This window comes from Hemiscyllium ocellatum, chromosome 3 (assembly GCF_020745735.1).
Source record: "Hemiscyllium ocellatum isolate sHemOce1 chromosome 3, sHemOce1.pat.X.cur, whole genome shotgun sequence".
Classification (NCBI taxonomy): domain Eukaryota; kingdom Metazoa; phylum Chordata; class Chondrichthyes; order Orectolobiformes; family Hemiscylliidae; genus Hemiscyllium; species Hemiscyllium ocellatum.
The window spans coordinates 44,427,280-44,499,368 of record NC_083403.1 but is presented as its reverse complement, the minus strand read 5'-3'; the positions used below and the strand labels follow the sequence as shown (position 1 = coordinate 44,499,368).

General features: G+C 43.2%; 1 protein-coding gene across 1 annotated transcript; it reads right to left on the bottom strand.

Moving 5' to 3' along the window:
• Window positions 1-39,203: 39,203 nt before the first annotated feature.
• LOC132835270 (uncharacterized protein C6orf163 homolog) lies at window positions 39,204-68,494 on the bottom strand. The gene is made up of 5 exons (XM_060854682.1): window positions 68,356-68,494; window positions 67,140-67,234; window positions 57,523-57,630; window positions 44,471-44,673; window positions 39,204-39,645 (listed from the first exon to the last, which is right to left on the bottom strand). The coding sequence occupies exons 1-5, from the start codon at window positions 68,492-68,494 to the stop codon at window positions 39,204-39,206; spliced, it is 987 nt and encodes a 328-aa protein (XP_060710665.1).
• Between the last annotated feature and the right edge of the window lie 3,595 nt (window positions 68,495-72,089).

Here is a 72,089-nt window from a genome sequence, read left to right as displayed (position 1 = left end):
GAGGGTATTTAAAATGTAATATGCCATCATTACATGGTACAATGGGCACAGTATTGCTCTATACTGCTTAGTTATTGTTATGCACAAAGTTGCAAAAAAAAAACACAAAATTCACTTGGTGAATTGTGTACTTGTTTTCAATACTGAATTCTGAAGACTGGACTTGAGGCATCAACAAATCGACAACTACTTAGGAAACACTCCATAGGAAAATATATGATGAATACTTAGCATTGCACAGTTTAAATTTGTGAAGGGTGGAAGGAAGATGGATGGTCACGAGGAAAACATTGTAATAGCAAATCTATAAGGTATAGATGAGAGATTCAGAAGGTAGATGAATTGAGACAGTGAAGCAATAAGAAATGTTATAGTGGTAGATGTAGGCGATCTTCTTGACGTATGGTGAGAAGCTCAAATATGGCTCAAGATTGTGAATTGTTTGCCGACAGACATATATTGGGAAGAAAGACAGGGTGGTGGTGTTTCCAGTGGTGGTCAAAGGCTATGTCTTCAGTTCTAAAACATTGAAAATCTCAATATTTAGTTGGAGGAGATTTTGCCAGATGTTGGACAATCAGAGACAACATAAGAAGTTGAACAAGAGAGCAGTGAGAGTGTGCTGGTGTCACCAGTACATATTTGGAACCTCTTGGTAAATATGATTGGAAAAAAGTGTTGGTGTTGAATAAACATTTCACAGTTCACACAAACTATGGCACACTCTCTGATTAACATATCAGCATGATCACTATTTCAGTCTGCTGAGACATTTTCATTCTAAAGCAATAAATGTGGACATTCCTGAAACATATTGCACGGCATTTAACTGAGACACACTGCATAATGTTCACAGCATGGAAATAGGCCATTCAACCCAACAATTCTGGTAAACCTTCAACATCAAACTCATTGATACACCTTTCAGAGAAATATTGCAAGGAAGAAACTCAGATGAACAAATTGAAAAATATATCAGAGGTGGGGTAAGATCTGTGAAATAGGTTACAGCTCTGAAATCTTACCTTCCTGAACTGGACCCATGCTTCATGTTGATAAATCAAATATCCTCCAAGGTCAGAGGTCAACTGACTTCTATCAATGTAGTTGTACAACTCAAAGACTTCATTAAGAAGCACACACTAACATTGGAGGAAACAAAGCATTATTTTTAGCAGATATTCTGTAAAACTGCAACTGTTCCGAAAATAAACTCACTGCACTTTCAATTTTACATTCAAAAGCAATAATTCACTTGATGTTCTGAACACAATGATTAAAAATAAAACCTCTCCAGATATGCTCAAAAATATCAAATTTGTTGCTCTTAATGTGAGAGGACTGCCATGCCGAGTGAAGACATCTTACATTAATAACTTTAAAAGCATGAACTTCTCAGCGTGGTATCTTCTGGAACTGACATTTCAAAATGGAAAATTGTGGGTTACAAAATGGCAGCCAAGGGCCACCTGATTACTTACAGTCCCAATCCCTCCCACGTTACAGTGACATAGCTGGAGTGTAGAAGGAGAGAACGTGCAATAATAGAGACTAAATGAGCTGAATTAATTTGTAGGGTGAGGTGGGAAACAAAAGGCATTGCAGTTGATGCAGGGACCAGGGTAGAGGAAACCTGATAAGGACTGGAACACCAGCAGCTTACCACAGGAGGTGGTCAGAGTTGCTTAATCCAGCTAACTTACTAGCACGAGGATTCAGGGTGTAATGAAGATTTAAAAGCTGTGCAGTTTCACTTGGTGCTGTTTCCTTGTAGATTAGGATCAGCAGAATTGCTCCCTCAGGACATGGCAAAAGTTTGGGAATCTTCTTCTGCAGCTTCCTTTCCCCCTCCCCAAGCCAGTAGAGCTCCATCCCTCCACAACCATTCACCCGTTTATGAAATCCCGACACCAACTCCCCCTGCTAGCCAGCACTCGGTTAGTATCACTCAGAATTCAGGTAAAAAACTGATATGATCTGAGGTGTTAGGGTTCAGAGATTGAAACCTCCCAGGCTTCAAGATGTTGCCTCCATGATACCTGCCAGGAATGCAAAGATCCTGCTGCCTTGGTGATTCTTTTTATTCATTACTGAGATGTGGGTTTCACTGGCTGGGCTAGCATTTATTGTTAGTCCCTAGTTGCCCTTGAGAAGGTGATGGTGAGCCTTCTTGGACTGCTGTAGTCTGTTTGATGTAGGTGCAGCCACAAAGGCACTAAGTAGTAAGTTCCAGGATTTTGAGACAGCAACACTGAAGTAATGGCAATATAGTTCCTGGATGATAGTGGTCATGGGTTTGAAAGATGCTATGAAAAATGCCTTAGCAATTCGTTGCAGTGCATGTTGTTGATGGTACACACTGCTGCACCAGAGGGTCGGTGGTGAAGGTGTTAGATGGGTGTCAACCAAGTGGCTACATTGTCCTGGATGATGTTGAGCTTCCTGAGTGTTGTTGGAGTAGCACACATCCAGACAAGTGAGAAGTGTTCCTCAGACTGCCGACGTGTACTTTTTTAAGACAGTAGACAGGCTTTGGGGAGTCAGGAGGTAAGTTGCTCGCTACAGAATTCCAAGCCTCAGACTTGCTCTTGAAGCCACAGCATTCATATGACCGGTCCAGTTCAGTTCTTGATCAATTATACCTCCTAGGATGTTGACAGTGGGGTTTCAGCAATAGGAACACCATTAAATGTCCAAGGATGATGGTTGGAAGATGGTCACTGCCACTTGTAGGATATCAATGTTACTTCCCACTTATTGGGCCAATTCCGAACATTGTCCAGGTCACACAAAATAAAAGAATCTGTGCAGGTAACAGAGGAGGCTGAGGGAATCAGAGCATGAGGTTTGAAGAAACTGGTGGAAATTACAAGGTATTGACAATGATGAGCTAAAGGAAATTGCTGCTTTTCCAACATCCAGGAATTGAAGAACTCTGAGATAATCTGACAGTACCCTTTGGGATATTGTGACCATTGCTGTGGGATCCATGATGGCCAAGCCCAACTAATTGCTGGAAAGCCCTGCATTAAGCTGCAGTTGGGAAAGCTATTGTTAATAAAGTTGGAGGGTAGAAAGAATGGGAGAAAATGCCTGGCCCCCAATGGTGGGATGCCAATTAAGCTCATTAATGACATTAGTGATCGGTGCCTTTGAACAGTAATTGTAGTTTTGTGGTGAGATCAAAGATCTGAGGATCAAGTGCTTCGAGAGGTGCGAGTCCTACCCTTTCTTCTACTTACACAAATAGAATCAGCTGCAGAGATGGCGATACACAACAATTGAGGGTTAACCTTTTTTAATCGGGGTAAATTATGTCATAAGTTTGGAATTGTGCAGGGTATCTTCAGGAATGGAAGAGCACAGACGTAGACCAGGGAAAGTTAGTGTGATTCCAGTAGTTAATAAAGATACTGTCAATATTACACATCCAACAGGATAGACGTTCATCACATTTGACACCTGAGATGAAGATGGAGTTGGAAGAGGACGTTTAGCTGAGAAAAGATGTTTGCTTTTTGTATCAGTCAGTAATGTATAGTGTCACAATTATATACAGATAAATCTCAGAACCTAATTTACACATTGAAAAATTGATTCTCCAGATACTCTTCAAAGAGAAAAATTGATAACTCAAAACTTTAAAGAATATATTTTATTAAAATGCAATCAAAATAGCAGTAAAATAAGATTTTTACTTCGATACCTTGAATGGTGACTCTGAAAGCACCTTGCTATGGCTTAGACCCAAAGACTTCAAAATGCATTTTCTAATTCCTTTTGTCTGTGGCTGGAGAACATATAAAGTGTTGAATATTCTTCCAATCTGGTGCTATGTAAAATAAAAGGGAAAATCTGATGCAAGTGAAGAATTCATTTCTTGTCACCTCAAGTTTGGTTTAGCCCTCACCCGTATTCTCAGTGGGGAGCTTGTAGTTCGATGGCTACCAGCATTCCTGCCTCAGAGCCAGAAGATCTAGGTACAAGTTCCATTTGTTGGTCAAGGAAGGGGTGCGCAAGATGCCAAATTGGTTGAACATGAACCTATGCCAATATCGTAAATATCCCCATGGTACCAGAGGGAACTGGTGGTTAGTTTAGCCCAAGGGTCACCATGTTTCAGGCAGAGGACAAGGCTAAGGACTTTCACTGTGACCTCAACCAGGACAAGAACTGAATCCACATTGTCAGCATCACTTTGTATTACAAACCAGCTGTCCAGCCAACTGAGCCAACCAGTAAACTGGGGAACAAATGCCTGGTCAGCCATGTGATGGTAAGAAAGTTGGAACCTTTCCCAATCACTATCAACAGCTCGGGTCTACAAATGTGCATGTTCTCACAACAATGCAGGATTCTTGAGTGAACCATAACATGCCACCATGCAGGGCTTTCATTCCTCAGAGAATCTATCAGGTGGTAAACAATGTAAATGGGTGCAACGCAAATATTTTAAGCAGTTAATTTGCACACTGATGTAATTAAGGCTGATCGGCAATCAACTCCCACTAATTAAGACCTAAAATTATAAGATATTACATGCTCCAGCAGTCACGTCATTTAATGGCATTGACTTTAGTCCGGTTCACAATCAAGGGCTTGTGGCACAGTTGTACTCGCCCTATCTCTGAGCCAGATGGCCCAAGTTCAAGTCCCACTTGCCCCAGACACCTCTGAAAGTGCTGATTGAAAAAGCTCTATAACATATTACGTTATTTACCTGAATTTCCAGCAAACTATTTATAATGATGGAGGCAACATCCAACTTGGCACATCGAAGATCAGTTATAATTGATACTAGACAATTTGTGGTTTGTGATTCACTATTAAGACAAGAAAATCAATCGTAAATATAAGACTGATCATATTTGTTCCATGATTTGCCCCATAAAAAAATGATTCCACAGTAACTTGGTTAAATAATGAAACAGAATTCTAAACTTTCATATGGAAACATTCAATGAATCACCTTCCCTCTTGTACTGTCATGCAACCAAGAAAGGAATGAGGAAGTTTCACTCCTAATTATTACAGATTAGTGATCGTTAAGTGCTGAGTAACAATGGTGCAGATGCGTTCTCCACTGGGTTACAAACTTTTGTTCAAAAAATATTTATTGCAGAACCAATAGCTGCAGTAATTATTCCCAATTCTCTCCTAGTGAGAAACAACAGTGATGAAAGAGAGAGAATAGGTAGGGCAAGGCGGTCTGGGAATCAAGTCCCACTTTCTCCAGAATGTCTCATAGCACGTCTAACAGTCTGATTTTAACAAAACCTCAGAGGAGAAAGTGTCTTTTGTTGACAATATAAGAACCAACAAGAGAAAGGGAGGGAGATATATCGGAATATTTTAATGATTTATGATGTGCTTTGTATAGAATCATAGAATCCCTATGATTCTATACAAAGGTCCAATAGGTCCACACTGACCCTTCGAAGAGTATCCCACCTAGACTCATTCCCCTGCTCTATTGCTGTATATTTACCCCTGACTAATGCACCTAACTTACACATCCCTGAACACTACGGACAATTTAGCATGGGCAATAATATAATTCCAAAATGTTGTGGTGCTGTAGTGAGCTGGTGAGAGGGTGTCCCTTTTGACTGCACACAGTGTGTCCAAAAGAGCTCCCTGCACACAGTGCAGTAAACCTCAGCCCACCTGTCTCCCCAAGCCTGCCCTCCCCACCATATTACAACAGGGCCCTCACTATGGCTGCCCTCTAACCCTCTTATTCAGACATGCCAGACCAGTCCCACTGTAACCCTGACTCACCGTGTTATCTAGCTCATGCAGGCTCCTTGCTGGGCAGTGGTCACCACTGCTACCTCTGAAGTGCTGCTGTGACTGGGCCCTCTGATTGATCTACAGCTCTCTGAGACAGGACTTACTCTCAGATGAGATTGCAAGCCTTACTCTGTGCCAATGAATGGCCTGACAGTGATGAAATCAGCATGGGGCTTACCAGCTCCCCTGGCAATAGGTTCTCCCTGACTATTCAGCCCAGCAAGGAGCCTGCTTGAGCTGGATAAATGGTCTGGGACTGGTCTGGCAAGTCTGAATGGGGCCTAGTATCTTCAGGAGCATTGTTTACACAGCTTATTTGATCATCTCATTCAAAACACATCCTTAAAAACACAAAAGTATTTATTCGTGGTATTAATAATTATTTTATATGAATGTTTCAACCTTTCACCGTTCTACAGGACATTTAATTCCTTGTCAGATCTCAGACTGACTGCATTGTCCTAATATAGGAAACGTATACCAGACGTCAGAACCCAGGAAACGTTGATAAAGTTAAGTTTACATGTGACTGTAGCAATTGATTCAACGCTGGTTAAACAGGAATTGCATTCCGAAGAAGTGTCTTCCCATTCTTGATGGAACTGCTATCTCCCATTTGTGCATTTTCCACTTTCACTTCAAGATCTACCTCAATCTACCAGTCCAATATCACACATATTCCTGCTCAACGTGGATAATTGCTAAATCATCACAAGAAATAAAAACGTACAACAAAGCAAAAGATTTCATGTGAACTGACCGAAGATAATGGAGAAAATATTTGAGAAGTTCAACAATGTCACTGTGCGTTAAATCCGACATTAGCTTGCTATGCTGTGCTCTGGGGAATATAATAAGTGGGCATCCCTGATGATCAAAACTCCCTGCCAAGAAGACAACAAAAAAAGTCAGGGTTAACATGACAATAATCAAGCCAAGAAATCCTCAGAGTCAAAAATATTAAATATGTTAGAAGGAATGTCTAACGGAAGATATTTTGGCATTGGAAACAGTCCAGAGAACATTCACTAGTCTGATGTAAGGTACGAAGGTATTGTCTTATGAGGAGAGGTTGAGTTAGTGGAACTCATTGGAACTTAGAAGAATGAAAGGAAACCTTATTGAAGCAGAAGAGATTCAGAAGGAACTTAAGAGGTTTGAAGCAGAAAGGTTGTTTCCTTTCCTGTGGAAGAGTTTCGGATCAGAAGGCATAACATCAGAGTAAAGGATCACCCACTTAAGACAGCGATGAAGTGGAATTTCTTGTCTCAGAGTGTAGTGGATCTGTTGAATTCTTTACCACAAAGGACCATCAAAGCTGGATCATTAAGTATATTCTAGGCTGAGACAGACAGAATTTTGCACAGTGAGGGAATCAAGAGTTATGGGAAAAGGCAGGAAAGTAGAGTGGAGGGTCATCAGATCAGCCATGATCTCACTGAATGACAGAGAAGACTCAATTAACTGATTGGTGTCCTTCCACTCCAAAGATTTATGATTTTTATGGATATTATGCTTTCTAATATCTATTGAAGTGACTACTGGAATGTCTGAGCGAAGCTAAATGTGATAATAGGGGTAGCACTGATTATTAATGCATCACTTCCTGCCACAGAACAGTTTCAGATAGGGGTTCCTGATCTAAGCTGGGGGAATGGAAGGTCTCAGGTTGAGACTCCAGTTTCTTTGCAATGCAGGAAATAAGGTCAGAACTGTCTTGGTAGCACAACTGAACGGTCAGACATAGGGGGCATCCAAAACAGGCAAAGAGTATGTTTTCTCTGACACTAATATTCACCAGCTGTCTATAAACCCTCTGCATTAACCATGAGCACTATATCAAGGCAGTTTTTAATGTTTTCTCTAGACATAGTACACATATCTTAATATGCAGCACAGAATTCAAGCAATAATAATAAAGTTTAATCATTCTAAGTACATTACGTTTTCTAAAATGCCCTAGACTCCATCTCACCAGCAAAACCGCTCGAATATAACTTCAAATACTGAGTTGCGAAAGAAAACATAGTGTGTCCCACCTGGGATAATGGCGACGCCAGAATACAAGATTCGATCCTCAGGCAAGCCCAGAAGAGATTTCTGAAAACCTAAGACAAAAATATGGAGTCACAACAGACAAGAAGCTGGTCATTCAGCACATCAAGCCCATGCTAGCTTTCTGTCCAGTAATTCAATTAACCCCATTCCTTCTTTTTAAAATCCTCTTAGCTCTGGAGGTTTATTTGGTTTATGTACCCAGTGAATTTCCTTTTGTAATCGTTCATCATCTCTGCTCCCATCACCCAGGGAGGTTGAGAGTTCCAAGCCATTATCGCTCAATGTTAAAAAAAACATTCATCTGCACACACTCCCTTGCATTTCTTGCCTAAAACTTTAAATATGTATCCCTTAGTCCAGGTAACATCAACTAATGGAAAAAATTCCCATCAATCTCTCCAATTCTGAGATTAACTCCAACCTAACCAGGAAGCTAAAATTCCTCATCCCATGGACTCATTTTGGTTAATCTCTTTGGCACCCACTCAAAGGGCCTTCACATTCATGTGTAGTGACTATAACTGGACTCAATATGCTAGTGATGGTCTAACAGTTATGGTCTCATCAAAGCTTTATACACAGTCACCATACTTTCTTGCTTCTGTATTCAATATTTTTATTTATGAAGTTTAGGATCTCAGAACCTCTGCAAACAACTCTCAAAATGCCCTGCCACATCTAATAATCTATATACATTACCTTGAGGGCCCCCATCACTTAGGATTTTTAAGAAGTGCATCATTTAGTCTGTAACACCACTCCCTATTCCTTCTTTCAAAATATCACGTAACAGTTCTCTGCTTTAATTTCATCACTTGTCCGTCTATTCTTCCAGCCCATCTATGTCCTATTGGACTTCATTGGTATCAATCTCACTGATTTCACGCCTGCAAAACAAACACAAACTGACCCAGAGAGAGCACCACTATAATCCATCTTCCAATCTGAGAAACAATTCAACAACCCATTGAGCCTCCTCCACCATATTAGATTCCCTACAGTGAAGAAACAGGCCCTTTGGCCCAACCAGTCCACACTGACCCCCTCCGAACAGTAACCCACCCAGACCCATTTCCCTCTGACTAATACACCTAGCATTATGGGCAATTTAGCATGGCCAATTCACCTGACCTGCACATCTTTGGACTGTGGGAGGAAACCGGAGGAAACCCACACAAACACAGGGAGAACGTGCAAACTCCACACAGACAGTCGCCCAAGGCTGGAATTGAACCTGGGACCCTGTGCTATGAGGCACAGTGCTAACCACTGAGCCACCATGCAGCCCAATATGATCAGACCTCATCCTCTGTCTCAATACCATATTCTCCCTTTATTCCCATACCTTTTTGACACATTCATGCTCTAGAAATATATCTTAAATACATTCACCCATCTCAGCAGAGAACTCCACAGGCTCGCATTTCACTGAGTGAATAAATTTTCGTTCCTGGCTCCAAATGGCCTGTGTATTATGTGTGGCGACCCATTGTACCACAACTCCCAGACTGGGGGATAAGACTGTATACAGTCTATCCTACTCTGTCAGAATTTTATATGTTTCAATGAGATCCCTTTTCATTCTTCTGAGCTCCAGTGAACATTGGCTCAGTCACCCCAATCTCTCCACATTTGGCAGGTTTGCCACCCTAGGAATTGGTCTGGTGATCCTTCACTGCATTTTCCTCTATCAAGAATATCTTTTCTTCAGTAAGGAGACAAAAACAGCACTCATTATTCCAGGTGTGGTCTCACTTAGGTTCTCTACAGCTCTAGGAAGATATCCCTGCTCCTGAATCCAAACTCTCCTACATAAAAGGCCAATACAACCATTTGCTCCCTAACTGCTAGCTGCATCTGCATGCTTGCATTCAGTGACTGATATACAAAGACACCTAGGTTCCTCTCTACATCAACATTTCCTAATCTATCAGTATTTAAATAATACTCTGCCATTTTGTTTTTCCTACCAACATTGAGTTACATGCTTATCCACATTATACTGTATCTTCCATGCATTTACCCACTTACTCAGCTTGTCTAAACTACCCAGAAACCTCTCTGCTTCCTCCTCACCACTCCCACTCCTCTGTAGTTTTGCAAAGTAAGGAGATTTGGAAATATTACATTTGATTCCCTCATTCAAATTGATAAATTTCGCGAATAGCTGGTGTCCCAAGCTCTGACCCTTGTGGTACCCCGCTAATCAGCATCTTCCATTCTAAAGGTGACTGATTTATTCCTACTCTGTGTTTCTTGTTGTTAACCAATTCGCAATCCATGCCAGAATGTTATCTCCATTCCCATGTGCTTGGATTTTGCCAACATTACCTCTTATGTGGGATTTTTGAAAACCTAAGTACACCACATCCTCTGGTTCTCTCTCATCTATTTTTCATTATATTCTCAAAAAAACTCCAACAGATTTCTCAAACATAGTTTCCCTTTTAGAATTCCTTGTTGATTTTGTGTAATCCCGTCATATTTTTTTTAAGTGTTATGTTATCGTGTACTTTTATAATAGATTTTCTCTCCTTGGAATATTAGATGTACTTCCCAGTTTTTTTTCCTCACTCCAGTTTAAATTGTGGGACCACATTATCCCCCTCCAATCTCGTAGGACTGTTCTAGAATCTAGGGAATTGGATGCATCCACTCTATCCATGGGCACTTCCCTTAGTATGCTGGGGTGCAGAAAATCACGCCTGGGGACTTATTGGTTTTAATTTCATGAACTAATCAATGGCAAGACTGCTCAACCAAGTGAAAACATATCCTATGGCATGTGAGGGATCATGGATAAGTCTCTTGACCCAGACAAGCCCATGTGTAGGGAGTGTAACCAGCTGTAGAAGCTCAAGCAGCTGCTAGAGACACTGAAATGCATCCACGAGGTGGAGAACTATGTGGATAGCACATTCAGAGAGGCAGTTGCACTGCAGGTTAGGAGTAAGCAAGCAAATAGAGAATGGGTGACTGCCAGGGTGTCCAAGAGGCTCTTATTCACAGTCTTCCTCACTCTTCCTTTTTTAAAACTACACTAAACCTTATGCAATGGTCACTCTTACCCAAGTTCTTCTCCCATAATTCTGAGAAAGCGTCGAGAGTTCTGAGGAAGGGTCACTCAAACCAAAACAAAACCTCTAATTTCTCTTCACAGATGCTGCCAGACCTGTTGAGCTTTCCCAGCAATCTCTTCTCCCATAGTTGTGTTGCTCACTTCACTCCACCCATTCCCTAGCACGAGACACAGCATCACTTCCTTCCCAGGTGGGCAATAGAGTACAGCAAGCTCTCCTGAACACTTTTCAGAAATACCTCATCACAACATATCTAGTGACTATTACCCATCCCCACTTACCCTTTAACATAATCCTAACCAATACTTGGTAACCAAATCACCATTCTACACTGCAGTTTTCTATCTCCAGTATTCCAGTTCTGAACAAGGGTCACTGGACCCCTCTGATTTCTCTCCACAGATGCTGCTACATGTCTTGAGCTTTTCCAACAATTTCTGTTTTTGTACCATTCAATACTTCTTGTACACCCAAGGTTTCCCGGAAGATTTGCTGCCCTAAAACTCTGTTACCATTGAGAGACTGATAAATAGAACGTGTAGCAGCAAGACCAGACCCAAACTCTAAATCCACATTCATTTTTTGATTATTTTTGTAGTCTTTTGTTGGAACTGTTGGGTACAACAATAGCTACAATTTACAAACTAAAAATCATACACTTAGACCACATTTAGAGCACTGCTACAATTCTGGTCATCTTGCTACGGAAAGATATTATTAAGCCGGAAAGGGTGCAAAGAAGATTTACAAGACGTTGTCAAGACTGAAAGGTTTGAGTTTAAAGCAAAGGCTAGATAAATTGGGACTTTTTCCTCTGGAATATCGGAGGATGAGGCGTGACCTTATAGACATTTATAAGGTCATGAGGGGGCATGTGTAAGATGAATAGCAAAGAAAGCATTTTCCCCGTTCAGGGTAGAGAAATCCAAAACTGGACAGCACAAGTGTAAGGTGAAAGGGGAAAAGATTTAACAAGACCTGAGGGACAACTTTTTCCACACAGAGAGCAGTGTGAATATGTAATGCGTTACTGGGGAAAGTGGTAGAGGTGAGTACAATAACAATATTTAAAAGACATTTGGACAGGTAAATGGATAAGAAAGGTTTAGAGGGATATGGGCTAAACAGATGGGACTGGCTCAGTTTAGGATACCTGATTGGCATGAGCAGGTTGGGCCATAAGACCATAAGACACAAGAGCAGAAATTAGGCCATTCAGTCCATCGAGTCTGCTCCCCCATTCAATCATGGTAGATATAACCTCTCGTTCTCAACTCCCCCACCCCAGGAAAAATACCTTGTCTGTTTCTCCTTATCCATGCCCCTCTTGATTTTATAAACCTTTATAAGGTCACCCCTCAGCCTCCGACACTCCAGGGAAAACAGCTCTAGCCTATTTAAACTCTCCCCATAGCTCAAATCTTCCAACCCTGGCAACATCCTTGTAAATCTTTTCTGAACCTTTTCAAGTTTCACAACATCCTTCTGATAGGATGGAAACCAGAATTGCACGCAATATTCCAACAGCGGCCTAACCAATGTCCTGTACAGCCACAACATGACCTCCTAACTCCTGTACTCAATACCTTGACCAATAAAGGAAAGCATACCAAATGCCTTCTTCACTATCCTATCTACCTGCGACTCCACTTTCAAGGAGCTATGAACCTGCACTCCAAGGCCTCTTTGTTCAGCAACATTTCCCAGGACCTTACCATTAAGTGTAAATGTCCTGCTAAGAGTTGCTTTCCAAAAATGCAGCACCTCACCTTTCTCTAAATTAAACTCCATCTGCCACTCAGATCCATTCTCAACTCCATTTTCCTGCTTTCTCCCTGTAATCCATGATCCCCTCATGCTCAAGAATGTACCTCAGTCTTAAATACACTCAACAGCCTCGGCTTCACAGCCTTCTGTGGCAATGAATTCCATGGATTCACTACTCTCTGGTTGAAGAAGTTTCTCCTTATCTCTGTTCTAAAAGGCCTTCCCTTTGCTCTCAGGATATACTCTCCTACCAATGGAAGCATCTTCCCAACATGTATTCTGTTCAGGCCATTCAGTATTGTTTGTTTCAATTAGATCCCCACTCATCCTTCTAAAAGCCATCAACTATAAACCCAGAGTCCTCAAATATTCCTCATATGTTAAGCTTTCATTCCTGGGACCATTCTCATGAACCTCCTCTGAACAGACTCCAGGGCCAGTATATCCTTCCTGAGATATGGGGCCCAAAACTGAGTACGATACTTCAAATGTGGTATGACAGAGCTTTATAGACCCTCAGAAGTATAGTAAGTTTGCTGATGACACCAAAATTGGCAGTGCAGTGGATAGCGAAGAAGGTTACCTCAGATTACAATGGGATCTTGGTCAGATGAACCAATGTGCTGAGGAGTGGCAGATGGAGTTTAATTTAGAGAAATGTTAGGTGCTGCATTTTGGGAAAGCAAATCTTAGTAGGACTTATAAGACTTAGCAAGAATGGTAAGGTCCTGGGGGTGGGGTGGGGGTGTGTGTGTGTGTGGTTGGAGTGCAGCTTCATAGCTCCTTGAGTCGCAGGTAGATAGGATAGTGAGTAAGGCGTTTGGTATGCTTTCCTTTATTGGTCAGAGTATTGAGCACAGGGGTTGGGAGTAAAAAATGAGGTCTGCAGATGCTGGAGATCACAGCTGAAAATGTGTTGCTGGTCAAAGCACAGCAGGCCAGGCAGCATCTCAGGAATAGGGAATTCCCTATTCCTGAGATGCTGCCTGGCCTGCTGTGCTTTGACCAGCAACACATTTTCAGCACAGGGGTTGGGAGGTCATGTTGCGGCTGTACAGGACATTGGTTAGGCCGCTGTTGGAATATTGCAGCAATTCTGGTCTCCTTCCGGTTGGAAGGATGTTGTGAAACTTGAAAAGGTTCAGAAAAGATTTACAAGGATGTTGCCAGGGTTGGAGGATTTGAGCTACAGGGAAGAGGTTAAATAGGGTAGGACTCTTTTCCTTGGAATGCCAGAGGCTGAGGTTTATAAAATCATGAGGGGCGTGGATAGGATAAATAGACAAGGTATTTTCCCTGGGGTGGGGGAGTCGAGAATGAGAGGGCATAGGTTTAGGGTGAGAGGGGAGAGATATAAAAGAGACTTAAGGGGCAACTTTTTCATGCAGAGAGTGGTACGTGTATGGAATGAGCTGCCAGAGAAAGTGGTGGAGGCTGGTACAATTGCAACATTTAAAAGGCGTCTGAATGGGCATATAAACAGGAAGGGTTTGGAGGGATAGGGGTCGGGTGCTGGCAGGTGGGACTAGATTGGGTTAGGATATCTGGTCGGCATGGACGGGTTAGACCAAAGGGTCTGTCTCCATGCTGTACATCTCTATGACTCTATGGTAAGTTAATCCCTGCCTTTATATTCAACTCCTCTCAAATTAAATGCCATCATTGCATTCCTAACTACTGACTCAACCTGGAACTTTACCTTAAGAGAATCCTGGACTAGAACTCCCAAGTCTCTTTGCACTTCAGACTTCTGAACTTTTTCCCCCATTTAGAAAATAGCCCATGCCTCTATTCTTCCTACCAAAGTGTATGACCTCCCACTTTCCCATGTTGTACTCCATCTACCAATTCTTTGTCTATTCTCCTAACCTGTCCAAATCATTCTGCAGCCTCCCCGCCTCCTCAATGCTACCTCTCCATCTACCTATCTTTGTATCGTCTGCAAACTCAGCCAGAATGCCCTCACTTCCTTCATCTAGTTCGTTACGGGTCTGTTTCCACATTCTATGACAGCATTATATTAGCAACAAGCATAACTGACACTTTCTTTTGATGATCAATATTTGTACTGATATGAGAAATGCCAAAACACACTGAAGGTCATTTGAACTTGGCATCACTATCTATTAATGATTCCAGTTTTGTTAAGCTGCCAACAACAGACAGAACTTAATGACCTGGTTAATTCTTCATCTCAAAGACAAATTATATTTGAAACTATGCAGGAAACCCAGCTACCAAATGATGGAACACTTAGAATCGAACAATAGAGGAGAGGCCCTTTGGCCTTGTGGGCTGTACTAGTCCCACTTTCTAATACTTGGCCCGTAGCCTTGAATGTTATGGATTTGAATAGGCTGTGCCAAAACCTCTGCTGGCAAAGGCTGATGATAATCACAGGCTTTCAGTTTTACTGTATATTGCCTGAATAACTGCCTCTGCCTCAGCCTCTGGTGCTGCTGTTACCCTTATGCATTTCTACTGTCTTTGAACTGAACAACTGCAATACTTTAATAAACACAAAATACTGCAGATGGTGGAAATCTGAAACAAGCACAGAACACTGGAAAAACTTAGCAGGTCTGGCAACACATCTGTGGAAAGAGAAACAGAGTTCTCCAGACTTCTTCCCAACATGCATCCTTCCGATTTCAGTTGACTTAAATTTCTGCTGTGTCCCATCCTACCCATTTGCTCAATTTCCTAATGCTCACTCACCCACATTCATTTATGGTTCAACAAATCAATTTTAAAATTTATATTGCTATGCCCAAGTCCCTCTATGGAGTCAAGCCTACACACTTTCTAATCTTCCCCAGCCACACAACTCTTTGATATTCTTCAGTGCTGACTTCTCATGATATCCCAATTTTAATTGCTCCAACATCGAGACTCATGTCTTGAACCGTCTAAGTCAATACTGAGAATTCTCTCCCTAATTGTTCTGCCTGCCATTCTTCAAGGGGCTCCCAAGAGCAAGCTCTTGAGCAAGCTTATGATAATCTGACCCAATATCTCCCAAAACATTGCTCACCACCAAATTCTGTTTACGCATATTCCTGTGAAACATGGTGGAGGGGGGGGGGGGGTGTTCTATTATGTTAAGCGAGCTACATAAATGCAAATAAATGTTATTGAATATGTTACAGAACAGGGTGGCACGGTGGCTCTGTGGTCAGCACTGCTGCCTCACAGCACCAGGGACCTGGTGACTGTCAGTGTGGAGTTTGCACATTCTTCCTTTGTTTGGTTTTCTCCCACAATCCAAAGATGTACAGGTTAGGGGAAACTGGCCATGCTCAACAGTGTTCAGGGTATGTAGGTTAGGTGCATGAGTCAGGGCGTAAATGTCAAGTAATAGGGTAAGGGAATGGGTCTGGGTGGGGCACTCTTCATAGGGTCGGTGTGAGCTTGTTGGGCCGAAGGACCTGTTTCCACACTGTACGGATTCAATGAGAACAAGACCTGTCTTTTGTACTGGGTGGAATGTGATCAAACTGCTCTGTTAATCTCAAGGAGGTGCACTACATTTGTACATTTCAGCTGGAGTCAATGCAGGGTAACCCCTACCATACCATGGAGGCCAGGGGAAAGGGGCCTTGCTTCCTCAAGCACCTCCTAGTGGCTATACAAAAATTGCACTGGAAACCTCTCTCCCAACCTCGGTCAGAGGGATTTTGCCTTTTCTGGGACACACACACACAAAAAAATGAGAACAACGAATTCAAGCAGATTATCCTTCAGTTCTAACGCCGAACTCTGAATTTGGATAAATCGGCCCAGTAATTTAAAATTAATTTGGAAATTAATTTGAAGGGGGGGGGGGAAGGAACCTGCAAATGCAATAACCTGAAAGTCCAGAAAGGGCATGAACCTAACAAAAAATCAAACCCATCTTCATTGCTCTTCTTCAGTGCATATTCTCAGAACTGAATTTTATTTTAAAAATCATATTTACTTAAACTATTTATCTGATTGTAAAGTAAAGGGTGCTTTAATTGGTATGAGAATGAATTTACTGCACGACATTATCCCAGTAGGTATGGACCTATTTGCATTAGTTACACTCGACAATGTTTTCAGCACATTTAAGTTGCTGTTATCAAAATCCCATCTCGCTCGTGGGATATCCTCATGTTTAAAAAAAAATGGGAGAAACATTTGTCATTTTATTCAGAAAAAAAACACAGACAAAAATCTAACGGCAAGACCTCATCCAGGGTTGCAGTCTGGTGAAAACTGTCTCCCCAGCTTTCAGAGAAAAGTTAGGGAGACCAGTTTCTTCAAAGTTACCGCTGAAAAATGAACAAATCTTCCAAGAATTTGACGAAGAATGCGATTTAACAGCTTCCTTGCCAAGCCCTGGCGTACAGGAACATTGGGTTTGAGAGAAAGAGGATTAACAATATAAAAACTAGGGTTTGCAATAAATAGTTAACGGAGGAAAGGGGAGAGCGAAGTGCAGCATTAACACAGTGAGGCTGGTTCAGTGTGGTATTATTGTACCACAGCAATTCTTTCCCATCCCCCTGTTATACCCAATCCTTAACTTTATTTTTAAAAAGAGCCCCAGGATCGCTGTAAAAACCGCAATGAACAGCTGCTCCTCAATATGTTATTTCTGCAGGTTTCGCTGCTGACACACAGCTTCTTTACCTGTTGCGCTGTCCCGGCTCATATTTCCTCTTCCTTCCAACTTTCAGCTTCAGCTTCAGCCCGGCGACCACCAGCAACGGAGAGTTTAGCCCCCGGGGGTCTGATGAGTGAGTGGGGAATTCTCCAGGTGCTTCACATGAGCAGAGAGGTTGGACAGCTCACCTCCTTACTCCCTCACTCCGCCATGTTCCCAATCCTGAGAGAGATCTCTCTCTCTCTCTCTGCCACATTCATTCAGGCGATAGGCTGCAGACCTGCACTTGCTTCGATTGGGTGAAGGCCAGGATTTTCACAAAGCAGTCTCTTTCCTCCACCCCGCCTCCAAAACCCTCTCCCTGCCCGAGTCCCCTTGTCTACCCCTGGGCAAGAATCCAATGTCCTAGCGTCACCCCCAGGACACCTCACTGTCACTGAAAAGTTGCAAGAAGGCCAGGTCAGTGAAAAATGCCTGCAAATGCTAAACGGCCACTGTTAACATCCTAACGTGCCTTGTTTGTGTGCTGCATAGAGCCACCAGAGGAAGAGACAGAGCGCAGTGGGGAGAAAGGAGGGCAGCACCACCCAGGAAGGGAAAGACGATCCCTCTGTCGGGATGGGTAAAGGCCTCCCCCGACCCGCTGAGAACCAAGAGTTACCCACCGGCCCACAGCTCCAGATAACTGGGAGCAGCGGTCCTGTGACAGCCCCGCTGTCAGATGGAGAACTGGACGGTGCGGACCCTGGGCTCGACACAAAGACACCAGAGCGGGGAAGTGGCTCCAGCGTGGAGCCGGACAGCTACCTCAGCCCTGGGATGGTCCAGCAGTTTGCCGTCACCACGGGGATGCACACAGCTACCCCAGAGGAGAAGACCAGCAGCAAATGGACACTGTTAACCTTGTAAATTGTTAAAATGGGGTTTAAAATTGCTAGCATCAATGTGCGTAGCATCAAATCGGCTACGCGATGTGTTTCAACGATGGCCTTCCTGGCCAGCGTTAAAGCCGACCTCCTGTTTCTGCAGGAGTGTGGGATACCGCACCTCAGCAGCTACAGGAGATGGTCGAGCTTGTGGGCCCATGGGCAGTCAGTTTGGTCGGGGGGCAACGATAGCCGCGCCTCCGGCCTGGGTATCCTGTTGCGGGGAAGCAACTTCACCATCTCCGAGGTTAAGGAGGTGGTGGGCGGGCGCCTCCTCGTCGCCGACGTCATGTACAAGAATGCTTCCCTGAGACTGATCAATGTGTACGCCCCAGTGGGTAAGAATGAACGGTTGGCCGTTCTGCAGCAGCTTCCACTGTTGCTGGCTACGTCCAGGCCGGTCATTCTGGCCGGCAACTTCACCTGTATCATTGATGTGGATGGACGATCCGGCAGGGGGGGACAGTAAACTGGACGCCACGTCCAGAGCCCTGATGGACACGGTAAAAGATGCCAAGCTGCACAACGTCTTCAGCACCCCTGCAGACGGAGCGCAGCGTAGATACACATGGTCACGGGCAGATGGGTCTATCCGCTCAAGGATAGATTACCTGTTTGTGTCCCGAACGCTCTCGGTCAGATCCACCGACGTCAAGCCGGTGTTCTTCTCTGACCACTGCCTCCTGCTGGCCGACTGTCACCTACAGGACGAGCAGCGGGCGGGTAAGGGAACGTGGAAGCTGAACACAAAGCTGTTGACCCCGGGAAACATTGAGGAGCTCAAGAGGGACTACACAGGTTGGAGAACCGTGAAGCCCCTCTTTGAGTGTCCAGCAGACTGGTGGGAAACAGTTAAAGGGAACATCAAGAGGTTCTTCATCCTTAAAGATGTTCAGGAGGCGAGAGAGAGGCGGGGAAAACTGTCCCAGCTCCAGGAAAGTATGCAGAACCTGCTCCTGCTGCAGACGATGGGGGTCGATGTCACGGAGGACCTCAAGGAGGTGAAGGGCCAGCAAGCCTCGCTCTTTTCCTCGGAGGCTTTCAAGATAATCTTCCGGTCCAGGGTCCACTCGGTGGAGCAGGACGAGACGTGCTCACGTTTCTTCTTCCAGAAGGTGCACAAAGAGAGCTCTGTGCTCAGCAGCCTGAAGGAAGAAGACGACTCGGTAACGTCATCTCAGGCTGACGTCATGAGGATCAGTAAATCCTTCTACGCCAGTCTGTATGACCCGAAGCCGACCGACAGCGCGGCCTCCCAGTCGTTCCTGTCGTCTATCACGGAGGTCTTAGACGACAGAACACGCGAGAGGCTGGACCAGCCGCTATCTCTGGACGAGCTGACCAAGGCCCTCGAGTCCTTCGAAAAGAATAAAATTCCTGGAAGCGACGGCTTACCGGTCGAGCTCTATTCCGCTCTGTGGGACTTGATTGGCCAGGACCTGCTGGAGGTGTATGTCAGTATGCTTCAGGCGGGTACCATGAGCGAATCCATGAGGAAAGGCATCATCACCCTTATCTACAAGCAGAAGGGGGAGAGGGAGGAACTCAAAAATTGGAGACCGATCACACTGTTGAATGCGGATTACAAAATCCTGTCAAAGGTAATCGCCAACCGGGTCAGGTCTGCTCTGGGGTCAGTGATTCACCCCGACCAAACCTGTGCTGTGCCGGGCAGGAAGATCGCTGAGAGTCTCGCACTCCTCAGGGATACGATCGTCTACGTGCAGGACAGAGGGTTGGATGCCTGCCTGATCAGCCTGGACCAGGAGAAAGCCTTTGACAGGATATCACACAGGTTTATGAGAGATGAACTCTCCAAAATGGGCTTTGGGGAGGGAATCTGCAATTGGATCAGACTGCTCTACACCAACATCGTCAGTGCAGTCTCAATCAATGGATGGGAATCAGATAGCTTCCCAGTCAGATCTGGAGTCAGGCAGGGCTGCCCTCTCTCTCCTGCCTTGTTTGTGTGCTGCATAGAGCCATTTGCCGAGTCCATCAGGAAGGATGCGAGCCTGAGAGGGGTGACTATTCCGGGCAGTGGGGGCCTGTACATGGATGACGTCGCCGTTTTCTGCTCGGATCCGCTGTCCGTGCGCAGACTCAGGTGCATTTGTGACCAGTTCAAACGGGCCTCGGGGGCCAAGGTAAACTGAGGCAAGAGCAAGGCCATGCTCTTCGGGAACTGGGCCGACCAATCCTCGATCCCCTTCACCGTCAGGACCGACCACCTGAAGGTGCTGGGTATTTGGTTCGGAGGGGCTGGGGCGTGCGACAAGTCTTGGGAGGAGCATATCAGTAAAGTGAGGCAGAAACTGGGCAGATGGAGGCTACGGTCGCTCTCCATCACGGGAAAAAACCTGGTCATCAGGTGTGAGGCACTGTCATTGCTGTTGTACGTGGCACAGGTCTGGCCTATTCCCAGAACCTGCGCCGCTGCAGTCACCCGGGCCATCTTCCAGTTCATATGGAGTTCAAAGATGGACCGGGTCCGAAGGGACTCACTATACAAAGATCTGGGCAATACACCCAATGCCACCCTCACCCTGATGGCCACCTTTGTGTGTGGCTGCATCAAGCTGTGCGTGGATCCCCGGTACGCAAACACCAAGTGTCACTACGTACTGAGGTTCTACCTGTCCCCGGTGTTGCGAAGGATGGGCCTGGCCTCGCTGCCGCGGAACGCTCCGAGTAGTTGGACCGTTCCATACCACCTGTCCTTCGTGGAGAAATTTTTTGAAGAAAAACACCTTTGACCACAAGTCCATCAGGAAGTGGTCAGCACGTAGCATCATTGAGACCCTTCGGGAAAAGGAGAGGGTGGATCCTGTCGAGTGGTTCCCTGAGCAGACTGTCAAAGCAATTTGGCAGAATGCCTCATCGCCAGAACTTTCCAACAAGCACCAAGACATGGCTTGGCTGGTGGTGAGAAGGGCTCTACCTGTGAGATCATTTATGCACGCCCGGACTCTCAGCTGCACCGCACGCTGCCCTCGAAGCGGCTGCGGGGGGGACGAGACTGTCACACACCTCCTTCTGGGATGTGCCTATGCAGAGGAAGTCTGGAGAGGAATGCAGTGGTATTTGTCGAGGTTCGTCCCGAGCAGCGCCATGACGCGGGACTCCGTGCTCTACAGCCTGTTCCCCGGGACGCACACCGAGACGAACATCATCTGCGCCTGGAGGATCATCAACTCGGTGAAGGACGCTCTCTGGGTGGTCCGAAACCTGTTGATCTTCCAGCTGAAGGAGTTGACCCCGACTGAGTGTTGCAGACTGGCACATTCCAAGGTCCAGGACTACGTGTTGAGGGACGCGCTGAAGCTTGGGGCAGCTGCCGCCAAGGCGCGGTGGGGAAAGACCACCGTGTAACATCTGCCTGTCTAAAGAAGATCAGGGGGCCCTGCAGTCATTTGGGCTCTGCTGACGCCTCAGCTCAATATGTGAGTGAGAAATGCACAGATCTGTATGTAATAATGAAAATTCTGAGCTGTGTATGTAAATGTTGACATATGTATGGCATTACCAAATGTACAGTGTATCAAATATTTTATGAATAAAGTATATTTTTGAAAAAAAAGTGTGCTGCATAGAGCCATTTGCCGAGTCCATCAGGAAGGATGTGAGCCCAAGAGGGGTGACTATTCCTGGCAGCAGGGGCCTGCAGGTTAAGGCCTCCCTGTACATGGATGACATTGCTGTTTTCTGCTCAGATCTGCTGTTCGTGCACAGACTCATGTGCATATGTGGCCTGTTCGAACAGGCCTGGGGGGCCGACGGTAAACCGAGGCAAGAGCGAAGCCATGCTGTTCGGGAACTAGGCGGACCAATCCTCAATCTCCTTCACCGTCAGGACCAACCAGCTGAAGGTGCTGGGTATTTGGTTCAGGGGGGCTGGGGCGTGCGCCAAGTCTTGGGAGGAGCGTATCAGCAAAGTGAGATTAGATTAGATTCTAGATTAGATTCCCTACAGTGTGGAAACAGGCCCTTCGGCCCAATAAGTCCACACCGACCCGCCGAAGCACAACCCACCCATACCCCTACCCCTACCCCTACCCCTACCCCTACCCCTACCCCTACATATACCCCTTACCTAACACTACGGGCAATTTAGCATGGCCAATTCACCTGGCCCACACATCTTTGGACTGTGGGAGGAAACCGGAGCACCCGGAGGAAACCCACACAGACACGGGGAGAACGTGCAAACTCCACACAGTCAGTCACCTGAGGCGGGAATTGAACCCAGGTCTCTGGCGCTGTGAGGCAGCAGTGCTAACCACTGTGCCACCGTGCCGCCCAAAGGCTGAGGCAGAAACTGGGCAGATGGAAGCTATGGTCGCTCTCCATCACAGGAAAAAACCTGGTCATCAGGTGTGAGGCACTGTCATTGCTGTTATACGTGGCATAGGTCTGGCCTATTCCCAGAACCTGTGCCATTGCAATCACCCGGGCCATCTAATTTATATGGAGATCGAAAATGGACCGGGTTCAAAGGGACTCGATGTATAAAGATTTGGGTAACAGGGGAAAAAATACACCCAATGCCACCCTCACCCTGATGGCCACCTTTGTGTGTGGCTGCACCAAGCTGTGCATGGATCCCTGGTACGCAAACACCAAGTGTCACTACGTACTGAGGTTCTACCTGTCCCCGGTGTTGCGAAAGATGGGCCTGGCCCCGCTGCCGCGGAACGCTCTGAGCAGTTGGACCGTTCCATATCACCTGTCCTTCGTGGAGAAGTTTATGAAGAAAAACACCTTTGACTACAAGTCCATCAGGAAGTGATCAGCACGTAGTCTCCTTGAGACCCTTCGGGAAAAGGAGAGGACGCATCCTATCGAGTGGTTCCTTGAGCAGACTGCCAAAGCTATTTGGCAGAATGCCTCATCACCAGAACTTTCCAACAAGCACCAAGACATGGCTTGGCTGGTGGTGAGAAGGGCTCTGCCTGTGAGATCCTTTATGCACGCCCGGACTTTCAGCCACACCGCACGCTGCCCTCAAAGCGGCTGCAGGGGGACGAGACTGTCACATACCTCCTTCTGGGATGTATCTATGTAGAGGAAGTCTGAAGAGAATGCAGTGGTGTTTGTCGAGGTTCGTCCTGAGCAGCTCCATGACGCGGGACTCCGTGCTCTACGTCTGTTCCCCGGGATGCACACAGACACAAACATCAACTGTGCCTGGAGGATCATCGACTCAGTGAAGGACGCTCTCTGGGCGGTCCGAAACCTGTTGATCTTCCAGCTGAAGGAGTTGACCCTGACTGAGTGTTGCAGACTGGCACATTCCAAGGTCCAAGACTACGTGTTGAGGGACGCGCTGAAGCTTGGGGAAACTGCTGCCAAGGCACGGTGGGGAAAGACCACCGTATAACATCTGCTTGTCTGAGAAGAACATGGGGCCCACGCAGTCATTTGGGCTCTGCTGACGCCTCAGCTAAATATATGGACATAGGATTGATAAACGTACAGACCTGTACATACAAATGATAAATTCTGATCTCTGTATGCAAATGTTTACGTATGTATGACATGACCAACTGTACAGACCATCAAATTATTTTATGAAGAAAGTATATTTTTGAAATAAAAAAAGTGTGGAGCCACTATTCCAAAGTAAAAATGACCTGTGGTGTGAATGACTCTGTAGCAGTGCAAGTCTTTGCATTTTCTTGCTCAATACTGGGGTCCGCTGGAATCTCACATTGCCCACTGATTACAGGAAAATGCCAAAAGGCACACGAGCTGCCACTGCGACTGAAGCTTCATTGGGCTGTGGGAGCAGGCTCCTTGTGTACACCTAAGGCTGAGTTAGATTTCTGATCAGTTCGGGGAATCAAGGGTTTTGGGGAAAAGGGAGGAAAGAGGACGTGAGGAGTGTCAGATCAGTCGTTATCCTATTGATTAGATTCCCTACTGTAAGAAAACAGGCCCTTCAGCCCAACCAGTCCACACCGATGAGTAACCCATCCAGATCCATTTCCTGCTGACTAATATATCTAACACTATGGGCAATTTAGCATGGCCAATTCACCTAACCTGCACATCTTTGGACTGGAGGAGGAAACCCATGTAGACACAAGGAGAATGTTCAAACTCCACACAGCCAGTCACCCAAGGCTGGAATTGAACCTGGGATCCTGGTGCTGTAAGGCAGCAGGGCTAACCACTGAACTACCGCGATGACAGAGCTGAATAGCCTACTCCTGGTCCTGTTTATTATGGTCTAATGGACTGACTGCCTTGAAACGTCAGGCTGGTCAAAAGACCCACCTGGAGGAAAACCACAACAAGAATTTTGCATTTGAGAAGGAAAATACTCCAAGGTTCTTCACCAGAATGTTGTCAAATAAAATTTGATGTGCGCTACATAAGGAGATATTAAGACAGCTGGCTAAAAGCCTTGGTCAAAGAGGGAAGCGCAGATGTGGACCCAGCAGAAATTGGGGGGTAAGGATGTGATCATTGAAGTGAATGGAAATAGAAACTGGGATTGTGTAAGTATGGGCTGCCAGTTAGCTGTCACTTGTTTTACAATACCTCGCAAAATCATATCTCTCACTTATTTAAGAATCTCTAAACCAGTATGACAATGCAATGAATAAACACTATTTATAGTCCTCTCAACTCTAATCTCCAGCATCTGCAGTCCTCACTTTCAATTAATTATAGTGGCTTTGTTTGTAAAAATGACCCCAAGTTTCCAGTTGCCTGCCACTTCAACACAGCCTTGTGTTCCCTGGCCAATATCTCTGTCATGGGCTTGCTGCAGTGCTACAGAAAAGCTGGAAGAATAGCACCTCATGTTCCATGAGGGACCCTGAAGCCTTCAGGACTCAATATCAAGTTCATTAATTATAAAACCTGAACACCTTACTCTCTGTATTTTACCCCCCCCCCCCCGAAAGCCCAGGCCCTGAGATGATGCGGACTGCTTTCAGCACAGCCAATACCTACTTATAGCCCTGACTGTCAGCTTTTCTTTCTCCCTGCCTACCATTATCTATCCCTTTGTCTGCCTGTCTTCCTCCTTCTGTCTGGGCTCCATCTATACCTATCTCCTTGTTTTTAATATATAGACTACCTTTTCCAAGCTACTATCAATTCTGAAGAAGGGTCTCTGGACTCAGAATGGTAAATCTGCTTCTCTTTCCACAGAAGCTGCCAGACCTGTTGACTTTCTCCAGCAATTTCGCTTTTTATTTCAGCATCGATCATTATTTGTTTTTAAACAAAGAAAATTACAGCAAAGGAAGAGGCCCTTCAGCCCTCCAAGCCTGCGCCGTTTCAGATCCTCTATCTAAACCTGCTGCCTATTTTTTAAGGTTTTGTATCCCTCTGCTCCCTGTCCGTTCATGTTTCTGTCTAGATACATCTTCAATGACGCTACTGTGCCTGTCTCTACTACCTCTGCTGGCAACGCATTCCTGGCACCCACCACCCTCTGCATAAAGAACTCGCCATGTATATCTCCCATAAACCTTTCCCCTCTCACCTTGAACTCATGACCCCTAGTAATTGAGTCCTCCAGTCTGGGAAAAAGCTTCTTGCTACCCATCCTGTCTATACCTCTCATGATTTTGTAGACCTCAGTCAGGTCCCCCCCAATCTCCATCTTTCTAATGAAAATAATCCTAATCTACTCAACCTCTCTTCACAGCTAGTGCCCTCCATACCAGGCAACATCTTGGTGAACCTCCTCTACATCCTCTCCAAGGCACTCACATCCTTTTGGTAATGTGGTGACTAGAACTGTGCACAGTATTCCAAATGTGGAATAAAATCAAAGTCCAATACAACTGGAACATGACGTGCCAATTCTTGTACTCAATACCCCGTCCAAAGAAGAAAGGCATGCCATCTGCCTTCTTGACCACTCTATCGACTTGTGTTGCCACCTTCAGGGTACAATGGACCTGAATACCCAGATCTCTCTCTACATCAATTTTCCCCAGGGCTTCCCCAGGAATTGGATCTTCCAAAATGCATCACCTCTCATTTACCCAGATTGAACTCCACCTGCAATTTCTCTGCCCAACTCTCCAATCTATCTATATTCTATTGCATTCTCTGACAGTACCCTTCACTGTCTGCTACTCCACCGATCTTAATGTAATCTGCAAACATGCTAATCAGGCCACTTATACCTTCCTCCAGATCATTTATGAGTATCACAAACAACAGTGGTCCCAGCATGGATCCCTGTGGAACACCACTGGTCACAGTTCTTGATTTTGAGAAACTCCCTTCCACCATTACTCTCTGTCTCCTGTTGCCCAGCCAGTTCTCTATCCATCTAACCAGTACACCCTGGACCCCATGTGACTTCACTTTCACCATCAGCCTACCATGAGGAACCTTATCAAATGCCTTACTAAAGTCCATATAAATGACATCTACAGCCTAGATCAGAGTGGAGCTGGAAGAGCACAGCGGGTCAGGCAGCATCTGAGGAGCAGGAAAATTGAAGTTTCGGGCAAAAGCCCTTCATCAGGAGTAAGGCAGGGATCCTCTGGGGTGGAGAGATAAATGGGAGGGAGGGTGGGGCTGGGGAGAAGGTAGCCAAGAGTACAATAGATGGATGGAGGTGGGGATGAAGATGATTGGTCAGAGAGGAGGGTGGAGCAGGTGGGTGGGATGGAAAATTGGCAGGTAGGACAGGTCATGAAGACAGTGTTGAGCTGGAAGGTTGGAACTGGGGTAAGGTGGGGGGGGGGAGGGGAAATGAGGAAACTGATGAAATCCTGTGGTTGAAGGGTCCCGAGGCAGAAGATAAGGCGTTCTACCTCCAGGCGTTGGGTGGTGAGGGAGTGGCAATGGAGGAGGCCCAGGACCTACATGTCCTTGGCAGAGTGGGAGGAGGAGTTGAAATGTTCAGCCACAGGATGGTGGGGTTGATTGGTGCGGGTGTCCCGGAGATGTTCCCTAAAGCGCTATGCAAGAAGGCGTCCAGTTTCCCCAATGTAAAGGAGACCACATCGGGAGCAACGGATACAATAAATGACATTGGTGGATGTGCAGGTAAAACTTTGATGAATGTGGAAGGTTCCTTTGGGGCCTTTGATGGAGGTGAAGGGGGAGGTGTGGGCGCAGATTTTGCAATTCCTGTGGTTGTAAAGGAAGGTGCCAGGAAGGGAGGGTGTGTTGTTGGAGGGTGTGGACCTGACCAGGTAATCATGGAGGGAATGGTCTTAGCAGAAAGGGGTGGAGAGGGAAATACATCCCTGGTGTTGGGATCCATTTCCACTGACATTTCTGCCACCTCCAAACGGTTCTCTAATCTTGCCATTTCTATCCCTCATTTTCACAGCGAGGTGTCTGTCCTAGACTACAATCAACCCCTCTTCAAAAGCCTCCCACATATTACATGGATTATCTTACTGCTTACAGTGGTACACTTGCTTAGTATCACATTTTTGTTTTCAGTGTTTGCTTGTATCATGCAGTTCTTCATCGTGTGCTATTTTCATCACATTTCTACTTTGTTTTATTTTTATCATTTGATAAATTTGCCACTGGCAATTCATTAAAGTTTTACCTGCACATCATTTATCACTGGCAATCTGTGAGCACGATTCTGCACTTGTTCACAAAGAATTATTTGTTGCTGACCCTTATTGGCCTGTTCACTATTTCTGTTTTTAAAGCATTTCTCATGAATACGAAGATTGTGGTCAGCAAATATTATACAAGGTAAGCACGTTACAAAATTCAGTACCAACTGAAAACACACTGTTTGATTAGGCACTTGCTTGTCAGTATTTGCTGAGTCACTATTAGTGCTTCAGAAAATTAAAAGTCTGAGGGGGTTCCAAGATGGCGGTGATCTGAGAAGGTCACACCGCATCACAGCACAAGTGGGACAAACCTTTAACCCGCCCAACCCGGACCATCCTGATATCTTGGGACTCCAGAAAGATCGTGGAGTCCCAAGAAACTTCTAAAGGTTAACTTACTGCTGTCCAGAAATGCCAAAGAAGGGAGGAGGAGCATCCGAGGCCAGGTCTGCAGTTCAGCCTGCAGGATCCTCAGAGCCAATTACTTTCTAGGCCCTAGTGAACAATCTCACGAAATCTCGCGAGATGCTGGGGTAACAGATTTTACAGAAGCTGAGTCCAATCTCTCTCATGCAGCAGAAACATGAGCAGCAGCTGGGGGACCTGGAGAAGAGGACGGATGAGGTGGAGCGCAGGGTCACAGTGGTGGAAGTTGATGCCAGTTCATCCAAGGATGGGTTCCAAGCTCCAGAGAGGCAGGTCTGTAATTTGCGCGACCAAGTCATTGATCTTGAGAACAGGGGCAGGAGAAAAAAACATTCGGATCATCGGTCTGCCTGAGGGTAAAGAAGGTGACTGACCTGCGGAATTTGTTGAGGATTGGCTTCCGAAATTCCTTGCCTTGGAGGCTGATAGGAGGGGATTGAAGGCAGACAGGGCTCACCAGGTTGCAGTGTGGATATCACGTCTGGATCAACGTCCTCGTCCTCTTCTGGTGCGGTTCCATCATTGCCAGGATGAGGAGAGAGTCATGGAGGCTTCCAAAGTCTAGGCGAAGGATCGAAGACCCTAATCTACGAGGGCTTTAAGATCATGTTCTTTCAGGACTTCTCAGTGGTGGTGATTCAGAAATGAAAATCTTATGACGGTGCGAAGAGAAGACTGAGAGAGCTCAGAATTCAGTATTCCCTGAGGTATCTGGCAGTGCTTTGGATCACCTTCGATGGATCCATACATCTCTTTGACAAGGCAAGAGACTTAAGAAACAAATTAACCTAGTTTGAAAAATTTTAATATATATAAATGGTGTTGTTGGGTATGTCTTTATTATTTTGTAAAAGAAATGGAGGAAGTCCAGTTAAAGCTTTAGTTTTTTTTTATCTACTGATAATAATTTGGTTTAAACTATGTTTGACAGCAGTTGAGATGTACATTTTCAATTTCTAAATTAGGATATACCAAAGGATTGGTGGGGTATTTATTCCTTTTTTTAAAAAAATATTTTTATTCAGATTGGTATTCTATGGTATGTTTCCTATCTTCTGCTCGTGTTTGCGGTGCAGCTGTAGCTGGGAGAAATGAAGGCGGTTGGGATGGTTAGATGCCTACTTATGGGCAGTTTGGGATGGGTAGTTGCCCCCTCTGGGCAGGGGATGAGTTCCCCTATTCAGTGCTATTGCCGCTTTATATGCTTTGTTTTTTGGTTTTTGTTGTTTTTAATTTTTAATAGTTTGTAGGTTTGTTAAACGTAGTGGTTTTAGTTTGTGTAGTTTTTATAGTTGGTGGATCATGTAACACTAAGGCTCTGCGATTTGTGGTTCGGGTTCCTCCTCTCTGGAGTTTAAATATTATTGCAGAAGGTTATGGCTAATGACTTGATTAAATGGTATACCTGGAATATCAAGGGAAGTTACTCACCAGTTAAGAGGAAGAAGGTACACTTGAGTCTTAGAAAGGCGAAGGTAGATATTGCTTTGTTGCAGGAGACACAGTTGGATGACAAGGAGCATCTGAAATTACAGCAGAATGACTTTTACCGAGTTTATTTTTCATCATTTAATACCAGAGGTAGGGGAGTGGCTATAGTGGTTAGTAAGAATCTCCCATTTAAGTTGTTAGAGTGTGTTAAAGACACAGCCAGGAGATTTGTGATTCTTAAAGCTTTGATAAATGGGGAAGACTATGGTGTTCTAAATGTTTATTGCCCTCCAGCTCATTCTCTTAAATTTTTGGTTGATGCTTTTTCTAAAATGACAAGTTTTGAGTTCCAGCACATCATTAGAGGGGGAGATTTTAACTGTCTCGTGGATCCCACAGTAGACAAGTTACCCAAAGGTCTCTCAATACCCTCTGTACAAACTAACCAGTTAGTGTTGGTGGACGTCAGGAGGCGTCTCCACCCTACATTTTTCTCCAATCCACGCAGATGATACACAGGGATTGATATTTTTCTGACCCCTGTGGCAACCCTGGATTTGGTGGCATCTTGTACGATTGGTAATATTACTATCTCTGATCATGCTCCGGTAGACCTTATGGTTAAGATTAAGGATGTTACAGTGGGTTCAAGGCACTGGCGAATGGATCCCTTTATCCTCAAGGATAATAAATTTGTGCAGTATTTCTCTAGGGAATTTCGGGCATTTCTAGACATCAACTTAGGCTCGGTCGGTAGTTCACCCTTCCTTTGGGAAACTGCCAAAGCCTATGCCAGGGGGTTAGTAGTTTTCTACTCTGCCAGTAGGAAGCAGCAGAAGAGTGAACAGCAACATCTCCTCAAAGCACGGTTGAAGGCAGCTGAGAAGACTTACTTTGACAGGCCCTCGTTGGTCAAGCTCCAGAGGATTATGGCGCTGCGGTCTGCATTAAATTCCGTGCTCTCACAGATGGCAAAGAAGGAGCTGGCTTTTGCAAAGTAAAGGTTATATGACCATGGTGCCAGGCCAGGCAAATACTTAGCATATCTCACCAGGAAAAGGAGTGACCCACAAGCCATTACGGCAACTAGGGAAGGATCTGGGACCTTAAAATTTGATTCTAAAAAGGTTAATGTGGTGTTCCAGAGATTTTACTCTAAGTTATACCAATCCGAGGATTGTGAGGAGGGGCAGGCCAAAATGGAATCTTTTTTTAGGGATCTGAAGCTCCCGGGTGTGACTCCCGAACAAGAATCCTTTCTCAATGCCCCCTTATCACAGCAATAAGTGCAGGAAGCTGTAAGGCAGCTTCAGAGTGGAAAGGCACCTGGTCCTGATGGACTTCCCAGTGAATTCTATAAGGAATTTATAAGTATACTGTCAGGTCCGATGCTCAATATGTTTAATGATTCATACTGTCTGATTGTCTCCCACCATCTCTGAGAGAGGCCAATATTTCACTTAGCCTTAAAAAAAGGAAGGACCCAGAAGACTGTGCTTTGTACAGGCCCATTTCACTCTTAAATGTGAACTTTAAAATCCTCTCTAAGACTCTCGAGTTAAGGCTGGAGACTGTGTTACCTTCTATTATTAAAGAGGATCAGACGGGCTTCATAAAGGGTCGCAGATCCTCCAATAATGTTAGCATGCTGCTTAATGTAACTCAAGCATGTCAACAACAGTCAATACGGGGATTGGCGATTTCTCTAGATGCAGAGAAGGCATTTGACTGAGTTGAGTGGCCATACCTTTTCTATACTCTAGAGCGGTTTGGTTTGGGCAAAGTCTTTATAAGATGGGTAAAGGTTCTCTACGGTGGCCCTGTTGTGGCAGTCATCTCCGACGGGGTATGATCAAGCAATTTTAACATTTTTGTCCCCTTTCACCAGTGATTTTTACGTTGGTGATTGAACCATTGGCGGAGGCCATTCATGGGGATCCCAATATATCAGCTCCAGAAATGGGGTCAAAATTACATAAAATTTTGTTGGACGAAGACAATGTTCTAATTTTTTTGACAAATCCAGTAGTTTCAGTACCTCACCTAATACAATGCATTCTCGTGTTTGGCGCTTTTTTGGATTTCAAGATTAATTTTGTGAAATCAGAGGTAATGCTTATGGTGGTCTTATGAAGGTGCGAGGGCTTGAGGGGGACCATAGATTCCCATTTAGATGGTCACAGGGGGGTTTTGTGTATTTGGGCATATTCATTACTCCAGTTCTGGATCAGCTGTTCAAAGCCAATTTTACCCAATTAGATTAGATTAGACTTACAACAAAGGCCCAACAAGTCCACACCGACCCGCCGAAGCGAAACCCACCCATACCCCTACATTTACCCCTTACCTAACACTACGGGCAATTTAGCATGGCCAATTCACCTGACCCGCACATCTTTGTGACTGTGGGAGGAAACCGGAGCACCCGGAGGAAACCCACGCAGACACGGGGAGAACGTGCAAACTCCACACAGTCAGTCGCCTGAGTCGGGAATTGAACCCGGGTCTACAGGCGCTGTGAGGCAGCAGTGCTAACCACTGTGCCACCGTGCCGCCCACAATTACTTGATAAAAATAAACAAGACCTTCAAAGATGGGAGGCACTTCCTTTCTCGCGGTTGGGTCGGATAGCGCTTATTATGAAGAATATTCTCCCTCGTTTGTTATATCCTAAATGGATGCTCTCCATGATTTTCACAAAGCAAATTTTCAGGAGACTGAACGGCTGGTTCAGCTCCTTTATTTGGCATCTTAAGCGACCCCTTATTAAATTAGCTAAACTGCAACTGCCTCACAGATTGAGGGGAGTAGACCTTCTCGACATTATAAATGACCAACTAAGCTCACTTTTGTCCTACGTGAGCAATTGGGTTTGTGGGAACCCTCTTTCAATATGGCTAGATACTGAAGCCTCCCAGGCAAGGTGCCCCCTTACCAGTTTACTGTTTTTGGACAAGATGAGGACAGTTAGGGAATATTGCCATAACCCAATGGTCATCAATACTGTTAAAGCATGGAGGACAATTCGGCAGAGGGCAGGCAATATTGTCAAAACATCTTTGTTTATGCCTTTAGTGGGTATGCCGGGTTTTCAACCGGGGATGATAGATTCAGGATTTAAACATTGGGTAGCTAGGGGTGTATTTTGCATGGGTGATTTATTTGAAGGAGACGTAATGATGTCCTTCGATCAGTTAGTGCGGAAGTACGAGTTATCTAATAGAGATCTCTCTTATTTTTTCAAGTTAGGGATTTTATTCAAAAAAAGAGTACATTTTTGACTGATCCCTACAAATATGACATAGAGAGGGGGTGCTAAGGGCTAAGAGTACACTCTCTGTCAGTACTTTATATCACCAAATTGCGGGGGGGGGGGTGCCCCCTCGGATGAGTTTGATCGACTCTGCAAGATGTGGGAAAGAGAGCTGGGTGTTGAGGTTTCCTCAGAGGCATGGGAGGATATTTGGGAGAATGCAAGGAAGATATCAATTTACAATAGGACCCATGCTTTACAGTTAAAGATTCTCCACAGGGTCCACTTGACTCCAGACCATTGTCAAAATTTAAACCAGGGGCACCTTCAACGTGTCCCAAGTGCAAGATCTGTACGGGCACTCTTACACATTGTCTCTGGTCTTGCAATCGGCTTCAAACATATTGGAGTGTCCTGGCAGGTGCAATGGAGAGGATTTTGGGTGTTTGGGTGGAGAAGGACCCGATCTCTCTTCTTCTGGACCTGCCCACTGTATTCTCTGCAGACATGCATAAGAAAAAAACTTTTCAATATTCTCACATTCTGTGCAAGGAAGAATATCTTGCTAGGAAAAACCCCCAGGCCTGTTGAGTTGGTGGAAGATTGTTATGGAGCATATTCCCTTGGATTTTCTCACAAGAATGGTACATCACAAAACTGAGATTCTTTAATCGGCATGGCAGCTTTTTTTGTAATACCTGGACACAGATTTATCTGCCACACTAACACGGGCTTTTATATAGCTGTAACGATTGGGTTTTACGTGTCCAATATCCAGGGAGGAGGAACTGTGAATGTATGAGCGTTTTGTTTGGCTGGGCTGAGTTATTACTAATTATTAGTTTGTTGTTGTTCATTATTTATTTATTTAGTTAAATAGCCAGTTTGGGTTTTTTTTTAATTCTATACTTTTTTATATATGTTTATACATTTGTACTTGAGGGTGGGTTGGGATTTTTTTCTGTATTGTTTTGAATTGTATTGTTTTGTACTTGTAATATTAAAAAAATCTATTTTTCCTATAAAAATATATTTTTTTAAAAAAGCCTAATTCCCAACTCAGGGATGACAAACTGCCTATAAGTTTGGTTGCTTGTCAGATTGACCAACTGTCCCATCTTTTAAGGGATTGTCCCTTATCCTGACTGTCTTAGAGACACTTTTTGTCCCTTAGTTCTAAGACAACCTGTGGGAGACTGAACTTGAGAGTCTCCCCTTGTCTTTGCTTCTTCTTTAGTGAGCACGAGCGCATCTCAGATATTGGGGCATTCTGAACACCAGAATATCCTTTGTCCATCCTCTCCTCGTTTTGGTTTGATGTTCATCAGCATACCTCCTCCACCAACTCTTATCACTAACTCACTACCATACACTATTTCCTTCCTTACACTTTCACTTGAGTATCTCTATTCATTATTTCAGTTTGTTTTCTTCCCCTCTAATGTTTGAGTCGCACTTCGTCATAAATAACCACCAAGTGGTTAGCACTGCTGCCTCACAGCACTAGGGACCCAGGTTGATTCCAGCCTCGGACAACTGTCTGTGTGGAGTTTGCACATTCTCCCGTCTGTGTGGGTATCCTCCAGGTGCTCCGGTTTCCTCCGATAATCCAAAGATGTGCAGGTTAGGTGGACTGGTCATGCTAAATTGCGCCATAGTATCCAGTGTTGTGCAGGCTACGTGGATTAGGCATGGGAAATACAGAGTGACAGGGATAGTCTAGAGCTGTGGAATGATCTTCGGTGGGTCAGTGTGGACCTGATGGGCAGAATGGCCTGCTTCCTCACTGTAGGGATTCTATGCACAGTAACTTCTGGTGATGCTACGTCAAACTGGTAACACAACTCACTTTAGAGTAAAAGTGAAATACTGCAAAAACTGAAAATCTGGAAGAAACACAATGCTGGAGAAACTCAGCAGGTCTTGTGGCACCTGTGGAGAGAGATACATGTCAATAGTTTGACTGTTCTTCAGAACATTAAATTAGTTGATGGTGCTTGAACTTGAGAGAATTGGGAGACCTGCATAAAAGAGAAGGGAGAAATATATATAATTCCAAACGGAAAATCTTTAATGAGAATCTTGACCCGGAAAACAAAAGTTGCTTTGGAGCCTTAGCTAGGACAATGGTTGTGGCCTCAAAGAATGTGCTCATGATGTATTAATATTCCCATGAGAGTTTGAGCTAAAACAAACAGGAACTCATCTGATGGAACTGGAAGAGAGGAGTTCACATAAAGATTTTAGCTCCAAAGAAAAGGAGCCTTCAGGAAATTACTCTGGTTTAGCAAATTGATAACTGCCATGTAAAAGAATATTTACTGGGAGCCTAACCCTAATAAAGGTAATCTTCAGTTTGGAAAAAAGTTTACTATACTTTTAGTTGAAGCCTTGGAATATGTTAGACTTTAATCAACTTAAAGGTTGGTTAGCGTAGCTGCCTGGATGGCTGGTACAGTGTGTACTGACAGTGCACATTCAATTCCTATATTGGCTGAGGTCACCATGAAAGCCTTACCTTCTTGACCTTACCTGAGATGTGGTGACCCTCTGGTTAAATGCACCACCAGTTGTCAGTAGTGGACTATGATGACTCTCACATTTTCACTAAATAACAATGACGTGGCTTACTGTTTTCCCTCTCTTAAATCATTGATTTGATTTTCAAGGTTACAGATATATATTACACTGCCTTGTTTTAATATCTGTGACGTTGGCATGGTCAGGGTAAAGCTTCTTTTACAGTTATACACAGCACATTTACTTTACCCAAACTCTAAGTTTTATACTTTCATTTTTAATGTCTGCATGGAGGACAGAAATGATAATTAGAACCCTCTGGATTTCAAGAAGATGAAAATCAGCTGCCTTATGTTACCCTTATGCAATCCTTGCTACCACATGTTCTTTGTTTCATGGGCTGTGAAAATGAAAATCCACACAGTACAATATTACTAATTATTGTGAAATGTTTCTGATATGTTCCTGGTTTGAGAATGTCCTTCCTTTTGTGACTATGGTTATATTTCTTTCCTGCAGTTTATTAAAATGGTGAAAAGCCACACAATGGAAATGTTAACATTTCTCTCACCAAAGATCTCATCAGGCCTGTGTGTTTCCAATAATTTCTGTTTTTATTAAGATGACAAGTTCTGTCATAAGTTGCATTTTTCAAACCTATAATATTACGTAAGAACTTAAGTATATCAAAATATAGTTTCCTCAATGGACACCTTTTGCATCTCTTGATAAGGAGTCTCAAGTCTTCAAAATTGTATTTGACCTACAAAATCATAAGTTACAGGAGCCGAAGTAGGCCATTTGGCCATTGAGTTTGCTCCGTCATTCAATCATGGCTGTATTTCTCAACTCCATTCTCCTACCTTCTCCCTTTGATCCCCTTACTAATCAAGAACCTATTTCTGTCTTAAATCCATTCAATGACTGCACAGTCTTCTGTGGCAATGAATTCCACAGATTAACCATCCTCTGGCTTAAGAAATTCCTCCTAATCTCAGTTCTAAAAGTTCATACCTTCACTCTGAACCCCTGCCCTCAGGTCCTAGTCTCTTCTACTATTGGAAGTAGAAGTCTCTTCTACTCTTCTCCACGTCCACTCTATCTGGATGTCTCATTATTCTGTAAGTTTAAATCAGATAACCCCTTATCGTTCCAAACTCTATTCAGTACAGAGCCAGAGTCCTCAACCTCTCCTTATATGAAAGAGCCCTTTACCTCTGGAATTGTTCTTGTAAACCTTCTCTGGACTCCCTCCAAAGTCAGCACATCCCTCCTTAGATACATGGCCCAAATTGCTCACAATTTTCCAAATGCAGTCTGATCAGAGCTTTGTACAGTCTCAGCAGTATATTTCTGTTCTGGTGTGTCAGCCTTCCTGAAATTAATCCAAACATTGCATTTCTCTTCCTGCCAGTTGAACCTTCATGTTAACCTCAGGATCCCTCAGTGTCTTTGTGCTTCAGAATTCTTAAGTGTTTCCCCATTTAGAAAATAGCTCATGCCTCTATTCTTCCTCTCAGATTGCATAACCTCACACTTACCCACAGCGTATTCCATCTACCATTAATTTGCCCAGTCTCCTACTCTCCAAGTCCTTCTGCAGCCTCCCTGCTTCCACAATACTACCGACCCCTCCACCTATCTTTGTGTCATCTGCAAATTTAGCAATAATGTCTTCAATTCCTTCATCAAAATCATTAATAGATAATCCTCTTTCCATGACAGTTCCTTACCCCTAACACCATGGACTCTCATCTTATTTAATATCCTTCCTATGTAGCACCTTGTCAAAGGTCTTCTGGAAATCCAAATACATCACACCCACTGGCTCTCCTTTGTGTAACTTGCTTGTTACCTCCTCAGACTTATCAGGCATAACCTTCCCTTAATGAAGTTGTGCTGACTCAGCCCTATTTAACCATGCATATCCAAGTGCTCCACCATCTTTAATGATGGATTCTAAGATCTTATCAACAACCAAGGTCAAGCCAGTCAGCCTATAGTCTCCTGTCTGCTGCCTCCCTTCCTTTTGAAATAGGGGTGTTACATTAGCCATTTTCCAGTTCTCTGGGATCCTCCCTGACTCCAGTGATTCCTAAAAGAATACCTGCTGGCAGTTGGGATTAGATTGGGTTGGGGTATCTGGTCGACATGGATGGGTTGGACCGAAGGGTCTGTCTCCATGCTGTACATCTCTATGACTCTATGACCCCAATGCCTCTGAAATTTTGTCAGTGATCTCCTCCAGAACCATGGGGTGTAATTCATCTGGTCTGGCTGATTTACCCATCTTCAGACCTTTCATCTTTCACAGCACCTCTTTAGTGATGGCCAGTACACTCGCGTCTGCCCCCTGACTCTCTTAAAGTACTGGTATGCAGCTACAACATAACTCTTATCCAGTAAGTATATGGGAACTGGATTACAATTAGCAAATTCAATCACAAATTCAGGGTAGTTCAATAATTATGTCATGTGTGCATATGAGTTTCTTCCTTCTGAATCAACTGCCTCTTCACCAATCAGTGTCATCAATCATATATTTAGATTATGATTAGATTACAGTGTGGAAACAGGCCCTTCAGCCCAACAAGTCCACACCAACCCGCTGAAGTGCACCCACCCAGACCCATTCCCCTACGTTTACCCCTGCACCTAACACTACGGGCAATTTAGCATGGCCAATTCACCTAACCCGCACATTTTTGGATTGTGGGAGGAAACCGGAGCACCCGGAGGAAACCCACACAGACACGGGGAGAATGTGCAAACTCCACACAGACAGTCGCCTGAGGCGGGAGTTGAACCCTGGTCTCTGGCGCTGTGAGGCAGCAGTGCTAACCACTGTGCCACTGTGCTGCCCAAAACTGTGCCACTGTGCTGCCCCCACTGTGCCACTGTGATTATAAATGAGTTTCCGTATTTTAAAATATCTTCAATGGTATTTGAGTATCTCTGGCAAAGTCGGCCTCTGTTGCCCATCTCCAATTGCTCTTGAACTTAATGGTTTTCTCAGGAATTTCAGGGGGTGGCTAAGAGTCAGTTACATTGGTGTAGGTCTGAAGTCATACGTAGGCTAGACAAGGTAAGGATAGCAGATCACATCTCGAAAAGACATTAGTTAGTGAGATTGGTTGTTGTTTACAGCTTCATGACACCATTATTAAAAGTAGCTTTCAATTCTAGGTCTTATCAATTTGATTTAAACCCTGCTGCATACTATGATGGGATTAATTTCCTATTTTCAGGAGATTAGCCTGGCAGCTGGTTTACCAGTTCAGTGAGATCGCCACAACAGCACCATGTCCCCTCAAGTAATTTTAAACTAGTTCAGGTTTTGAAAGGTTGGTGATGTTCAGATGCCTTTCTTGTACCAGATCTGAGGATATTGGTGCATCTATTCTACTATTTAGTACAATCAGAGGAACCTTGATTATCCAGCATTTGATTATCTGAATATCGGATTATCTGGCAAGTTCGCAAGGTCCCAATGCTTGGCTAAACCATATTATCCAGCATTCGATTATCCAGAATTCAATTAACCGAATGAAATATTCCCTGCCCATGTCTTGCAGATAATTGAGGTTCCTCAGTAATGATTTTATGTTTTATGATTGATAATATTTTTGTGGTTGTAGTGATGCAGTGCATTACTAAGTACAACTGCAGGGCACCGACAAGTTTAGTATAAGTTATAATTACTGTATGATTTTGTTTCAATAAAAGTGGAAACACTCCCCGTTTTTTTGTAATTCTTTATTCCACTTGGGGACGTTTTTGAACTTTTTGGGGTTTGCAAGTCGTAAGGGAATCTCTGCACATTTGTCGAGTTGGAAGCAAGAAGTCCGCCTGTCCAGGGGCTAAATCTGGGTAGGTAACATTAATGTAGTCCTGAAAAGCTGCCCTTGTGTTTCGTAGCTCTGTCTCTAGCTCCAATTCCAAGATAGTCATGGTTTCCACCTTATCATAAACCTCTTTGAGGTCAACCTCTTTCTCACATAACAATTTTTTCAACATATCTATTTCAGACTGATGTCTACTTTGGAGGATAAGGATGGGTTCCACAGCTTTTGCCTTTTCTTCATCACGGGCTTTAGCAACTGCAGCCATTATCTTCTCTTCATATTCTGCTTTTTGGATCTCCAAAGTTTCTTGTAGAGCGGATTGACTTTGTGTTTCGGCATCAGCTTTTAACTTTCTGATTAAAAATTTTAAAAAAGTAGTATCAGTACCTACCAGTGAAAATTAACATATTTGAAACTGTAATATAATTATGCGGTCTGGGTCGAGTGCTGAGTTCTGCATGTGAGACCAGTCCAAATAATTGTCTCATCACTTTGTTGATCATTTGAGATCCACATGAATAACCTCTGGGGACTCATAATCAAATTATGTTATTTAGGACTGTAAATCCACATAGATAACTGCTCACAATTCAGCACAATCATTCAGCTTTACTCAGTGGAGTGACCAAGATGAATTTAGAAGTGAGGAAGCAAAATCGGACTGTTATTGTGAGTTTCAGGTTTATTATTTGTACAAACTCCAGCATTCTTCTGCTGCTGGGTATACTTGACGCCAAGCTTGGGGGGACAAACATTTGTGGGTTTGGGAACCTCTGGTCGAATGAGCAGAAACTGTAACCCTGTAACCATGTCGTTTTAAAAATTTAATAATGAGCTTTACTGCTATTACAAAATATAAGTTTCTCAACTCACTTCATTCAAATATCAAATAGAATTTTCAAATGAAGGGAATGAAAAAAGGTATTGCTGAAAAAAGGCACATTCTGTTGAAGCTTTTTATTTTGCACTCTTCAGGACATTTTGAAAGAATATAAATTCAAGAGGAAACCAAAAATTTCTACTGTGTGTGAACAGAGTGCTGATTGGTTGGGAGGTGGACTCTGATTTGTATTTCCATGGAGATTACACCCGTTAATGCTGTGAGTTAACTGTCAGGCTTTGTTAAATTTTAAACCAGGTGGGTTGACTCTCATTAGTCAGGGCATTGCACTGAGAAATGAAGCTGAGAATGGCTGTCACCTATTTTGTTGACTTGAAGTGTGTGTGTACATGTTCTTTGTGTCTGCAAAGTACATGGCTCCATACAATATTGTATGTAGCTTCAAGTATATGCAAGTGTGCCATGCTACAAGGTGGTCTGACAATCCTAAATTGGCTGTCAGTGATTATAATGCCTCACCCGTTCAGGATTATCCTGCAGATGTTGTCCAATTGCAGAATCATACCTAATGACACTGTGCTGTGAAGTTTGCAAACGCTGGCTGTTTGGTTATGTTAAGTATCCAGCTTGTTGCAAACAGCTAAAGGGGCATGCTCTTTCTTATGATCTACTCGTGTTTGGGATGTCCTATTTATTGTAGCAATGTGAAACAACTTCCACCACCTGTTGCTCAATCGTTTTGACACCTTACTATTCCAGGGTAATCTGAGATAGACTGGGCACTTTTCAAGTCTAAAAATGACCTCTTTAGGGCCTTGCATGAGTTTGCACAACATACAGTGAAAAATTATTTGATCAACATAGCTATTATTCAGCAGGATGGCTTTGATGTCCCTATTTCCATTTGAGTTGCACAATGAACAAAGGCTTGGACCCTATTTATGAGGTTTCCAATAAAGTCAATTTTGTAACCTATGGAACAGTAGGGATCCCCACCTATAGACTGACCAGTGAAGGTAGGTTTGTGCCAGGCAGTAATAGAGAAATCCTTGATCAATGTTTCAACTAGGATATTGAGGCAAGGGCGTTTATTTACCTGCTCCATTTCAAATGTGAATTTGAGTGCAGGATGGAGCATATGAAGACATGTAAAGACATTTGTATGTGCAGTTGCAAGTTTAAATGTAGCAAGTACATCATCTACATATTGGAAATATGTGAGTGGTAGAAGATTAAGTGCACTTCAATCAAATAAATAGTTGTCATTGAACCCAACGAAGACTAGCAGGAATCCCATGGCACCATCATCTACTTGGGCGTAGATATTATCAGTGAAACTGAATTCAATGATATGAGTTGTTGAGTTCCTATTTCAAGAAGAACTGATTCACACAGTGGTGGTGGATCTAGATCACCATGACATACTGTTGCAGTACAGACATCTATGACTTCCTGGAGTCATAAACTGATGATTAGCCAGCAATGGCAAATGAGTAAATGGACCCCATGTAGCAATTGTCAAGCAAATCGTGTATAGTCTTTGCAAATGTGAAGGAATCCTTTGCCATATAAGTGGATAACCTGCTCAAAACCGGCTGTTTTTACCCAAGTATTTGGCCAATTCATGTTGCGCAGAACCAGTCATAGATAACATTGGGTGAAACTGATATCACTTTTGTGTGCCTTGGGGTATCCCATACATACACAGCCTCAACACTGCCAGACATCCAATCTGCATGTGAAAACTGGACAAGTCATTCAGAACACAACAACATGCGCATTATAGATCAGCTAGGTTAGCCTTCAGGATTTACTGTATTCACTGTTTTCAGCAAATATCTCTTTCAGTTTGATGTGGAATGAAGGCACACCAAAGTTGAGACCATGCTTACAAATAAACCTCTCAATTTCACACAGTACATGATGAGAGAGATTTATGTCATTTTAGTGGCATTGTTAATTATGTTGCCAAACGGTTCCTCATAGGTGAGTTTGTAATGCAAGTACATTTTAAACCATTACTGTTTATGGTAGAGTTATCTATTGAAGCAATGCAGTGGCATAGTTACATCCAATCGAAAAGCAAAAGAAATGTGTGCATTTCAGACCAAGTGCAGTGCAGCGCACAAGGTAAGCAAGTAACCTGTTGCCAATCTCTTCAGTCTCATCTCAGAAATGTCCATTTAGTTGTGAGACTGTGTCTCACTTTTGGAAATATAGGTTGGAAATATAACCTTGTTCAAGATATTCAATAAAAAGTGAAAACTATATGGTATTATGAAAAGCCAAGGGGCTTCTCATGTTTACATTCATGCCAGGTCCACAAACAGGAGCAGGGACAGAAAAAAACAAGCCATTCAGTTCAAGCAGTCTGGGCTGGTGCTTGTGCTGCGCATGAGACTCCTCTCAATCCCACCTCACCTATCTTATTCATGCATTCTTCTAACCTTCTGTCTCTTGCGTATTTATCTAGCTTCTCCCTAAATACAGCCATATTTCCCTCTTTAAACATTCCATCATAACTATGCTCTAGAGGAAAAGATTTGTCCTGAATCTCCAAATACATTACTCCTATATTTGAGAGTCCTGGAAACATCTTCAGCTCCTCTACCTAATCACAATCCTTCTGAAAGTTCATCATCTGTCAATCGCCCTTCAGCCTTCTCTATCTTAGACAGAAAAAAACCCGCTGTTGAATATTTCCTGATAGATATGATCTCTCTGTATATTTCTTGTGAACTTTTATAAATTTAAATGTACATAGTTTTCAACACATTACATATGAAATTACTTTACATTTATAATACATCTAGATCAATAGCTCACAAATTGGGATCTGTTGGTATTTGCCAGAATGTGCAGACTCCTGTTGCAAGTTTCATCTGAAGTATTCTGACATTTGCAATTAGAGACAATTTCAATGGCACTCAATGAAATTTTATTGAGACCAGAAGGAGGGACAGAAATCACAGATCCCGACGCTCCAGTGGGTATAGGCCCTTGGTCCTGGTCCTGGCCCTGACTTGTACGCAGCAGCTTTGCTTCCTTAACCACAGACAGTGGAAATGTGCCTCAAACCCAGGGCTCCCTGCCCACATGCACCAGCTCCACTCTGGATACATGCTAAACTTTGTAGCACCCCCCCACCAAACCTAAGTACAGTTGACCCCCTCAATCCTATCTTGGTTAATGGGCCCTTATGTAACCTCTGGTCCTGAGCCATAATTAACACACAGAAGCCTAGAAAATAGAAGCAGGAGTCGGCCATTCAGTCCTTCGAGTCTGTCCTGCTAATCAAAATGATTGTGGCTGATCATCCAGCTCAATACCCTGTTATTATTTTCTCTCAGTACACTTTGGTCCCTTTTACTCTTGAAAACATTCAACATTTTGGCCTCAGCTGCTTTCTGTAGTAGAGAATTCCACAGGCTCACCACTCTCTAGGTGAAGAAATTTCTCCTCATCTCAGTCCAAAATGAACTACCCCATATCCTTCATGGTGACCCTCGGTTCTGGACTCCCAAGTTATGGGGAACATGCATTTATTTGGTCATTAGGTGAATTGGCCATGCTAAATTGCCCCTAGTGTTAGATGCATTAGTCAGAGGGAAATGGGTCTGGGTGGGTTACTCTTCGGAGGGTCGGTGTGGACTGGTTGGGCTGAAGGGCCTGTTCACACTGTAGGGAATCTAATCTAAAACTCCTGCTAGAATTGTACAGGTTTTGTGAGAAAGCAAATAATAACTTTCCCCACCAACCACCATCAAAAGACATTAGGTAAACATTCCAGTGGGACAAAGAAAATATGGCAATGTATCAATAATGGTGTTGCATACCTGGACCACTATATGTCTTGTTCCACAGGACTGATTATTGTTCTTTATTAATTCTTGTCATTGGCAAGACCAGCATTCATTGCCCATCTCTATTTTTCCCTGAACTGTGTGGTTAAATGGGTTTTTATAACAATCAGTGCTAATTTCACAGCCATCAGTGTTCTGATAAGTTTTCAATACCAGATTTACTATTTGAACTTGACATCCACCAGTTGCTGAGCTGCAATTAACGAGGATTTCCCAAGAGATTAGAATGTGCTTCTACATTTCTAGTTTACAACTACATCACTGTCTCTCTCAACATGAATGAAGGCTACCAGAATGATTCCTAACACAGTGGACCATACTTACCAAGATTTTACCAGTAAGGAAATGGTGCATCACTTCACAATCATGGGAAATACAGGGTCTTGTCAGTAGAGTCAGCTGACAAATGCTGAAAAGATATCTGCAGCTATTATTGCATAGATCTGACACATATAGTGAGATCCAAGAACTTACATTACCACTTGATCAAGAGCCTGGGATGCGAGTTGCTTTTCTTTTTCTGTGGCAGCAGCTATAGCCTTTTCTTTTTCAATTTCATTCTTGTGAAGCATCTGCTGGATTTCGTGCGCTAAGCGTTGTTTTCCAATTTCATGTTCCTTCATCACCATCTGCTCTTGTTGCCATTGCATCTTAACCTCTGTTTTTCGTATTGCTCTCTATTAAACCAGAGTGATTGTCAAACAACATTGTAAAGAGATTAAGTTCTCCATAGCTCGGAAATCATGTGTCAAACTGAAAATTGTTTTAAAAAACTTATGTTACATCATGGTTTGAAAGAAACTTCCTGTCATTAGATCTTATAGGCCTCAGAGATATGTCTGTTGTGATATATTTTCATCTGGTAGGCTTTGTTTACTTAACTTCCAATATTATGTAACTTTAAACTTTAGTGTAAGTCAGCCCAGCAAAGAACAATACTGGTTACGATTCCACTGTTTACATTTTTGGTAGGCTGCTGATATTGTCTGCAACTTCACATATGATGTCTCTCTTCTTGGTAATATACCCAGAACTACATCACATCTCCCCAATAAAATCAGAGTAAAGTCAAGACTCACATCACAGAAAGAGTTGTTGGAATACTTCACATCCCGTCCTCCATTAGAAACACACCAGGAAGCTGAAACGTTATAGTACCTTCCTACCTTTCTAGTTTAAAAGCAAAACTACAGTGTGGTGCCTCGTGGTGTATGAATCATACTTGGCATTTCTTCTCACAGTGAATTTCTAAGTTCATTATGTTGACTTTAACAGTTGCATAAAAAAGATAAAGAAAAAATATGATAAATAAATTATTTCAGAGTATGAAGCATCTGTGGTGTTGTATAAGATAATGGTTCTGACGATGTCATGCCATCTTTGGGTGGAGGAACTCTTAGTCTTAGAGGATTTCCAATGAAACCCATGTGACATGCCTGGCTCCTGATAGTTGTAACTATGTCTGGCTTGTTAATGTTAAGAGTACCTACTGCCAGTGCACGATAAATTATACCTTGTTATAGAAGAAAATGTATCTTTTTAAGACTCTTTGATGGTTTATATTCTACCACTGATTTGTGGGAGCAGTTGGGAGCTCTGGCAGTAAACTTAGATATCATTGAGGGCAATGGGGATGAACATCACAGTAATTGTGATTAAAAAAAGGGTAGAAAGAAAGTAAAGGAGGGAGGCTGTTTTTCAAAATGAATTTCACTAGCATTGTAACTCCATGGGTCATGGTTAAAATAACTGGAGCAGGGGTCAGAGAAGTAATTTACACCAAGGTCCCATCGTATTTCTAATTTGTTTGCTTCTTGAAGGTTGGCATGGTGGCTCAGTGGTTAGCACTAATGCTGCACAACGCCAGGGACCCAGGTTCATTTCTAGCCTTTGTGTGGAGTTTGCACATTCTCCCCATGTCTGTGTGGGTTTCCTCCCAATTCCAAAATGTGCAGGTCAGGTGAACTGGCCATCTAAACTGCCTGTAATGTTAGGTGCATTAGTCAGAGGGAAATGGATTTGGGTGGGTTACACCTCAGAGGGCCAGTGTGGACTTGTTGGACTGAAGGGCCTGTTTCCACACTATGGAATCTGATCTAATCTAATTACTTGAAAAGTGGCCCAGTTTATTTATGGCAACAAAATGATAAATTTGAACAACTTGAAGAAAGAATCTAACAGAAGAAAAAAGTTGGAAGAACTTTGAAGTATTTTACATGATCTAGACACCCAGAATTTAAATTTCGGTAGAAAGAATTATTTTGGCACAGTATTAGAAGTTAATTTTAAACATCGTCGAAGGGGTTATAAATTGTGTGATAGGCCTTAAAATTTAGGAATATGCCCATTTCACCCAGGAAGCAACAGGCAAAAATCCAGCTTGGCTGCAGGAGGTTGGAAGAAACTACCATTTTGCTCATTCAAGAAAAGACAGGAAAGTCTCCAGCAAGCAATACAGAAATACACTATTGCTATTTAGCAGAATGTGAACCTTGAGAGGTAACACAATTCAGGAATGCTTACTCACAGAATTTAAAGCTTTCTTGTAACAAATATCATTGAGTACTGCAGTAGAACATTGTTTTAAAGTCCACATGCAGAGTTTAAAAGTCTAAAGAAACTTTAATAAAGATTTTAAACTGCATTGATATAATGCAAGAATGCAAGCTTGAAGAGAACTGATTAGTATTGAGGTGGCACAGACTTTAAAGAGTTTAAAACAAATGAGAATAAATACATTTGTTATGAAGAAATGCTTTTAAAATTAATAATATTTTTAAAATTGTGTAATGTGAGAGATGGGCCAAACAGGACACAGGATTGAACATCATAGAGAAAACAATTTTTAAACAGCAGAATTTCTTCAAAATTAAATACTAAGGTTGAATTTTAAATAATAACTATTTTATTACCCTCAGTGAATCGTATAGCAAATGACCACCAAATAAATCACCAAAATATCAAAAAAGATAGAGATCTTTTTATGAAGTGTTAAAAACTTTTGAAAATCACTATAATCTAAGAATAAGTCTATAAAAGGGCAAAATTTTATATTTAGATTGAGCTTCAAGGGGAATCCATAAAAGTTCTTGCATCAATAACCTCTATGGTGTTATGTTACAGGGATAGCAAGGCAGCCCAAATCAGACTCACTAACACAGGATTCACAATACAGCAAAATTAAAACATTTGATGACACTCAAAATTGCTCAATTGTTCCCCACTAGACTTTATAAAAAATTTACCTTGGGCACCAAGATAATAATTAAACCAAAATTAACAATGTATTATTAATAGTGTAACTTTAGTAGAACACAAATGAACTACAAGGTAATGGAATTAATATCTATGATCTAAGTTCAATCCTCTTTGATCACCAGCTCTCACTCACATGCCAATAGATGTATATAGTTCAAGACAAATTTTGAACAAATAAAAGATATGTGAGTTGCCAGTTTGATAACCACTTCAATGACGAATACCAAGCCTTTATGTAAGATTGTATCCTGCTTAAATCCTGAAGTCACTGATCAATGAAAACAGCTTTCACAAACGTCCAGAGACTATCTTTCTTACAGACCGGAATTCTTTTCCCAGGACTTTCAACAAGCCAATAACTTTTTATTTTTAACCATTCTCTCTGGTTGGCTGGCCAGCACTGGTTCTCATTTGATTAATCAATTCAACATCTAACCAGCTACCAGTTCTTGAACATAATGACATTTCGGTGCCAATTCATCATCTACAGTGTTCTTAGTGCTGTACTTAACCTGCATTATCTTTCCATGCCAGTTTCCAAAAGCAAACAACAGTCTTTTGTTCTCTCTGCTTTTTAAAAACAAGCTGCTGATCACAATTCAAAGTTCAGTTCTCAACTGCAGCTCACAGTTCAAACCAATAATGAGAAACATAACAGAAAAGTAATATGGTCTCAACAATAGATCAGTAGTAAAATATGACAATGAAATCAAAATTCATAAGAGAATATTGTTGTTCATTAACATTATTAATGAGTCTTTGTTAGATTCCTTACAGCCCAAGCAAGATTTACCTTTGGAGAAAGCTATTCAAAGTGCAGAAAGTGGAAATTCGAACAATACTCAGGAAGAGTCCTGAGAGGAGAAAAACAGCTCTGTATCAGAAGAGCTACAGAACCCATTCGTTTTTTGTAGTATGGACGTAGTAAAGAGGCACATGATAAGCTTCACAAAAAAGTAACTGCAGATACTAAGAGATGGTGTCAGTAGTGTGGAAAAGGAAAACCTCACAGACACAGGGATTGCACAGCCATGGTGAAAGAATGCTACATCTGCAAGATGGTAGGTCACTTACAGAAGATGTGCAGACTGGTCTCTTTCCTATCGGAAAGATGTTGTGAAACTTGAAAGGGTTCAGAAAAGATTTACAAGGATGTTGCCAGGGTTGGAGGATTTGAGCTATAGGGAGAGGCTGAACAGGCTGGGGCTGTTTTCCCTGCAGCGTCGGAGGCTGAGGGGTGACCTTATAGAGGTTTACAAAATCATGAGGGGCATGGATAGGATAAATAGACAAAGTCTTTTCCCTGGGGTCGGGGAGTCCAGAACTAGAGGGTATAGGTTTAGGATGAGAGGGGAAAAACATAAAGGAGACCTAAGGGCAACTTTTTCATGCAGAGGGTGGTACGTGTATGGAGTGAGTTGCCAGAGGGTGTGGTGGAGGCTGGTACAATTGCAACATTTAAGAGGCATTTGGATGGGTATATGATTGGAAGGGTTTGGAGGGATATGGAGCGAGTGCTGGCAGGTGGGACTAGATTGGGTTGGGATAACTGGTCGACATGGACAGGATGGACCGAAGGGTCTGTTTCCATGCTGTACATCTCTATGACTCTATAATTAAAAATAAAATGCTCACATTAATAAGGGGTTAATGTGGTCAGGCCAGCCCCATTAGAAAAGATACTCACATTAGACAATATGTGTCCATTAGAAAAAAAAATGACATTTGCAATTCTAGGGAAATTAGTGCTTCAAGCAAAATTATTGATGCAACTGACTCAAGTTTCACAGAACTTGTTAATATTAATGAACATGAATTTAATTTTAAGCTTGATACATAAACAAGTATTACCATCCTGTTGGATCAGATACCATATGAAGAAAACAGCAGTTACAGCCTACAAGAATGAAACTACATGGTCCAGGCAGAATAATTCCGAACATTACAAGTACACTATGAATAAGGTACAAGAGTTGAAAGTAAGTGTGTGGTTCATAATCAGCACTCCTCACTTTGAGGCTGTATGCATGTCTTAGCGGTCAAAGACATTTGGTCTAGGATCTTCGGGGGAACTTCTTCCAAGTTGGACTTCAGGATGCGCAATAACGGAGTCACTAAGCAGAGGCTGATAGCCAAGTTACCGACGAGGACAGCCTCAACTGGGATCTTAGGTTCATGTCACACTACACGTGACCCCACCACACATACACACTCACACACAAGAACATGTACACCCACATACACTCACACTCTCTCACACAAATACACTCACACACTCACACAGACCGTCTCATACACTCGCTCTCTCTCACACACACACACGGCCTTTCACATGCATACATTTCATTACTGTTGCACAGACGCGCTCTCAAACACGTGCACGCACATTCTCACATGATGGTAATAGAAAATGAGGACTGCAGATGCTGGAGATCAGAGTCGAGAATGTGGTGTTGGAAAAGCACAGCAGGTCAGGCAGCATCCGAGGAGCAGGAGAATTGACGTTTCAAGCATAAGCCTTTCATCAGGAAGGGCATGATTCCTGATGATGGGCTTATGCCCGAAACGTCAATTCTCCTGCTCTTCAAATGCTGCCTGACCTACTGTGCTTTTTCAGCAACACACTCTCGACTCTCACGTGCATACACATTCTCTCTCTCTCTCTCACACATACACACTTTCCCTCACCCTCTCTCCCTCACTCCCACAGACATACATGCACACACACACACACACACAATCTGTGGGGTGAATTTGCATTTGCTGATTTGTATTTGCAGGTACACTTTTGTTCAAAAAGCACACAATCTGTCAGCACTCAATCACTTTGACATTTTATAATTTCCTACTTTGTAAATAAAACCAGTCTGACTCCAGATGGGACACAGACAGACTCGAACCTCGCATGCATTGTCTGAGCTGACATGTCACTTTTTAAATATACTGATAAAACCTTAAGTTATCTCGGGGCAGTGACTTGAAAGAAATTCTGGTATTTACATAATCAATTGAAACCTACATCCCCATTCTAAATGATTAAAGACTAAACAACCAACTAGGTTTGTCTAATATATCGCATCAGTTGTATGACAATATGATCTTTTACTTATAAATCCTGTGTCGTATGTATCCTGCCCCACTAGCTACCTGATGAAGGAACAGTGCTCCGAAAGCTTGTACTTTCAAATAAACTTGTTGGACTATAACCTGGTGTCGTGTGATTTTTGACTTTATCCACCCCAGTCCAACACCAGCACCTCCACATCACATCCTAACCTCAACGTTGTTGAGATAGCAGAAGTTTCCTGAGGACAATTAGTTCCAAAATAAACCATTGTCAACAAATCAGTCAAGAAACAACAAGTAGAGATTTCACTGGGCCTTCCTAGACTTATGGCTAAACCTGAGAATCCATTGAGATTACTGCCATAAGAACAGTTTTTCATACTGGTAACAGGAGAAAAAAGTTATAGGTTTTATATGGAATGGCTGAACTGCTTTCCATTTTTAGCATTCCTGGAAAACACTTCATTCCATTGTTTCTCAAAGCAAACTTTTCATGACAGAGGTGGTGCTGTCATGATCAGCAATCTTCCAATAATGTGACTGAGGAGGTGAAAATCTGTTTCTGCAGGAAGACATTCACAGGGCAACTGAAAGCGTCTGACCTACTCAACAAGGTGGAGTACAGAACTTATAAACTTAAACACTGACGTAAACATTTGTGTTGTCTGAAGATCAAAGACACTGCAAGAAAGAGAGACTACCTCTTCAAAACATAAAGGCAATTGCCTGGTCCAGAAATCCAGGATACTGCAAGAAAGAAAGTATGTGTTTAAACTGAGAAGCCATATTCCATGATGACATTCTGCAAATTAAAGTCCTCCAGATGATGTTATGGGACAAGTATTTGTGTTAACTGGGATGACTTCATCTGAAAAGCAATTTCAGGAGATTTAAGGTTCTCTAAATAATACAATGGATAAGCTACCGAGTTTAATAGAACAAATATCCTCCACAAAAGAAGGTCAAGAGACAGAGGATCCAACAATGGAGGAATGATTTACAGTGAATCAAAATCAAACACTGCAGCCCTCAAGCTGAAGGCGTGCTAATCGTCCAACTCAGAAAGAAATGCATTCTGCAAACTCCAGAAGTCAGGGAAGCAGAGGAGAGTGGGTAATGGCAAATAGTGAAATTGTTAGTCACATAAATATATACACGGAGGAAAAATATTGACCAGTAACTGAACTAGGTTATTCATACGAATAGGAGGAGAAAGTGAGGTCCGAAAAGACCACTCCCTCCGTGACTCCCTCGTCAGGTCCACATCCCCCACCAACCCAACCTTCACTCCCGGCACCTTCCCCTGCAACCGCAAGAAATGCAAAACTTGCGCCCACACTTGCCCCCCTTACTTCTTATTGCATCCGCTGCACCCGATGTGGCCTCCTATATATTGGGGAGACGGGCCGCTTACTTGCGGAACGCTTCAGGGAACACCTCTGGGACGCCCGGACCAACCAACCCAACCACCCCATGGCTCAACACTTTAACTCTCCCTCCCACTCCACCGAGGACATGCAGGTCCTTGGACTCCTCCACCGGCAGAACATAACAACACGACGGCTGGAGGAGGAGCGCCTCATCTTCCGCCTGGGAACCCTCCAACCACAAGGTATGAATTCAGATTTCTCCAGTTTCCTCATTTCCCCTCCCCCCACCTTGTCTCAGTCAGTTCCCTCAACTCAGCACCGCCCTCCTAACCTGCAATCTTCTTTCTGACCTCTCCGCCCCCACCCCACTCCGGCCTATCACCCTCACCTTGACCTCCTTACACCTATCGCATCTCCATCACCCCTCCCCCAAGTCCCTCCTCCCTACCTTTTATCTTAGCCTGCTTGGCACACTTTCCTCATTCCTGAAGGGCTTATGCCCGAAATGTTGAATTTCCTGTTCCTTGGATGCTGCCTGACCTGTTGCGCTTTTCCACGAACACATTTTCAGCTATTTATATGAATAAGGTAGTTAAAAACGCAGGTGAGAAGCTAGGAATCATTTCCATGGGCAAATAGGGATGAGCAATAACTGATAACCTAGCCAGTGATGCTCACGTACCATACATGATCAAAACATTTGTGCAGCGGGTTCACTCACCTCCTGACTCCCCAAAACCTGCCGGCCAGTACAAGCCACAAGACAGGAGTAGATTGGAATACTCCCCATGTGCCTGAATGAAAGCAGTTTGAACAACATTCAAGTTTGGCACCATCCACAACAAAACAAAATTAGGAAAATATGATCCAATAGAACTAGTGTGAACCATGGGATTTGATTACTTGTTTTCTTTCTTTTCCTTTTGATTTGTAGTTCTTTGCACTCTGATGCACTATCCTCATAGGGTTTTTTTCTACCAACAGGGGAATTACAGAGAAAAATGAGTGGAAGACGGCCAATTGCCACTGAAACTTTCTGCTACCATACAACAGAGAGACAGACAAATGTTTTGATGCTTTTTCTTGCTTTCCTTTTTCAGTCTAGAGGTTTTTCTGCTGCATTGGCCTCACCCAAACCATAGTCATAGAGTCATAGAACTGTACAGCACGGAAACAGACCCTTCAGTCTAACTCGTCCATGCCGACCAGATATCCTAAATTTATCTAATCCCATTTGCCAGCACTTGGCCCATACCCTTTTAATCCTTCCCATTCACGTACCCATTCAAATGTCTTTTAACTGTTGTAACTGTACTAGCTTCCACCACTTCCTCTGGCAGTTCTTTCCATATATGCACCACCTTCTGTGTGAACAAGTTGCTCCTTAAATCCCTTTTACATCTTTCCCCTCCCACCTTAAACCTATGTCCGTTAGTTTTAGATTCCCCCAGTCTGGGAAAAATACCTTAACTATTCACCCTTTCCATGCCCATGATTTTATAAACCTCTATAATGTCACCCCTCAGCCTCCAACACTCCAGGGAAAACAGCCCCAGCCTATTCAGCCTCTCCTGATAGCTCAAATCCTCCAAACCTGACAACATCCTTGTAAATCTTTTCTGAAACCTTTCAAGTTTTGCAACATCTTTCCTATGGCTTGGAAACCAGAACTGAACACAGAATTCCGAAGGTGGTTTGACCTATGTCCTATACATCTGCAACATGACTTCCCAACTCCTATACTCAATGCACTGAGCAATAAAGGTAAGTGTACCAAATGCCTTCTTCACTAACCTATGTACCTGCCACTCGACTTTCAAGGAACTATGAACCTGCACTCCCAAGTCTCTTTGTTCAGTAACACTCCCCAGGACCTTGTCATTAGGTTATAAGTCCTGCTCTGATTTACCTTTCCAAAATGTACCATCTCACATTTATCTAGATTAAACCTCATCAGTCACTCCTTGGGCCATCTGATCAAGGTCATGTTGTACCCTAAGTTAACTTTCTTTGCTGTATACCTACGGCACCAATTTTGATGTAGTCTGTAACTTACTAACCATACCCTCTATATTTACACCCAAATCATTTATATAGATGACAAAAGGCAGTGGACCCAGCACTGATCCTTGCAGCACATCACTGGTCACAGGCCTCCAGTCTAAAAAGCAACTCCCCACTCCCTCCCTCTGTCTCCTATCTTCCAGCCAGTTATATTTACAAATATCTAGTTCTGGCTGTAATCCACATGATCTAGCCTTGCTAAGCAGTCTACCACGCGGAATCTTGTCAATTGTCCATATAGATAACGTCCACTGCACTACCTTCGTCAATCCTTCTTGCCACTTCCGCAGAATAATTAATCAAGTTAGTGAGACATGATTTCTCATGCGCAAAACCATGTTGACTATCTCAAATCAGTCCTTACCTTTCCAATTACATGTAAATCCTGGTTATGTGGTCAGGAGCAATCAAGATATTGCTGTCTAACAATTATCCCTCTTATGCATTAACTCAATGGTGTCTACTTTTGTTCTCACTGTTTTGGGGAAAGCAACATTGCATACAATGTACTCCACTAAACATTTTAAAAACTGCAGCGATCTCTTCACACAGTCTCCTTGTTTTAAAGCAGTATCTTCCTGTTTGTAGACCCCAGTTCAAAAAAAAAGGAAATAAAAAGATGTGGTCCTCATACATCAAATGGCACCTTGTTATGTAAGGAAAATCCTCTTCTTAATAAGACTCTCTAACAGTCTAATTAGTGGATACTGGTAATGAGACAGGCTCTTACATGCAATGTAGAAAGGTGGATTGGTGGCAGAATATTTCCCAAAGACCTGCGGCCAAAAACAAATAGAAATCTGTGGCGGAAGAACAGTGGAGTAAATGTTAACTATGTTTCTCTCTCTACAGTTGCTGCCAGAACTGCCGAATTTCACAAACACTTTCTCATTTTCTTTTAGATTTTAAATGTCTGCAATACTTCACTTTTATTCTATCTACCAGTGATTGGTAACTAGGACGCAAACAACGCGTAGCAGCTCCTGAATATGTTGGACTGAGATTAGTGATTGTTTATGATCTTCAACAGTATAACAGGGCAATTGGGAACTTGTTTCAATATTCAATGTAGCTATGGAAGTAAAGCAGACTGAGCTAAACATGAACAGAAGGTAAATCCTTTGCCAGGAAGCACGTTTATAAATAAAGGAGCACACTTCCAACCATAGCAATATACAAAGGATGTAACTGTAACTGAGTAATGTCAAGTCAAATGATAAGATTCACTGCTGTGCACACTTGCTTAGAACTTATATAATATTGCAGTTCTCTAAAGTATACTGCTCTTTGAAACTCACTGGACAGAACAGGAGCAGATAATGGGCTGAATCTCACATCATTTTGATTAAGTGCTTGTTGTGTCAGGTTTTTTGAAGAGTCTTTCACGGTGATGCTTTGCAGGTTTTCTCACCATCCCCGACCAAATCTACCTTCCCAATTACATACTCTCTACCCCTATGGAAACCCTAACGTCCGATTCCAGCCCAATCTTACCATGATCCATTCCCAGAACGACTTTCCACTGCTGGGAATATCCCAGATTTAACCTGCATCCCTTGCATCCGCACTGTCTTTATAAGTCCGTTGTGTACCCAGACAGGCGGTATCAGTCTGATCCTTGACACTTGCTCTGGACTTTCACAGATGGGGGTAATCGGTGCCCTGTTTTTGGGAAGGGATCTGAAGGTCCTGCTGGAAGGGGTTGCAAAGAGAGGGTGCACATCCTCATTCTCCAGACCAGCAGTGATGCCATGAAACCAGACCATGCCAACCGGGTCTGATGCCACCCAGATTCCAGCAGCTTGATGTAGGCAGATGGCCAGTGGGCTTCTCCATTCTGCCAATGTAAGTGCCACCACCTTCTCTCTATTCCCTCTATCTCTGTTACTGTATCCAGCTCCCACCAAGGCTCATGCTTTACCATGCTTATGTTTGACTGAAACATCTCACTTTGCCTGCTCCACGCCCCAACCCCCAAAAGCACCAACCATGCATGCCCTCTGCACTGCCTAATCACTCTTTGTGCACCTCCCCAAAGTTCATTCAAGTGCCACCCAATTTCATTTCCCCTGATACCCATCCCTCTCTCTCATTCTAGGAGGAAAACCACACTAGGGGCATTTGGCTCCTGACCCCTTATGACAAGAGTTTCCTGATTCTAACTGCCTTGAATGGCTGACTGACCCATTGGTCTTGGAGAAATAATATAGGCCTGGAATCTCTGGCTAATGGACAAAATACAAAAAGGAATATAACACAAGGGAGAGAGCTGTAAGCATCTGGGTAGTCGCAGAGTGAGTGAACACCGTGAGAGAGAGCAAAGAGCCTGGTGGTGCAGCCTGTCCAGGCCTTGTGGTGGATGTGTGTCCCTGAAAGCACAATGTCCTTGCTGTAGTGTTACAATGAGAGTTGCTGTGCAGCCTGAGATGTAGCATTGAAGTGCAGAAGCATCCTGTAACTAGATTGGAGAGATGCCATGAGGATCTTTAAAGGGTGGCATACATCGGATGTCAATGTCCATAGGGACATGTGGCCAGTGTCCATGGAGCATGTGTGGAGAGATTGGAGGCTGGAATCCAACATGGATGAATAGGCAGAGGCTATTTTCCCTGGAGTATCAGAGGCTGAGGCATGACCGTATAGAGGTTTATAAAATCATGAGGGGTATGGATAGGGTAAATAAACAAAGTCTTTTCCCCAGGGTGTGGGAGTTCAAACTAGAGGGCATAGTTGTAAGGCGAGAGGGGAAAGATTTAAAAGGGACCTAAGGGGCAACTTTTTCATATAGAGAGTGGTGCATGTATGGAATGAGCTACCAGGGGAAGCGGTGGAGGATGGTACAATTAAAAGGCATCTGGATTGGTATATGAATAGGAAAGATTTAGAGGGATATGGGCCAAGTGCTAGCAAATGGGACTAGATTAAAATGGGATATCTGGTTGGCATGGATGAGTTGGACTAAAGTGTCTCTTTCCCTGCTGTACATCTCTATAATTCTATGGATGTCCTTCAGAGCTAGCAGCGAGCTGAGTAACCAGGTACCTGCCCCGATTTCCACATTGAGTTTTCTTGATGTTTAGCTTTTTTGGGAAGATAGGAAGCTGAGTATTACAGAAGTGACTTGGGCTGTTAACAATGCTTTTTAAAAAGCTGTAACACCCCTTAATTGACTCCTTGATGCTGCCTAGTGAGAAACTCACTTCTCCAGTGGTGGAAAACATAAAAGATGTAGTGAGAAGATCCTGACATCAAGACAGGGCTCTCCTGGCTACGTGATTCTGCCAGAAAGCTCGTCTTGATCTTCTTCACTCAGAAAAAAAAATTCTAAGGTCCCATTCCACATTATCAACTCGAAAATGATCTCTCTCTCACTTGTTCTTTTCACTCCCACCTCTAACACCACGGCACTAAACGCTGGTTTATATGAAACTCCGGCCCCATTCACTCCCTCCTCCTCCCTTCATTGACTTATTAGCTTTAGTTTCCATTACAGCTCATATTTAAAGATTTCATTGATTTTTTAAAAATCTCCCCACCTCTTCTCCAGCACAAAAACTGTGCCCACTCCCAAACAGTCTGTTCTTCGAAGTCTGTTTTGCGTCCCTTCACCCCTCCCGTAATCACCTTTATCCAAAGGTCCAGAGCTCTGGAATACCCTCCCTACAATCTTTTGCTTCTCCACCTCCTTCTCTTCTTAATATCTGCAATTTGACATCACTCGCATCTCTGAGTCAGATGTTGTAACAAACGGCTGAATCAAGTGCTTACCTTAATTTCATCCATGTGTATCTTGTTTAATTCATTCATCTCTTCTTTCTTTTCCATTTCAGCCACAACCAAAGCTTCTTTCACTGCCTCTTCTTTCTCCTTTTTGGCCTGGACAAGCATTTGCACAAAATGAAAGAGTAATTAGTGATAATCACCATTTTTTTTTATATGAAAGATCATTTATATTGGTTTTTAGTCATTCTGAGCAGGGAACTTTGACAGCTATCATTAAGTATTCACACTCATCTCTCCACGGTGGGCAAGATTCACTAGGCCTTGGCACTACTCCCAGACAGAATGTGAAAAGTGGCTTGTCCATGAAGAGCACTTGTTATGGTGCAACAATGATAACAGCCAGGCTCAGCCATGGCTCAGCTTATCTTACCTTTTGTCTGAAGTGTGCAGCAGTATGGAGAACTAAATAGCAAAGTGAAGACATGATTCACATGTTATTTAACATTGACAATACAGAGTATAAGCAGATCAAATGTATGATTTAAAGCAAAAAATCTTCCATTTGAACGCATCAGGGGAAATTACCTCTCCAGAAAACAGTCTGTAAACAGATTTAAATGTCCATGATACTTGCACTATGCAGTGCTTTAGGGTTAGAATGGCATATCTTGTTACTGCCATCACAGGTGGCAGGAAACTGGAAGGACATCGATCCTGTTAAATCTCTTCCTGGTCTGCACTGCACTTTGACAAATTCTCTTCAGGACTTCAGCTTTAGAATGCACTACTTCAGTTTAATATTCAAAACTATTTAATTTATTTCTTTTAATTTTTGCACAACTTCCCTGCAATTTTCATTTGTTTGATGTTAAGCAAAATAGTTGTTGTGGACATGGCCCATTCTGGGCTGATAGGAAAGCAACATTTGAAGAGGAACTTGTCCTATTTTCAGGAGAACCTCCGTGAGTCGAATTTCTCAACAATGTGTTGAGAGCTATTTTCTATTGGTTATTTACTTGACGTTTTGGCCAAGGATTTTGACTAAAACAATTTCACCTGCTATGACAATAATTTAGGAGGTAGGAACTCTAATAAGGGGCTCCAATTTTACAGGAGGAAGAATCACAAAAAAGAAGGTGTGTTCGACAGGCTAGATTGCTCTTATTGGTACTGAAGGGAACAGTGAGAAATACAGAGGGAAATACCAAGAGGAATCCTCAATGAAGTGGTCATTTTTTAAATTGTAATTGCAGCAGCTGAACTGTTACTTACTAATGGAGTCATATCTACAGAGGTACACCCTCTTAAAATGATATAGGACATAGTGTCTGATAGCTCTGCTTCATGAGGGAGACAGTGACAAAGTTGTGCTGTGTATTAGATTCTGACCACCACCACAAGGACAGTTAGTCACCACGGCACTGAACTATTTGAAAATCTGGTTTATTCTAGGTGCTACGGAAGACATCACAATTACCTGTTAAAATGCACTGAATGGGGATTCAAGATGGCGGCAACCCAATAGGTCCGAGTTTGCTGAGCTCTGCCCAGAACCCAGACAAAGTGGGGTACCCACCTTCCGCTCATGTTTTAAACTACTAACACCAGCGTTTTCCCAGTTCCTACAGCCATTTTGCACCAAACCTTAGCAGTTTGGTACATTTTAAAATGACTAAAGGAAAAGGATCACAGAGTTTGTGATAGGCACGGACCCAGCCCCCAGTCGCAACAACAGGGACTCCGTGGCTGCCCTAGGGGACTTACCTGCAGAGGCGAGCCTGATCTTGGAGCTTATCAAGCTCTGAGAGAAGATCGATGCCTCAATGGAAGAGAGTCGCATGCTGCAGAGGCATGACCGAGAGATCGAGAAATTGGGGCAGCATGTTGGAGGGGCGAAGCAACGGGCTGCGGCCTCCGAGACCGCTGCTGAATCCTCTGTGGGTCAAGTCCGGACTCTGGAACATCAAGTCCAGACCTTGGAAGAACAGATTGACAACTTCGATAATCGAGGTCGTCACAAGAATATTCAGTTGCTAGGCCTTCCCGAACAGCTCCCACAACTGCTGAAGCTGGAGTCAGGGCTGGGCCAGGTGCAGGTTGAGTGGGCCCACCGGGTTGCTGTTCACAGGCCCAGGTCGGACCAGCGCCCCTGCCCAGTCCTAGTGCGATTTCAACACGACTGGGACAAGCAAATGTCGCTGGAGGCCTCCAGAGCATTTGATATATAAAGGATCCAAAATAATGCTGTTCCAGGACTCATCTCCGGTTGTGGTATGTAAGAGGAAGGCTTTTGATGAGGTAAAGAAGTGCCTGAGGGATTCAAATATTCAGTACTCCTTGAGATTCCCGGCAACGCTGCGCCTCAGTCACGGAGAGTCTGGATATAACTTCAGTTCGCCAAAAAAAGCAAAAGAATTTTTGGATGCTCCTAAATAGACTGAAGGACTTTACTAAAATGAATAATTACTTTTCATCTTTACCCCCCTTTTTTCTTTCTCCTCCTTCTCCCCTTTTTCTTTTTATCTTTTCTTGGGGACCTTGTCTTTTAACTTTTATTTATAATTTGCTTGGCTTATCTGGTTGCTGGGGGATGTTTTTGAATTTTTTCAAGTTTACCTTGAATATTTTCTGGGATTGTAATTTTATGTATATTTTTTCATGATGCTGCTTTGTTAAGTATGCCCAGGGTAATAATATGGAGGGGATGGGCTGGATGCCCACTTTTAATTTCCTTGTTATAAAACATTGGTATTTGTTCATTTTATTTTGTGATGTCTGGGGCGAGGGCATAGCTCAGGTTGGAAGGAGTTATGGTGGGATTGTTGGACAGTAGGAGTGTCCCCTGTGTACAAAGGGGAACGTCCCCTCTTAGCCATACCTTATGTTATTATTTTTAGGAGTAATCTTTAGCAGTTTTGTAAAGGTTGTTTTTTTACACTTACGTGAATTGTCTACTCAATGTTTATTGTGTGTGGGGTCCTTCCTCCAGGGGGTTTCGGACTTTCTTGAGCGATCATGGCTAGCCATTTGTTTAAATGGTGTACCTGGACTGTTAAAGGGAGCCACTCGCCCATAAAAGGGAAAAAGATATTATCAAGTCTTAAAGAAGAGCGGGTTGATGTAGCCCTTTTACAGGAAACACATATAACTGATAAGGAGCATTTGAAGCTGCAGCAGGGAGGATTTGGTCAGGTGTTCCTTTCATCCTTCAACTCGAAAAGTAGGGGAGTGCCCATTCTTATTCGGAAAAATCTTCCATTCCAAATGTTAAGCCAGATAAAAAAGATGAGTCTGGATGGTTTACAATATTTAAGGCTCTAATATATGGAAAGGAGTAGGGTATTTTGAATGTCTATTGTCCTCCGGCACATGCATTTAAATTCGTAACAGATGCGTTCTCCAGTCTGATGGCCCTTAGTGTACGTCACATAAGTATAGAGGGAGATTTTAATTGTATTATCAATCCCGAGGTGGACAGGAAACCTAGGAGCTCCTGCAGACATATCTCTGCGATCTACGCAGTTGGTTGATCTGAATAGGGAGCTGGGACTGATGGATATGTGGAGGTGTCTTCACCCTGAGGGTAGAGATTTTACTTTTTATTCTAACCCACACAACTGCCACACCAAAATTGATATGTTTTTTGTACCCTCAACCTTTCTGAATTCGATACTGTCCTGTAAAATAGGGAATATAGCTATTTCTGATCATGCAGCAGTCTATATGGAGGTCAAGACTAGTGGTGATAAGATAGACTCCCGACACTGGCGTATGGACCCATTCCTACTGAAGGATAGTAAGTTCATGTAATACTTCTTGGAGGAATTTAAAGCTTTCTGGGACATTAACATAGGTATGGCCAGTAACCCATCGGTGATGTGGACTAAGGCATATGAGCGCGGCTTAATTATTGCATATTCTGCGACCGGGGGGAAAACAACAACGTCTGCTTGAGGCTCGCTTGAAGACAGCTGAGTCAGCGTATGCTGATAGGCCATCCATAATTAAATTCAGAGCGACCTTGAATGCTACTCTTACTCAAACAGCAAAGAGAGAGATACTATTTGCGAAGCAGAGATTATTTGAGTATGGCGATAAGCCGGGCAGGTATCTAACATACCTTGCCAGAAAAGAAGAAAGCTCCCCAATCCATTACATCTATTAGGGATGGTGATGGTACTTTGACTTATGATCCTAAAAAGATCAACTCAGCTTTTAGAAAGTTTTATTTTGAGCTGTACCAGTTGGAGGGCTGTGCAGATAGAGCGAGGAGGATGGAGTCTTTTTTTAAGAATCTGGATCTTTTGGGCATAACCTTGGAGCAAGTGTCCTCTTTGAATGCCCCCTCCCCGCCCCCCCCCGACAACTCAGAAGGTGGTGAGGCAGCTCCAGAGTGGCAAAGTGCCTGGGCCAGATGGATTCCAGGTTGAGTTTTATAAAGAGTTTATAGACGAGTTGGCCGGACCACTTAAAGACATGTACAACGACTCATTCAGTTAGGGTAGTCTCCCGCCCTCTCTGAGAGAAGCAAATATCTCTCTCAACCTCAAGAAAGGGAAGGCCCCAGACGACTGTACCTCGTAGAGGCCTATAACCTTATTAAATGTGGATTTTAAAATCTTCTCAAAAGTGCTGGCAATAAGGCTGGAGAAGGTCTTGCCATTTATTATAAAAGAGGATCAGACTGGGTTTATTAAGGGTCGCAGATCTACTAATCATATCGGAACAGTGTTAAATATGGCACAAGTCTGCTGGCAAAAAGCAATAGCGGGATTAGCTGTCTCCTTAGATGCAGAGAAAGCATTCGATCGGGTAAAATGGCCATATCTTTTTTTATACTATGGAGCTGTTTGGTATTGGAGAGGTTTTTACTACTTTTAGATAATTACCCGAAAACAGTGGTGATTACTAATGGCATAAGATTGGATAGTTTAGTGTTGGCAGAGGTTGTTGTCAAGGATGCCCTCTTTCACCACTACTATTTACACTAATGATCGAACCACTGGCAGAAGCCATCTGAACTGACGCCAGTATAACGGCCCCAGAGGTAGGATCTGGCAAGCATAAAATTACTCTTTATGCGGATGACATCCTTCCTTTCTTAAATGATCCGTAGACTTCTGTGCCCTGCTTAATTCAAGTGGTTAATTTATTTGGTGTGTTTTCAGGATATAATTTTAATTTCATGAAATCAGAGGCCATGCTGGTTGGAGGTCTTACCAGCATATCTAACTTTGCGGATGGATCCCTCTTCCCCGTTCAGTGGTCACTGGGAGGTTTTCTCTATTTCGGTATTTTTATTACCCCGTATTCAGTCAGCTATATCAAGCTAATCATATTCATTTACTAGAGAAAGTGGGCCAGGACCTCCAGCGTTGGGAAGATCTCCCGATATCCTGGTTAGGAAGATTAGCCTTGGTTAAGATGAGTATCCTCCCATGCTTATTATAACCCATGGGAGTGCTTCCCTTGATGTTGCTGAGACAGGCGCTGCCCAAGTTCTATGGTTGTCTTGGTTCCTTTGTTTGGAATCATAGACAGCCACTTATTAAATTAGATAAATTACAGCTCCCACAAGTAAGGGGAGGTCTGAATTTTCCGGATTTTAGGAAGTACCAACTGAGTTCTCTGCTATCATATGTGGCTGACTGGGTCTCTTGCGGATTCACAATCAATTTGACTAGATATTGAGGGTTCCCAATCAAAATGCCCCTTCATCAATCTATTGTTTATGGATAAGGTGAGAACTGTCACAGATCATTGTAAAAGCCTGATTGTACTAAATATGATCAAAGCTTGGAGGATGATACTACAGGGTGAGGGTAATTTACAAAAAATCTCCCCTTTACTCCTATAGTGTGAACTTCAACCCCAGGGCATGAATGTGGACTTCACCAGTTTCCACATTTCCCCTCCCCTCACCTTACCCCAGTTCCAACTTCCCAGCTCAGCACCATCCTCATGACCTGTCCTACCTGTCAATCTCCCTTCCCACCTATCCGCTCCACTCTCCTCTCTGACCTATCACCTCCATCCCCACCCCCATTCACTTACTGTACTTTTTGCTACCTTCTCCCCAGCACCACACCCCCCTCCCCCATTTCTCTCTCACCCTGGAGGCTCCCTGCCTCTATTCCTGATGAAGGGCTCTTGCCCGAAACATCAATTTTTCTGCCCCTCGGATGCTGCCTGATCTGCTGTGCTTTTCCAACAACACTCTAACCTAAATTCTGGGATTTCAGCCAGGCTTGACAGACGCTGGATTTAAAATCTGGGAGTCCAGAGGAATCTCCTGTTTGGGAGATTTATTTGATGGGGAGGTCATGATGTCCTTTGAACAGTTATGTCAGAAGTTCGGGTTGCTCAGCAAGGATCTCTTTCGATATTTTCAAATACGAGATTTCGAACAAAAAAAGACTACATTGATGACCAATCCTTATAAATCAGATATGGAAAGGAGAGTGCTTCGGCCGATGGGCGCACCCTCGGTCAGTACTTTCTATCGCTCACTAGGTAATAATGTATCGAAGGACATGGAATGGCAATATACACCTGGACTCAAGAATTAGGGACGGAAATCCCCTTACAGATGTGGGAGGGCATCTGGGAAAACACCAGGAAGATTTCTATCTGTAATAAGACTCAAGCTATTCAATTGAAGATACTTCATAGGGCCCATCCAGCACCAGAGCTACTTGCAAACTTTAAGGCAGGAGTGTTTCCAATGTGCCCGAAATGTAAAATAGAAGTTGGTACTCTCACACATTGTTTGTGGACATGCCATATGATTCGTAGATATTGGGACAATGTAGCAAAGGCCTTGGCAATGATTTTGGGAACAGAGATTGGGTTAGACCCAGTGTCTCCCCTTTTGGGCTCCTCAAATCTTCCCTCTCTAGGTGGAAATGGGAAGAAATTATTTTCTATCCTCGCCTTTTGTGCAAGGAAAAACATACTAAGCAGGTTGAGTATCTGAAAGTCCTCCTGGTCTCTCAAATTGGCATAGGCAAGTTATGGAATATTTCTCTCTTGACTTCCTTATGAATACGGTGCACCAAAAAACGGAATTGTTTTATAGAATGTGGTGGCCATTCCTGAACTATGTCGATGCAGATGTATTGGCCATACTATCTAGGGCCTTTGTTTAGCTATGAGGACTATGTCTGTCAGTTTGGCAGCTCCTGGGAGGAAGAATCCTGTATAAATACAGGTTTCATTATGACTTGACATGATTTTACTTTGAGTGTGTATTTATTTATTCATTTACTTTTTTTTGTTGTTGTTAGTTATGTACTATACTGCAGCTTTTTTTTGTTAATGTATAGATTATTTCTTTTTATATCTTATTTTGTGTTTTGGTAGTCTATAGAGTAGATTATAGTTAGCTTTTTTATACTGATATTGTCATTATACTGTAAAGAGATTACACTATTTTGTATTAGTTTTGTAATTTTGTAAAAAACCTAAAGTCTTTCTTTCTTTTGAATAAAAATATTTATTTAGAAAATGCACTGAACAGATGCACTAATCAGAAAACTGATGTGTCACTTGTTACGGCAAAGAATTTCACCACATTCTATGTAAGTGTGACCAAAATAAAATATTACTTTTCACTCTTCACCATCTGTAGCATTTGACATTGGTGACCAGAGATCTTCAGTCACAGTCTATGCCATGTTTATGCTCCACATCAGCTTCCTCCCAACTTCATGTGTAAAATCTACTTTTATGGCTGTCTGTTCCCTCCTTCCTCATTGTTCAACTAGCTTCTCCTTAAATGACCTATACTATACACCTATTCAGTTCAAATTTTGCTCCTAAAAACTCGCACAATTATAGCCATAGTCATAGAGATGTAGAGCACGGAAACAGACCCTTCAGTCCAAGCTTCTGCATACAATTCCACAGTATTGACGGCTACTTGGTGACTCAGTCGTTAGCACTTCTGCCTTACGGCACCTGGGACCTGGGTTCAATTCTAGCTGTGAGTGACTGTGTGGAGTTTGCAATGTTTATCCTGTGTCTGCATGAGGTTTCCTCCATGTTCTCTGGTTTCCTTCCACAGTCTAATGATATGCAGATTAGGTGGACTGGCCATGCTAAATTGCCCTGTAATGTGCAGGGTAGGTGGATTAGCCAGGGTAAATGCAGAGTTACAGGGATAGTGTCAGGGTGTGGGTCTGGGTGGGGTGCTCTTCAGATGTGACATCATGGATATAAATGGAGTTGAAAAATGTGGTGCTGGAAAAACATAGCAGGCCAGGCAGCATCCGAGGAGCAGGAGAATCGACATTTCGAGCACAAGCCCTTCTTCAGGAATGAAGCTGGTGTGCCAAGGGGCTGAGATAAAAGGTAGAGGGGAGGGAATTTGGGGGAAGGGCACTGGGAATACGATAGGTGGAAGGGGGTGAGGGTGAGGGTGATAGGCCAGAGAGGGGGTGGAGGCGGAGAGGCTGGGAAGAAGATTGCAGGTCAAGATATAAATGTCTACTTCCAAGGCAGCAGTCACACTGACATCATTTTAGGGAAAACTGCATTACTTGATGGGGCTACAAGTCTTTAAGGATGGATCCTAGGAAAGCTAACATTTGTGAAACTCCCACAGACAATAACACAATGTTGTTAAAATGAAAGGTATGAAATCTCAGGATCATAAGCACAGTTGAATGTCAAAATAACCTTTGTGTAGTGTTGAAGAGCACACAATTTAAAAAGAGAATGGAACAATTTGTAAGGGGTGCAATTTGCACTGTGGGTTTCTCCACTTTTTTGTTATGCTCTTGTATTCATACCATAATCACTGTATTCACACAAGATAAAGGTACATTAAAGTAGTGATTGTTGGATATCATTCTCACATACGCCAAAATTTTAAAATGACGTCTTCAGCCTTGTAATTACAGCATTCTGGGAAAACACTTCTTAAACACTGCATTATATGCACATACCTACGGAGACTTTGACAGGGTAAAGTACCTCCCTGGCTTGCCCAAGTAGTCAATTTTTATAGATTACTGACAGCGTTCTAATTGGCCACAGCAGAGAAATGCAGAATGGTTGTTGTTAAGTTTAATCCTCCCTCACAAACAAAAAAAAACAGACCCAATTCTAGATGGGTCCAAAATTGGACTTGAAAGATTAACTGCATCTCTATAGATGCTACCTGACCTGCTGAGTTTCTCCAGCACTTTTTTTTAACCTGGGATCTTTGGTGCAATGCTTGTCACAGTTACTCACTGCCATTATCCATTGCCTCTTTCCCTTTAGAATGAATAGTGGTTTGTATGCTAAATATGTCAATAACTGTCAAAGCTATGCCACATCAATCACAGTCAAAGAAATTGCTTTCAGTCCAATCCAATTTCTCCCCTCTTTTCTCTTGTCTTGTAATTCAAATCTCAAGCTATAAATCTGTATTGTTTCATGCTTTAGAATTTAATGTCTGTTGATTTTTAGAGGAAGTGTGTATGTTGTGTTACTGTGGAATTGGACTCATCAGTGATGTCTATCTTGATGGAATAAAATGCAGCCAGTTGAGTTCAAAAAACTCAAACTGACACGTGAATAATGTGTATTTGGGTAAGACTCAGATAGTGGCCAGAGTTAATGCTTTTAGAAAATGAGTAATAGGAGAAAATTGAAAATTAAAAAAACTTTTATACCCAAAATAACATTGTTGCTCGCACTTCATCCACAATCTGCTTAATGTCACTCCTAGCCTCCTCCATGTATTTGTCATGAATCTGTGATCCCAGACCTGTAACAGAAGAAAAACAGTATTTTAATGTATGGCTTTTAAAGTACCGTCGATATGAGCACAAAACACATTTATGATGCAAATGTGGATTTTGTGTCTAATGTTTGTCTGAAGAATATGTACTCAGTTGTTTTTATCAGTGATGACTGAAGAGAATACTGGCTTCACACTGTTTGAACTGGATGAAGTTACAGATCTCCCGGCAGTCTAATAGCAGGGGTGGCATTTGAGATCAAGGCAGAGTGATGGAACAATGGAACTCAGTACCATTAAAGAACATGGGATTGCTAACCATATACTTCAGACCATGTTCCCAAGGCCAGGAGGTACTTTAAAGAAAACGCAGTGCAATGGAAATGAGAACAACTTGACATCTTTTATGGCAAGAAAAAAATGGTGTTGAAATTGTCCTTCAAACTCAGATCAAAATATGTAAATCATTTGAAAAAAAATTAGTTGTTTGATTCATCATGTCATTGATAAAAAAATGATTCTGGACAAAATGCCTACTCAAGCATTTGCAAGTGTAATTATTATCAGGGACAACAGACTTTTTCTAACCAATAACCTTCCATTGTATAATTAGCTTGCATATAAATTATATGTTAATTATTTAGTACAAACGTTAAGTGCGGCATTACCTTATCAGTTAGGTATTGCCCTTTGCTTTCCCCTGTGATTATTTGTCAACCGTGATAGTTTTAATCAATTTTTTTCCCCGGTTTGCGAGGAATTGCCAACACGAGGTGAATCATGTGAAGGAGTGTGCGGACTGCCCAGTTTTGATTAATCCAAGACTGCTCAAGGAACGGATAGCCCCGTTCACCCGCACTGAGGAAAACCAAGCAAATCCCACCTGGATCTTTGTGATGAGCCTGCTCTGCGTGCCTTCGGAAAAGCACTTTCTCAAAACCCGCTCCAGCTCCGGACAGGGTGAAATCCCGGGATCCCACTGAACCGGCAGCAGGGCGGGGGGGGGGACCAGAAAGCTGAGCCCCACTTTCTGCAGCTTCACTCACCCCTGGCCCTCTCGGAGCCGCACTCAGACACACCCAGAGGCATTGCAGCATCTCCCACCTGCCCCCTGCCCCGGTGTGACTGTCACCACTTGCGGTTCTTACCCAGTATACACTTGTGGGCATCTTGTTGAATCAAAGCGTGAGTTGGCTCCTTGTACCAGGTGGGCAGTCCAGGGGTCCCTCCATCTGGTGTAACCAGCAGAGCCTTCCTAGATCCGATATTGAAGCACCAAGTGTCCATTAGAGATCAGATATAGATATATTTAAAAATAATAATAAAGGAGGGATTAAATAAAGGAGGGGGATTGAGATTCCTTCCAGTTAACTCGTCCGACCCTACAGATGGGATACTATCCCCGATGCAAACCAAAAGCTCATCTCGGCTTGATAAGACTTTAATGTTGATGTCTGGGTGCCCAGCAGACAGACATGTGGCTCACGGTGACCAGGGAAACGGGTCCTGGTTCAAGACTAGCAATTGTCACAGTGACGTTGCTCCAGTGAGCTGGACAGGGACAAATGAAGACTGAGACACAGAGGCGGATAATGGCAGTGGGGGAGAGTGGATGAGAGACCCACAGAGAGAGAGAGAAGGAAGGATGGGGAGGGGGGCGGGGAGCTGTCAGAGAGCAGATGAATGACCTAAAAGGAAGGGTTGGGGGAGGAGGACAGGAGGGATGCAGAGGTAGGTAAAAAGGAAAATTGAGGTTGAATTGGGGAGGTGTGGGAAATAAGTGATGATGAGAAGGCTAGGGAGGGAAGGAAAGGTAGCAAGAAGGAAAAAAATGACGGATTGAAATTGAGGAGGAGGGGTGGGGAAGGGGAGGTAATAAGGATAGAAGCAGAAGAGCAGACAACTTCCTGGCAGCCTGGTCCAAGGTTGAATGTGGACAGTCCTTGGTTATTGATGGGATGTGAGTTCAGTGGCGAAGTCAGCATTTATTACCAATGCCCTTTGTGGTGGGCTGCTTTCTTAACCTTGCAGTCCCTAATGGTGTAGGTTCACTCACAGCAGTGTTAAGGAGGGAGTTCCTGGATTTTGATCCAGTGACTGTGAAGAAACGGTGATGTAGTTCCAAGTCAGGATGCTGTGTGACTTGGAAAGGAATTTGGAGTTGGTGTGTTCCAGGCATCTGCTGCCCTTGTCGTTCAAGATGGTAATGGTCATGGATTGGGAAGGTGCTGTCTTAAGGAGCCTTGGTGGTTTGCTGCCTTGTATGTTGTAGATAGTACACTCTGCCGAAACTGTGCAATGGTGGTGAAAGGCATGAAAATCGAAGATGGTGGATGTGGTACCAAATGGGCAGCTTTGTCCTGGACGGTGTCAAACCTCTTGAGTATTGTTGAAGCTGCACTCATTCTGGGGACTAGTTCCTCACACTCCTGACTCGTGCCAATTAAGATCCATGGAAAGCCCCTGAACACTGTGAATCAATTCTCACACCATGGGGGCCTCCTATCAGCAAGGGCAGTCATTGTGTCCATGTGTCTTCTGGTGGTCCAGTGCATCTTGTGGCTATCAAAGAAATAGTGTTTCATGACAAAGACCTCAAACACAGCACTATGCTCATAGTCTACTGGGCCACAGCTCTTCTGTGTGATTCAGAGAGGTCGATAATATACATCAGACACCTCATATCCCTGGAGAAGTATCATCTGAGATGCATCTGCAAAATACAGTGATGGGTAGTCACTGCAATTAGATTAGATTCCCTACAGTATGGAAACAGGCCCTTCGGTCCAACAAGTCTATACCGCCCCTCCGAAGAGTAACCCAGCCCCCTCTGACTAATGAACCTAATACTATGGGCAATCTAGTTCACCTTACCTGCTCATCTTTGGCCCGTGGGAGGAAACTGGAGGGAACCCACACAGACACAGGGAGAATGTGCAAACTCCACACAGTCGCCTGAGATTGGAATTGAACCTGGGACCCTGGTGCTGTGAGGCAGCAGTGCTAACTACTGAGCCACCGTGCCACCCCTTGTCAGTGTCTTCTCACAGGCCAACATTCCCAGCTGCTGTGAAAAAGTTTTTGCTCACCTCATACTTGCTTTTGAAAGTGCTTCTCAATCCATTCATGAGCAGGAAAACTTTCTCTGCACCTACTCTGTCCAGACCCGGCATGAGTCTTGAAAACTATCAAACGACCTCTTAAACCCCTCCAGTCCAGTGTAAATAGTCCCAACGTTTCTGACCTATCCTCAAGTGCCTTATCCTTGTAACCATTCTCATAAAACTCTCTCTATACCATTTACATCCTTCCTATAGAACTACAGAGAGCTGTTGTCTAACCAGTGTCTTATATAAGTTCATCATATCCTCCCTGCTTTTGTACTCCATGCCCTATTTATGAAGCCCAGAATGCTGTATGTTTTAGTAACAATGTTAGGGACAAAAAAAACCCTGCAGATGTTGGAATCCAAGATAGATAAGCACGAGGCTGGAAGAACTCAGCAAGCTGCCTCCTGATGCTGCCTAGCTTGCTGTGTTCTAGCCTTCTGCTTGTCTACCATAGGTTTTAGAAACAGCTCTCTCTACCCTGCCACCTTTAATGACTTATACTGTATACATGTACACCCAGGTATCTTTGTTTTTGCACACCTTTTAGAATAGTACCCTTTATCTTCTACTGTCTCTCTACTCTTTCTACCAAAGCATAACATCTCACATTTCTCTGCACTGAACTTCATCTGCCACCTATCTACCCACTCCACCAATGTGTCAATGTCCTTTTGAAGCTAATAAATGTTTCTCCTCACAGTTTACAATTTTCCCTCGTCTTGTGTCAACCACAAGCTTTGGATTTGTCCATTTCACTGAGATCCTCAAGATCTGGATCATTAATATGAAGAAAAACAGGAGTTCCAACAGTGATTCAGGAGTTCCATTACAAGCCTTCCACAGCCCTCTCCCCCTCAAAAAAAACCCATTAACCATTATTCTCTGTTTCTGATTCCCTCAGCCAATTTTGGGTCTTATTGGGTCCTGTCATTTAATCATTGATACAGATTGTAATTAGCTGGCAGGCCAAGAGTAACAGTCTGCCATCCTGACCCATTTATTCAGATTCCTTTTTGTTCTTGTTTGCCAACATCTCAATTCATGCCACAACTGGAGCCCATGAGCAAGTCTTGTGCAATAACTTTGCTTGGCGCTTTAACAAATGCGTGTAGAAAATCCCAATACAAGCCATTCTTATCTACCCTGCTACACAGCTCCTCAAAAAACTTAATAGATATGTTGAGAAGGATTTTCCTTTCAAAAAATTATGGTGAGTCTGGAGGGAGGAGAGTTAACAGCAGGAGTGATCACAAACTATGAGTTTTTGAAATTACCCAAATGGACTTATGTCATTGCTGCCAGTGGGCTATTTTCCACTGAACACCAATTCTGTTCTTCATAATGAGCAAAAACCACGGAAATATTCAGCAGGTCGGGAAGTGCCGGTGGAGGATTAGAATCCATGAAACATTTGCTGCATTTTTCTCTCCCCATGCAAGTTTTCAAAGCTGAGTGTCTCAAACCTTTTCGGAATTTTATTTAAGACATCTGACATCTACAGAGTTTCACAGCTTCCCTATTCCTTTCTGAATACAATTTTTCAAAATAAAGTTAGCACTTTTCCTCCCTCTGGTGGCTATTGTGCGTAGATAGGTTTCACTTTAAGAAATTCATTAAAGTTAAGAATGAGACTGTTAAGAACAGGAGCAGGAATTGGTTATCCTGCCATTCAATGAGATCATGCTAATTTTCTACTTACAGTACTATTTTCCTGCATTATCTCCTATGCCTTGATGTTTTAAATTTGTGGAAATCTATCGGCTTCATGCTGA

Coding starts and splice junctions, on each gene's coding strand:
- LOC132835270 (XM_060854682.1), bottom strand. CDS start 68,494: ATGGACACTTGGTGCTTCAATATCGGATCTAGGAAGGCTCTGCTGGTT. Junction 67,235..68,355: donor TGCCCACAAGTGTATACTGG/GTAAGAACCGCA, acceptor CTTCTGTTACAG/GTCTGGGATCACAGATTCAT. Junction 44,674..57,522: donor TACACATGGATGAAATTAAG/GTAAGCACTTGA, acceptor CTGGTTTAATAG/AGAGCAATACGAAAAACAGA.